Consider the following 72,089-nt stretch of genomic DNA (forward strand, 5'->3'; position numbering starts at 1 on the left):
CCCAGCAGGGCAGGATATCCAGCACCCAGGCCAGCTGACTGTGAAGCTCTGCCCTAGCCAATGTACATGGCACTCTGTGCCAGTGCTGATCACAGAGAGTGGAACTCGTCTCATCTGGGCCAGGGGTGAGAAATTTTTCCTTAGGATAACACTCTAGCAAGGGTTGTTAGGTCATTGAACCAATGCTTTCTGCAGCTGGCTACTGGATGTGCCAGCCTGGGCTTCCTTGGCAGGAACCCAGCACAGACCAGTGGGAGACACTGCCCATGACTGGTCCTCAAGAACCTTCTTGGAGTTACAAGCAATCAAGAGTTTGTGGCTGCCTCTGCTGGGCCCAGGTGTACATGGAAATACCAAGCTGCACACCTAGACTGGCTTTTACTCACACTGGGCCTGGGGGGAGTTCTGCTTAAAAGGCCAAGATTCCCTGAGTCCTGTTTCCTACAGTCTCTGTCTGCTGGCTGCTTGTTGGGCTCAGCTGCTAAAAAACTTCTGCTACAGTCTAGCTAGTGCCTGCAGTAATTCAGGGATTAGGAATGGTGGTGAGTGTGGCTCCACCCCTTGGCCCCAGGTGTCAGTCTGTCCAGACCTTTTTCACAGACCTCAGTAGGGTGTCACACAGGAGTCCAGTGGTTGTGGCCTCTGAGACCCAGAGGTGTCTGCCTGCTCTCCAGATAGTTTTCACTGAGTCTCCCTGAGAATCATCAGTCATAGACTTGGAGAGTGTGGGGTGGAGCTCTGGTCTCAACACAAGAAAACTGAGCCACTGACATGCTCCCTGCTTCCTGGCCTCTCAGAACAACCTGCCGCCATGACTAGGGTAGGAGAGACTCCCGAGGGCAGGGCCATTGCTTTTCCCAGGCTGATGCAGCATAGAGGGGATGCTCCACCTAAGAAAGATGGCGACTGCAGTAATGGAGAATGACTCAGCACAGGGGTTCCAGTGGCCATCTCCCACAGTGTGTCTTCCTGAGCCTCTGACTTTATATTCTCCTCATGGACCTACAGTCCTCTCAGCTCTCCTTCCACTTACCCAGGTAAGTGTTTGTGAATGAGATTTTCTGCATAGGCTCTTTAAGACAGAGCAGGTGTCTCTGAGAGCTCTGTCTCTTTCTTTCAAACAGAAATCCAGCTCTTTTCACTGCTGAATGCTGTCTAGGCACCTCTTTTAGGCTCTGAGGCTTTAGGCTGGGACTCTGGGCTTGGGACTGTGGACTCACACCTCTCAGAGCAAACCCCTCCCCGTAGTGAGTCCATCTAGACCCTCAGTCACTACTCACTCCTGGGAATTGGGCATCCCTTTCCACGTCTCCACTCTTCCTACCAGTCTCAGTGTGGCTTCTTCAGTGATCCTTGGTTATAGACTCCTCTTTGTTTATTCCAAAGTTGGTTTTTCAAGATGACTCTTAAATTAAGTTGTAATCCAATTTGGCCCTGAAAGGTAGCAGTTGGGATATCTAAATACTCCACTGCCATTTTGGAATCTCCACTAATTTCTATGAACAGAAGAATCCACAGAGGACAAATGGATAGTGTGATGGTCTTCTTGATGTGTTCATCTGACTAAGCTGCCTTGCCCAGTTATTCAATCGAATGCTAATCTATGTATCTCTGTGAAGGTATTTTATAGATGTGATTTTAAGTCCATAAACTGTTGACTAAGCATCTTTGATAATCTGGGTGGTAGGCCTGATTGAATCAGTTGAAAGCCCTTAAAAGTAGAGCTGAGGCTTCCCTGAAGGATACAACCCACTTGTAAACAGCAGTTTCAGGCCCTGCCCTTCTTGATAGCCTGCCATATAAATTTCAGACTTAGATAGACCACCTCACACATTGAATAAGTCAATTCCTTGTGATAAATCTCTTTAATATATATTTCCTACTTGTCTGCTGCTCTGATATAGATTGATTTAAGATGCATTATCTTGGGCTTCCATCCTGAGTCGTAACACATTTTGGCTTGTATATCTCCTCAATAAATGAAAAGTAATTTGGGGTAGGAGATTAGGAGGTGAGTTACATTCACTGAGGTCACCTCAGGAACTAGTACTGTTCCACATGCATCACCTCTACTCATCTTACCTAAACATATTCAGGTCATCTTAGTATCATCTTAGTATCCCCACTGTACTTACAAAGAGACTGAAACTCCACAGAAATTATGTAACTTGCATAAGGTCACCCAATAGCCAACCAAAGCAAGATTGGACTATGGATCCATATAAGCCCAAAGGCAAAGCTTACCATGCTGCTTCCCTAGGAAGATAAACATTTTATAATCTTGTCAGCTTGTACTATAAAGTTCAAAACTGGAACACTTCTATAGCACTGAAAATAAAGGGTAAATTAGCAAATAATCCTATTTAGTTAAAGGATCAAGAAAATCTAAAGCAGTGCTTTTCAACCGCTACTATAATCATTGGGTCTATAATCTTCATATAACATCAGGGTGGTTAACTCTTTCTTGGACTGGCACCAGTCCACAGACCAGCAGCTGAAAAACACTGATCTAGAGGGTCGTCAAACTTTTTATAAAAACCGCCCACTTTTGCAGTGCTGGTCAACCTGGTCCCTACCGTGCAACCCAACAGCGCCGCGATTGGCCCATCATGAAAGCAGGAACGCCCACTAGTGGGCGTTAGGGACCCCATCGACCAGCACTGCGAAAGTGGGCAGTTTTTATAAAAAGTTTGACGACCCCAGTATGGCACCTGAAATGTAGCCGTATGCCAATCTGCCACTTGATGGCTTCTCCAGAAATGTTTCACAATTACTCTTCTATCTTCAATCTATTCCTTTAAGAAATTCACCCTGATTATTCTGTGTCTTTAAAGTGCTGAAATTGGACAGTCAAAAACCTCAGTTCTACTTAAGCTTGCTTACCATGAAGCCCAGGGCAATCTGTTACTTAAATATAATGGATGAATTTCACTGTATTTCAATGATTTGAGTGACATTTCCTTGACATTCACAACATGTCTATAAATTAGAAGTGCTATAGTTTTTACACAAAATGAATAAAATCATCAAAAGAATCCTCCAGTTACTACTTACACCCAGAGGAGGGAAAATCAATCTGATTATTATTCTCTGCATAGATCAAGCTATACACTGAAGCCTGGAGAATGGGCCTCTTCTCATTATATGTTCATTTACTTTTATGTTTTGTAACTCATGCAATTACTAATTGTCTTCTATCATAGTATATTATAGTAAACCTTAATTAATCCACTGAAACCTTTGATTTACCATAATTTAGTAACCAGAAATAGTTTTTTAAACGTTACAGCTATAGAGAGGCAAAAGACAACCTATATCAGAGTTCTTTTGTGCTTCTTTTTTTTTCTTTGTTTACTTGTTTTTATTAAGCACACCATCTCTTATGATAGAACATATAAATCTAGTCTAAGAATATTCATACATAAAAGTCCACACAGCACCAAATACAGGAGATGGCTCTTTCTAAACTCTGTGGATCAAGGATTATGATCTCCAAGGGAAATCTCCATCTTCTCCTGCTATGAACCCAAAATTTATGTGCTGGAACCCCAACCCTCAATGTGATAGTATCAGAAGGTGAAGCCTTTGGAAAGTAATAAGGTTTAAATGAGGTAATGGGGGTAGATATCTCATTGACAATATTAGTGTCCTTATAGGAAAAGGAAGAGCCTAGAGCCCTCTCTCCATGTTAAGTGAGGACACATCAAGAAGGCAGAAACTAGGAAGAGAAACTCTACTTAACCCCAGCCACATGGCATCCTGATCTTAGACTGTGAAAGTAAATTTCCATTGTTGAAGCTACCTGGTCTATGGGATTCTGTCATAGCAGCTTGAACTAATACATCTCCCATGCCACAGAATTTGAAGATATACTCTGCACTCTAACCATGAGTAAGAATACACAGCGATAATGATCATCAGCTAACACATGTGTACAGTATACTTTGTACTAGGCCCTGATCTAAACACTTAAGCAATACCAAGAACAATCCTATGAGGTAAGTATTAATGTTATCTTTGTATCACAAGAGAAGAACTTGAGATACTTTAGTTCTTACTTAAGGTAATACAGCTAGCCTGTAGCAGAGCTAGGTTTCAATCTCAGGCAGTTTAACTTTTCAGTAGTACATGTCTCTTTTCACTTATTAAATTATAAGCAACTTACAAATTTTTTATTATTTTACCAGGTTCAGTACCCATCCCACACCAAATACTTGAGAAGTAAAAAACTGAGAACAAAAAATATTATCTATACTTAATGGGGTCATAGACACTGAATGCCTGAGAACATATTAAACAGACTAATCACAATATCTAGAACTGGAAAAATTCAGCAATCACAAGCTACATTCTCTCTCCTCTGCATAGACCCCCAAGGAAAATATCAAGAAGAAAACCACTGCCTTCCCACCTTCAACAGACATAGAATCCACAATCATACTTAGTTTATTTTTCCCCTGAAGAGAGAAGCAGGGAGGCAGAGAGACAGACTCCCGCATGCACCCAACCGGGATCTCCCCCCCCCCCAGAAAGCCCACCAGGGGGCGATACTCTGCCCATCCCAGGCATTGCTCCATTGCAACCAGAGCCATTCTAGTGCTGAAACAGAGGCCATGGAGCCATCCTCAGCGCCCAAGTCAACTTTGCTCCAATGGAGATTTGGCTGCGGGAGGGGAAGAGAGAGACAGAGAGGAAGGAGATGGGTAAGAGTGGAGAAGAAGATGGGTGCTTCTCCTGTGTTCCCTGGCTGGGAATTGAACCTGGGACTTCCACACACTGGGCCAATGCTCTACCACTAAGCCAGCCGGCCAGGGCTCATACTCAACTTTAATGCCAGTGGAAAAACCACTAAATTAATAAAATGTGGGCACACATTTCTAAAACTGTGGCAAGAAAAATTCAAATAACTAGGGTATTTTATTTAGCCAACTAATAACTAAAAAATTTAGTTACTCAGAACACACGATTCCAAAAACACTACAGTGAATCAAGATTTTGACTGAATCTATTTAGTACTTGGACATTGGATATGACAGTTGCAGTGTTTGACTTGGAAGCTGACATATAGGAACATCTATAGATTCCTCATGCTTTTGTGAGGCAATGTCACAATGTTATCATCTCATTTTCACTTTGGGATTTTTATCTACTACTTCAAGTTAAAGAGGAAATGTGTGTTTTAAAAATGCATGCAGAACAACACTTCTATTTTGGAACTCTTTACTGGTTAAATAAAAAACTCTCCAACAGCTGTGAGATAGAAGAATACCAATCATTTTGGAAGCTGAAAAATATCTGATGAGCTACTACTCCAGATCCTGTAAAGCCCATTCAAAGCTAGCTGGGACTGTGATATTCCAAATGAAATGTTAAATCTATACTGCATTTCTTTGATTTTTTTTTTTAAGTTTTATTTTTTATTTATTTATTTTTAAGATTTTTATTTATTCATTATAGAGAGGGGAGAGAGAGAGAGAGAGAAGGGGGAGGAGCAGAAAGCATCAACTCCCATATGTGCCTTGACCAGGCAAGCCCAGGGTTTTGAACCGGCAACCTCAGCGTTTCCAGGTTGACACTTTATCCACTGCACCACCACAGGTCAGGCTATACTGCATTTCTTGTCATTGGTAAGAATGAATGTATAGAGTGACTGAAAGAAGGCAATTTTCCTTGAATGTTATAATGGAGTATCTTCAATTTTGAAGAAAAGATCTCTTCTTGCTATAAAGTACTATAAAGTATCTATAGTATCATTTTGGTGCAATGCCTTCTCAAGTTCCCTGGAATGATTATAAAGTTGTAAATCTATAAGCTCTTTCATACAATGTATGTGTCAGAGAAATCAAATATAGTGTCAAAATTCATCATGTGCAATCTATAAAATAGGGGCTGTGCAACCACATCCGCACATGTTACAAGAGGTATTTCTATTTCTTTTTTCATGTCTCTCTGAATTTATTTGACAGAATTTCAGAAGGGAATATGTGTCTGCCAGAGGGCAGATTGTTTTTGCTTCTCAGAGTCAGCAAAGATGCTGAAAGCTTTCAACTTTCTTTGCCATTATTTAAACCTCATCATTCCAGACATCTAGCCACATTCGGCATGCAGCAGCAGTGGGGATTCTTTCCTAAAATGTCCTTTGTCTCAAATGTTTCTTAAGGTACTTCTAGGCAGGTTTAGACATTTCAAGTTCACAGCTAGTTTTAAAATACCCTCAACCAACACCCCAAAAAAAAAGCAAAAATGATTTTTTTAACCTAGCTCAATAGCCACTAGACCAGCTTTTTGAACTCCTAAATATCAACTTTCTCCTATTTTTAAAAATATAATTCTGAAACTTTTAAGTACCCTCAAGATATAAATCTTTTATCTTCCCTTCAAGGGAAGATTAAAATAATAATGAGAATTTAATAACTTTCTTCCTCACTTCCCCTTCAGTTCTCAACCCAAGGCTATCGTAGATATACACTATGCTTTTATAATTCCAATAAAAATGTTTTTTCTTCTTTTAACCTGTTTTTCCCTAATTCAATGTCATTTCAAACTTGATCAACAACATTATTTGATACTGTTAATGAGTACCTTCTCTTGGAACTATCCACTTCTTCCTCCACAACTGCACTACTCCCCCCCTCTACGCCCTGCACTATATTTCCTCTTGGTTTTTCATCTACTTCTCTAATAAGTCTTTTCAGTTCTGTCTACTGACTCCTCTTCTAAACACCTTAATTGTTAGGATTCCCTGGGTTGGCCTTAGTTCTTCTTCTCTGATTTAACACACTCTTCCTGAACAATAGTATTCACATTCATGGCTCCAAAAACTTCTATACATAGATGACTCTAAAATCTATTATCTCCAAACTGGATTTCTCTCTTGAACTTCAAGCTTAATTTACCAACTGCTTCATGGCCATCTCTACCAAGATATTCCACATAATCTCAAAGTCAAAATGTCTAAAACCAAATCCATCTTTTCATTTCTAAAATCTGGCTCTTCTCTTTTGATTAGTGAAACAATAAACCATAAAATCAGCTTTCACAGTAACTACCACCTAACCATGCACACTTTCATATGCTTAGGTTGCTTGTTGTTAGAGGGTTTAACTACCTATCAGGAATAATAAAGAGGGAATATTAAGCTATTTGTTATACCAGAAAACAAGTCCAAACCATGTGGTTCAGTCTGGGTTAAAATCTGGAGGTGACTCTGACACCTATTAGTAATCTTTTTTTACTGTCAAATACTGTGACATTTAAGTGAGTTAAGTTTGAGATGTCTTCAAAACATAAGAAATTTAGTAATTTTATTGATGTCTTAAATTTCTGAGTTCTGAGAATGCTCATTAACAAAATATATTTGTCAATAAGTATAAATATACTTTAGGTATCACTTTTATATAAATGTTTTATAATTGGAATGTCTTTGCTTGATCTCTATGTATATGCTATATTCTCTGAGAACTTGTCACACATTTAGAGAATATCACTTAGAAAATAATTTACACTCTGACTTGAGGTTACACCAATTCAGTGATAATTCAAAAAGGAAAAAAAAAAGACCAAAGGCCAGAATATTAAAAATCCAAGAGAGGATCTGTAGTGCAAAAGCCAGAATTCATTCTAATTGAACAGGGAGAAACTTAATGCCCATTACAAACAGAAAGCAGGGAACCAGCTAATGAATGTGGCTGTGCTTACAACAGACTTCACATCCTCTAATGAACAATTACCTCTGATAGCTTGTGCTAGACAAGAGCTCCCTTTGCCTTCCAATTTCACTCCTCCACAGAAAAGTACATTTGTTATTTTTGCCCTTACCCTTTTAAGCCAAATGGATATTAAAACACTTTAATGCTTGCTCTGAAATTAGGCACATTAATGTTGCAACAAAACATCTGGGCATTAGTCATTTTTCTCAAAGATTGTTCCAATACTTTTCTCCTTTTTTTATATCTATTACTTGTTAATGAGGGTGTTAAAGAATTCCTTTCTTTAAAATGACATTGTAAGAATAAACATACTGACCCAGTTAAACAGATGTGATAATAACTGCAAATCTCAATCTTTATTAAGGGAGAAAAAAAGGGATAGAATCTGTTTAAAAAACAATATTCAGGCCCTGGCCTGTTAGCTCAGTGGATAGAGCATAGGCCTAGCATATGGACATTCTGGGCTCAATTCCTGGTCAGGACACACAAGAGAAGCACACATCTGATTCTCTCCCCCTTCCTGTTCCCCTTTCTCTGCCTATTCTCCTCCTACAGCCAGTGGTTCAATTGGTTTGAGCATCAGCCCAGGTGCTGAGAATAGCTCAGTTGGCCCCAGCAGCAGCCTCAGGCACTAAAAATAGCTCAGTTGATTAGAGCATCAGCCCTGAACAGGGGTTGCCAGGTGGATCCTGGGCACATGTGGGAATCTGTCTCACTATCTGCCTTCATCTCACTTAAATATATATATATATATATATATATATATATATATATATATACACACACACACACACACACACACACACATTCAAAAGAAATGTGTAAAATTTTAACATCTATTAGGTAAGTTTGGGAATAGGTGTTTGCCTATTACACTATGTTTTCTTTTCTGTATGTTTAAAATAGCTCATTATTTAAGACTGAAAAAGAATTATGTCTTCAACTAGACAGGCCAAATTGCAATAGTAATGAGTTAGAATTTCCCACCTCTAAAAGTCCACTGTTCTTGCTTTGCCAATCCAATCTCTGATTAAACTTTTTTTTTTCTCATCCTGCTTCTAAACTGCCTAGTATTGCTTCACAACACCATGAAACTGTTAGTTGGTTTTATTACAAATTCACTCCAAGCGATCTAAGATTGAACCCACTGTTACTTAGCAATTTATCTCTCCAGTTTAATCAACTATCACCATAATGTCCATTGGACTATCTCAAACCCTTTCTACTTTGCTCAGACCTCAACACTTGCCTCATTTTCTGAAGCATCTTTGTAAAATGTATTGACCTTTCTTAAGCTTCTTACCTTCAAGGGGATTTTCAACATAAGTACTTTCAGTTCACACTTTCTACTATAGTCAGTTTTCCAAGGATTCCAAATGTAGTACCACATTCTGATATCTTGTTCATAGAATTAACAAAATTAGGATTATATGTGCCCTATGACATTACAATTTCTTAAGAGTCTAAGCAGAGCACACAGGCTCTAAGGTGATTCCCTTCACCCAAAGATTGCCTATTTCCTCATGTTTGTGCCTTTGTGCGATCCCTTCCTTGGCAGTACAGTAAAGACCTGTGGCTCGCTTCTAATAAACAGAATGTGGCAAAAGTGATGAGATGTCATTCCCATGTTTACATTATATTACATAAAACTCCATCATAACAGACTTGAGTGAGAGACTGTCCTTTGTTTTCCTGATAAAGCAAGCAGCTATGTTGAGGAACCCATGTGGCAAGGAACTCGGGAGGCATCCAGCCAACAGTAAGAAGCCCAGGCCCCCAGCAGTACATCCTCAAAGAAATAAATCCTGCCAACTTGAATGAGCTTGGAAGCAAATTCTTCCCTATTTGAGTCTCTAGAAGAGAACGCAGCCCTGCCAAAACCTTGGCTGCAGCCTTGTGAAACCCTGAGCAGAAGGCTCTGCTAAGCCATGCTCAAACTTCTGACACATTGAAACTATAAGATAAAAATGTATATTGTTTTCATCTGAGTTTGTATAATTCACTATGCAACAATAAAAAACTAAGACACTGGGTTAAAAGAGGGGGAGAAGGAAACAAAAGGGAAGGATTAAAGATATAAAACTGTATCTTACTGGAGAAACAAAAACAGGAGAAATACGGGATCCTCCACAAGAGAATCAATAACTGGCACAAATATAGAACATGAATAGGGGAAGAGGGATTTCCTTTGAGATGCTGCTGCTGAAAATTGGTAGTTTAATGGTCTAAACAGGAAATATCATAGAAGTCTGTTTCTACTTAATACTGAAAAATAAATACATATTCAGTTTAGGACTCAACCAGTAAATATCAATAAAGATGAAACCTTTACCATGTGCCAGTGCTGTGCTAGTAAATAGTCAGCATTTAACGTCTCATTTAATCCCAATAACAATTTATGAGGTATCACCATTATGACTCTATTTCAGAAGTAAGAAAATTAAAACAAATGATTTGTCCAAGACCACACAGCAAGTAATAGATGGTGCTAAAATTAAACTCCAACCTGACCAGGCAGTGGCGCAGTGAATAGAGTGTCGGACTGGGATGTGGAGGACCCAGATTCAAAACCCCAGGGTCACTGGCTTGATCGTGGGCTCATTTGATTTGAGCACAGCTCACCAGCTTGGACCCAAGGTCGCTGGCTTGAACAAAGGGTCACTCAGTTTGCTATAGCCCCTGGTCAAGGCACATATGAGAAAGCAATCAATGAACAACTAAGGAGCCACAATGAAGAATTGATACTTCTCATCTCTCTTCCTTCCTGTCTGTCTGTCCCTACCTGTCCCTCTCTCTATCTGTCACTGTCTCAGTCTCTGTCACACACAAAAAAAACTTAAACTCCAGCCTGTATCATTGCAAACTCTTTAGCTATTAACCATCACCACAGTAAGGACAATGCAGTTCAGAGAGTGCTACATGAGAAAGGTGAGCAAGAACCCCAAGGACGGAAAGAAAGGGGATAATGCAGAGGCAGACACAGGGCAACAACAATCAGTCATTTCAAGGGTAAGAAGAAAGCATGTACCAACATTTTGCAGAACAAAATGAATTAAACATTTGCCACAGCATCACTGGTGGGAAAATAGCACTGTAAAACTGATATTTAATCAAATAAGTTATATCTCTGGATAGAATACGGTGGGCATAAATAGCATGTAACATAGAAGAGGAGGGTCAGCTAAGCTTGGCCATCACAAGAAAATTCAAACCAGATTAGAACAAAAACTATTTCTCTGAATAAGAATTTTTCACCAAGAAAATAAATTTATATCAAAAGCCACTGTCCAGTTTTATACTTCATGGTATTGAACTGTATGAACTAAAGTAGTTCCTTCCAAACTGGGGAATCAGACACTGTCCATATATTCTTTTGCAGCTTAATAAAGTTCTGAATTAAAAAGTGTCTCATATTGTTATAGACAACTAGATTGATAGAGCCTCATTATTCTTATAATCAACATGTTGGTGATCAGAGTGGACAGAATCATTTACTCAGGTCTGTTTTAACATGGTATATTCCTCCCCAAAGACATGATAGGATCTAAGAAGATGAGCCAAAATCAGCTATCACTAATTCACAGAGAACACAGTAAGCCTGGGTGACAGAGGATCCAGGGATGTGGCTTTAACAAAGCTAAAGAGAACCAGTAATCAGAGACAGATCACTAAGGGGAGCAAGTAGGTGGAAAGCTGACTCAAGAATGAACCAAGAATGGAGTCACCCTGCTTGCCTTTGTTCCAGAGCTACTTTCCCAGGTTAAGCAAGTCCTTGATCAGATAAAAGCGTGCCCAGCAAGACAACCACACATAGCAGCTTTGGCTCCAGTTTTCTCAACAAATTAGAATTTCTAGGAGTACCTTCCTTAGCTACCTCACCTATACTGATGAATTCACATCCTTCAAGAGCTTCAAGCCTTAGTTTTTTTTGTGTGTGTGTTTTTCACAAAAAGACAAACATTGCTGAGACATTTAAGTATTTTCAGTGGCATTGGATCCATCATCAAAAGGATGCTCTCCAGAGTGTCAAGCACTTATTGATTTCTGGGTCTGTGTAGTGTATGATAAAGGACTGTTCTACCAGTAGACAGTTTGTGCTATTGTGCTGGAACATGTCTTGGCTGTGTAATGCCAGCTGAGCAGTTGCATGTAACTGGACAGGATTTCTGATATGCCTCCTGGATGTGAAATGGTTGGCCAGTAGAAAACATGTCTCATAAATGTAGTTTCAGGCCCTAGCCATTTGGCTCAGTGTTGGAGTGACAGCCCAGTGTGTGGATATCCCAGGTTCAATTCCCAGTCAGGGCACACAGGAGAAGTAACAATGTGCTTCTCCATCCCTCCCACTCCTCTTCTCCCTTCTCTCTCTCTCTCTTTCTCTCTCTCTCTCTCCCCCCTCCTCCTGCAGTCATGGTTTGACTGGAACAAGTTGGCCCTGGGTGCTGAAGATGGCTCCGTGGCCTCTGCCTCAGGTGCTAAGAAGAGAGTTAGTCTGTCAGTGCCTCCCCTCCTCTCACTGAATAAAAAAGAAAAGAAAAAGGAAATGTGGTGCCAGAAGTTGAACAATGCCCTCATGGTATCCTGGTTAGAGCTATGACAGCCAAAACCATATCATATTCCAATAGAATCTTTATGAGCTCCATTATCGTTCTCTCCCTGCTCCCGTATGGGATCATTTGCTGCTCATTTTGGCCCCCAACACAGTTTTGCCCCCAATCAGAACTTCTGATCTGTTCTGACCTATTCTATTTTGCACTCCTAACTCATCTGTTCTTTTTATAACTAGACACAATTCTGTCTCAAACTCCACTCTCCTGAAACTCTTCTAGTCAAAGGTCATTGATTATATCCTTATGCCGAATACAATAAAAAATTTCCTGCAGTTCTTAGTATACCTGTTTGCAGGTTTGACACTAATGACATTTCCTTCTTGAAATTCATTCTCTGTTTCCCTTACATTGCTCCTGTGGTTTTTCTTCCACCCCTTACTTCTCCTGCTTATCTCTCTCCTCTGCATATTCCGTTGATTATCAAAAGCTCTCACCTCAGTTCTCACTCCATCACCCTTGGTTTTTAGCATCCATGCTTATGACATCAGTTTCCAGGTCTATCTCTCTTGCTCAAAACATTTGGCTGACTTGCCCAATGGACATTTCTTCTTATATAACCAATGAGAAATTCAACTTCCATGTAGCAAAATCTGAAATCTTTCCTTCCCAAAATCAGATCTCACTTCTGTATCCTCAGTGAATAATCCTATTAAGATTCAAATATTCAAACCTCATATTTGAGAGTTTATCGCTGTCAACATTCCATCAAATTAGGCTCCAAACCCCAAATTATCTAAAGTAGTGCTTTAATGATTTTTAATCTTTCCCTTCCTCTTATTTTTTCAGTTATCTTAGATTAGCCTCTCATCCATTTCTTCCCCAGATTTCAACAATAACTTCTAACAGATTTCCCTGCCTCCAATCTTTCCTTCCTCAAACCCATTTTCCATTCCTGTACCAGAATAATATTCCTAAAATACATATTTACCAACTTAATCCCTTGAATAAAATCCTATAATGGCTCTCTATAGCTTAAAGGAAGTGGTTGAAAGTTCTTATTTAAACTTAAGACTCATAATTTTCTATGTACTGCCTACTTCTCTGACTCTATCTTCTAGAAGTCCTTAAATAGGCCCCTCTTTTCAACTAGACAAACTACTTCTAAATCTTTAAATATAGCTATAAGCCTCTGACTAGAATAAACATCCTCATCGTAAAATTCCTTTTTTTCTAGGTACTTCTTACTTATATTTAAAATTCTACTAAGATGTTACCACTTCAAGGAAACTATTTCTAATGTACCCCCTCCATCTTGAGGTCTGACTTGGTTCCCTTTCATGTGCTCCTCTCAGAGCATTTATGATTCCACCCCATGAGACTATGAGAGCCCTACAAATAGAAACTTATTCATCAATCCATTCCTGACACTAAACATAATGGCTGACATAGAACAGGAATTTAATAAATATATTTTTAAAAACAAAGGGAAAGAGGAGAGAAAAGCAGGATCAGATGTGTCTGAAAAACCTATATTAGGGGGATTCCAAGATGGTGAAGGAGTAGGCAGACATTCCAACTGCCACATCTCAGGACCACATTGGATTACAATTGGTAATTTAAAAATAATCATCTTGAAAAACCAACTTTGGACTAAACGAAGAGACGTCTATAACCAAAGATTACAGAAAAAGCCACACCAAGGCTGGTAGGAAGGGTAGAGATGCAGAAAGGGCAGCCCTGTTCCCAGGATCGATCAGGGCAGATTCCAGAGGGACTCTCACAGCGGGGAGGTCTGCCCTGAGAGGGGAGGTTACTCAGCCCCAGGCCGGGTGCCCCAGCCTAGAGTCCCAGAACCTAGAAGAGGCAACCATACAGCATTTGGCAGTGAAAAGAACCAAGGTTTCTGTCTGCGAGAACAGATGAGAGCTCTCAGAGATGCAGTCTCCATCTTAAAGGGCCAGAGCAGAAAATATGGTTCACAACCACTTACCAGGGCAACCATGGAGGGAGAGCTGAGAGGACTAAAGTTGTGTGAGGAGAGTATGAAGTTGGTGGCTCAGGGAGAGACACCATGGGGGACAGCCACAGGAACCCCTGCATTGCATTCTCCAATACCAGCAGTCACCATCTTTCTTGTGTAGAGCAGTCCCCTCTGAGCAGCAACAGCTTGGGAAAAAGCAACTCCTCCACCCTTGGAAATCTCTCCTGCCCCAATCATGGAGACTGGGTCGTGCCAAGAAGCCAGGAAGCAGAGGGGTGCATCAGTGACTCAGTTTTCTGGAGATGAGGCTGGAGCTTTTCCCCACACACTGCCAAGTCTATCACTGGTGCTTCTGCCTCACGGGACACTAAGTAGAAACTGTCTGGACTGTGGGCAATCCACACTTCTGAGTCACAGAGGCCACACCCACCAAGCTCCTGGGGCCACATCCTACTCAAATCTGTGAAAAAAGTTTGGACAGACTGACACCTGTGGCCAAGCCACACCCACAACCCTTCCCATTCCCTGAATTGCTGCAGGCTCTAGACTTTACTAGAGGTTTTTTTCAGTGGCCAAGCCCAACAAGTAGCCAGCACAGAGAGGATGCAGGAGGTGGAACTCAGAGAACCTTGGCCTTTTTAATAGATCTTCCCCCAGGCCAAGTGTGAGTAAAACCCAATTAAGTGAGTGGTTTGGTATTTCCATGTGCAACTGGGCCAAGAAGAGGAAGCACAAACTCTAGATTGCTTCTAGCTCTAATAAGGTTGCTGAAGGCAAGTCACAAGCAGTTTCTCCCACTGGTCTGCTCTGGTTTCCTGCCAAGGAGGCCCAGAGCTAGCACATCCAGTGGCCAGCTGCAGAAAGCATTGGTTCAGTACCTAACAACCCTTGCTGATGGGGTATGCTAGGGAAAGATTCCTCACACCTGGCCCAGCTAAGGCGAATTCCACTTTCTGTGATCAGCATCAGCCCAACAGCTCATGAGCACTGGATATAGTGGAACTTTACAACCATCTGACCTTAGTGCTGGATATCCTGCCCCACTGGGCTAGATTCCATAGGCGAGAGGAAGAAAGGCTTGGAGCATGGACATTTAAAGTGTGGGTTCCTGCGAGCCTATTGATGGGTTGAGGGGATTAGCCACATTTTGCAGGAACACAGTAAGCCCCAGAAGAGGACTCTTTCAGTCTTCCTTCCTGTAAAGCCAGAAGCCACGGCCAGGGCCACTATCACAGCCGCCTGGCCCATGCAGGTTCGCATTGGATTCGGACAGTCGGTAAAGAAACAGCGGAGCCAAAAACTGATGGGCCATAGTCTTTAATTCTAGCTTGCACCCAGCGGGCAAGTAAATATATACACTGGGCTCCAAAACCCAGTCACATTCAGTGCTCACAAAGCTACTGACTTATCCAAGTTTCCTAGAATCAAAGGTTTCTAGCTCACCAGACTTATTCACCTCTGTTCCCCATCTCCTTCCTTATCCCAAATACAAACTCTACACAAACTGGCATCTCACTCAGCACTCCACCATCTTGGCTGCTTCTCCTGGCCTCTTCCACGTGGCCTTTCTCCACTCTCCTCTCTGCTCTCTCCTTTAATGATAATCTCAGGAACCGAGAGCCTAAGCTCTCGTTCTACCCTCATTTTATAGTGTAGCTTCACAACCTCTAATCCAATATATAAAATAGGGAAATCTCTAATACAAAGTTACTTCTCTGAGGCATGATTGGATTATACCACCCCACATCAAAAAGGGTGGGAAAGGCTTAATCCCAAAACCAAGCCCCAGGCTACAGGGATTCTCAACACACATTAATATCATCTGGGCGACGGCCTCCATCTTTAACAAAGTGAGCATAATACATTTTATCTGCCCAACACTTCCTGAAACCAAGATCTCACCAGCTGAAAGAATTTCTGCAGAGGGGAATGTTGGGCCTGCTCAATCTGAACCTGCTGCTAAACTTGTTGGGGTGAAATAAAATTTGAGTATCCAGCAGTGGCTAAGGGATTATTAGGCTCTGGAGTAGGGGTTAATTTCCCCATACTGAGCTCCTATCCAAAAGACCCCTGACTGATTAGTGGTCCAAAAGACAACTAATATTGTATTCCCAAACTCAGCTGTCCTAACCCACCTAGCAGACAACCTGTAGAGGGGTGTGTTGGGTGAGGCCAGTTTGAACCCACACTACAGTCTTTCTACAGAAGACTTTGTCAGAAGACCAGGCAGTTGCAAGAGGAGAGGGAGCAGCTGAAAAATGGAGGCAAATCTTACAGAGTTTGGGGCTTTTAAAGAGCTGCTGTCATCTCTAAGCAGGAGGAAACTAATTCTTATACACAGGTTGGCCCCTCCCACACTACCCAGGTACAAGAAAAACAGGAATAAACAGCAAACAGAGAAGTAGCTCTAGACAGATAGTGCACAGAAAGTTATAAACAATGGCTGATGTCAACCCATGAGGACCTAGAACCAACACAACCAGTAGTGGATGCAGACAGCTCCAACCCTAGACTCAGGTAACTACACAAGCAGCATGCACAAAGGAGGAGTCCAGGAGGCACCAGACACTGCAGAGAATAAGTACACCCAACAGGACAGAAACAGTACAGTGTCTAAGACATATGCAAGGTTGACCCTCAGAGACAGTCAACCTGAAGGGATAAAAGCACAAACAAAGGGACCAACTGCATTCAATACTAACATAAAACAGGAGGGAAGATACAAATCTCAAGAAACATTCCTAGAGCAAGGAAAACAGGTGGCCTGGAGGTCATTACCACCAAGCCCATCTTCCTCATAAAAACACCACAACAAACTGCAAAGTCAAGTAGCACTCCCTAATACAAGACAAAATGGGCAGACCAGGAAATATTACCCAAATGAATCAACAAGAGAAATCTCTAGAAAAAGAACTAAATGAAATGGAAGTAACCAAACTACCAGATGCAAAGTTTAAAATAATAATTTCTAAAATGCTCAAGGATCTTAGACCAACAATGGACAGTAGTAATGAGGATCTAAATAAAATGACAGCAAGCATCAAAAAGAACATTGAAATCATAAAAAAAAAACAAATATAAATGATAAATACAATATCAGAAATGAAGACTGCACTAGAAGGAATCAACAGCAGGCTGGATGAAGCAGAGAATTAAATCAGTGCTTTAGAAGAAAAGATAAACATAAGAACAGAAGCAGAGCAGAAAAATGAAAAGAGACAGAAAAAAAAAGACTGAGGAAACTCTAAAATACCTTTGAAACAACATAAAGATAAACAACATTCACATCATAGGGGTTCCTAAAGAAAAACAGAACAAACAAGGGATAGAAAACCTTTTGAAGAAATCATAGGTGGCCTGACCAAGCGGTGGTACAGTGGATAGATTGTCGAACTGGGATGCAGAAGAACCCAGGTTCAAGACCCTGAGGTTGCCAGCTTGAGTGCGGGCTCATCTGGTTTGAGCAAGGCTCACCAGCTTGAGCCCAAGGTCGCTGGCTCAAGCAAGGAGTCACACAGTCTGCTGTAGCCCTGGTAGTCAAGGCACATATGAGAAATCAATCAATGAACAACTAAGGAACCGCAATGAAGAATTGATGTTTCTCATCTCTCTCCCTTCCTGTCTGTCTGTCCCTATCTGTCCCTCTCTCTGTCTCTGCCAAAAAAAAAAAAGAAAAAGAAATCATAGGTGAATATTTTGCTAAATGGATGAAGGAAAAAGTCACACAAGTTCAAGAAGCACAGAGAGTCCCATCAAAGAGAAACCCAAGGAGGCCTACACCAAGACACATCATAATTAAAATGCCAAAGTTAAGAGACAAAAAAAAAGAAAATACTAAAAGCTGCAAGAAAAAGCAGTTTTACCTACAGAGGAACCCCCATAAGGATGACATCTGACTTCTCAACAGAAATACTTGAGGCCAGAAAGGACTGGCAAGAAACAGTCAAAATGATATAAAACAAAAACCTACAACCAAGACTACTTTATCCAGCAAGGCTATCATTTAAAATTGAAGGAGAAATAAAAAAGCTTCCCAGACAAAAAAAGACTCAAGGAATTCATTACAACCAAACCAGTACTACAAGAAATATTAAGGGGCCTGCTGTAAAAAGAGAAAAGGAAAAAAATTTAGAAGAAAAGGATAATAGATTTAAAGAATAAAATGGCTATAAATAAAGATATGTCAATAATGTTAAATGTAAATGGATTAAATGCTCCAGTCAAAAGATATAGGGTAGCTTTGTGGATAAAAATACAAGATCCATACATGTGCTGTTTACAAGAGACATACCTCAGAACAAAAGATACATATACACTGAAAGCAAAGGGATGGAGAAAAAGTACTGTATTTTTCACTCCATAAGACATACCTTTTTTTCTCCAAAAGTGGAGGAAAAAAGTACCCGTGTGTCTTATGGAGCAAATGGTTTTTTTTGTTTTGGTTTTTTTTTTTTTTTTTTTTTTTGAGCTACTGTGGATTCCTGAAAAAATAGAAGAGTACTGGAATATTAAATTCTCTTCTCATTTGTTAATAACAGTGCTAATTGTTGTTAATACTGTTGTTGAGTTTACATTGTTGAACTATTGTTGTGGTATATTTTATTAAATATTTTAACACACCACTTGGTTCAGAATATTTTTTCTTTTTATTTTCCTCCTTAAAACCCTAGATGCATCTGATGGTCAGGTGTGTCTTACAGTCAAGTGCGTCTTATGGAGTGAAAAATATGATATTTCATGCTAATAGAAATTTTAAAAAAAGGTGGAAGTAGCACTATTTATGTCTGACAAAATAGCCTTTAAAACAAAGGCTATAGTAAGAAATAAAGAAGGTCATTACATAATGATAAAGGAAGCAATCCGACAGGAGGATATAACCATTATAAATATGTATGCACCTAATACAGGAGCATCAAAATATATAAAGCAGATTTTAATAAACAAAAAAGGCAAGATAAACAGCAGCACTATACTTGTAAGGGATTTTAATACCCTACTAACATCAATGGATAGATCCTCCAGACAGAAAATCAACAAAATAACAGCAGCCTTAACTGACACACTACATCAACTGGATTTAATTGATATCTTCAGAACCTTTCACCCAAAGCAACAGAGTACACATTCTTTCCAAGTGCTTATGGTACATTCTCTAGGATAAACCACATGTTAGGACACAAAACAAGTCTCAATAAATTTAAGAAGATTGAAATCATATCAGGCATCTTCTGTAATCATGATGACATGAAGCTAGAAATCGACTACAATAGAAAACTTTAAAAATATTCAAACACTTGGAGGCTAAATAGCATGTTATTAAATAACAAATGTGTCAACAATGCTATCAAGGAAGAAATCAAAAATCTCCTTGAAACAAATAAAAATGAACATAAAGTAACTAAAAATCTATGGGACTCAGCAAAAGCAGTACTGAGAGGGACGTTCACAACATTCATTAAGGCATCCCTTAAGAAGGAAGAAAAAGCTCAAATAAACAACTTAACCCTGCATCTAAAAAAACTAGAGAAAGAACAACAAATAAAGCCCCAAGGAAATAGAAGGAAAGAAATAATAAAGATCTAAGCAGAAATAAGTGGCTAAAAAACAATACACAAGAGCTGGTTTTTTGAAAAGGTAAACAAGATTGATGAACCTTTAAGCAAACTCATCAAGAAAAAAAGAGAGAGGACTCAAATATATAAAATTAGAAATGAGAGTGGAGAAGTAACAACTGACACCACAGAAATGAAAATAATTATAAGAAAATATTATAAAGAGCCCTGGCCGGTTGGCTCAGTGGTGGAGCCTCGGCCTGGCGTGCGGGGAACCCAGGTTCGATTCCCGGCCGGGGCACATAGGAGGGGCGCCCATTTGCTTCTCCATCCCCCCCTCCTTCCTCTCTGTCTCTCTCTTCCCCTCCTGCAGCCGGGGCTCCATTGGAGCGGGGATGGCCCGGGCCCTGGGGATGGCTCCTTGGCCTCTGCCCCAGGTGCTGGAGTGGCTCTGGTCACAGCAGAGCGACACCCGGAGGGGCAGAGCATCGCCCCCTGGTGGGCAGAGCGTCGCCCCTGGTGGGCGTGCTGGGTGGATCCCAGTCGGGCGCATGCGGGACTCTGTCTGACTGTCTCTCCTCGTTTCCAGCTTCGGGGGAATGCAAAAAAAAAAAAATATTATAAAGATCTATATGCCAAAAAATTGAATGGATAAATTCCTGTAAACATATAATCTTCCCAAACTCAACCTGGAAGAATCAGAAAACCTAAACAGGCCAATTACAACAAATGAAATTGAAACAGTTATCAAAAAAAATCCCAGAAAACGAAAGTCCTGGACCAGATGGCTTCACAGGCGAATTTTACCAAATAGTCAAAGAAGAATTAACACCTATCCTTCTCAAGCTCTTTCAAAAAATTAAAGAGCAGGGAAGACTTCCAAGCTCCTTTTATAATGCAAGCATAATCCTCATTCCAAAACCAGGTAAAGACACTAGAAAGAAGGAAAAGTATAGGCCAATATCTCTGATAAACTTAGATCAAAAAAATATTAGCAAACCAGATCCAGCAATACGTGAAAAAAATCATATATCATGATCAAGGGGGATTTATTCTGGGGAGGCAAGGATAGTACAGTACAATATTCTCAAATCAATAATTGTCACTCATCACATAAACAAAAGGAAGGATAAAAATCACATGATAATATCAATAGATGCAGAAAAGGCATTTCATAAAATCCAGCACCCATTTATTATCAAAATTCTCAGCAAAGTGAGAATACAAGGAACATACCTCAACATGATAAAGGCCATCTAAGACAAACCCACTGCCAACATCATACTCAATGGGCAAAATTGAAAAGCAATCCCTTTAAGATCAAGAACAAAAGGCAAGGGTGCCCCCTTTCACCACTCTTATTCAACATAGTTCTGGAAGTCCTAGCCACAGCAATCAGACAAGAAGAACAGATAAAAGGCATCCAAACTGGAAAAGAAGAAGTAAAACTATCATTATTTGCTGATGATATGATACTGTACATAAAAAACCCTAAAGTCTCAGTCAAAAAACTACTAGACCATGGCCCTGGCCGGTTGGCTCAGCGGTAGAGCGTCGGCCTGGCATGCGGGGGACCTGGGTTCGATTCCCGGCCAGGGCACATAGGAGAAGCGCCCATTTGCTTCTCCACCCCCTCCCCTCCTTCCTCTCTGTCTCTCTCTTCCCCTCCCGCAGCCAAGGCTCCATTGGAGCAAAGGATGGCCCGGGCACTGGGGATGGCTCCTCGGCCTCTGCCCCAGGCGCTAGAGTGGCTCTGGTCGCAGCAGAGCGACGCCCCGGAGGGGCAGAGCATTGCCCCCTGGTGGGCAGAGCGTCGCCCCTGGTGGGCGTGCCGGGTGGATCCCGGTCGGGCGCATGCTGGAGTCTGTCTGACTGTCTCTCCCCGTTTCCAGCTTCAGAATAGGAAATTAAAAAAAAAAAAAAAAACTACTAGACCTGATAAATGAATTCATCAAGGTGCCAGCCAGGATATAAAATTAATATTATAAAATGAGTGGTATTTTTATACACCAACAATAAACTGTCCTAAAGAGAAATTAAGGAAACAATCCCCTTCACTATTGCAAAAAAAATAAAATACCAAGGGATAATTTAACCAAGGAGGTAATGGACTTGTACTCGGGAAATTATAAAAAATATATAAAAAGAAATCAAGAAAGATACAAACAAGTGGAAGTATATACCATGTACATAGATAGAAAAAATAAACATCATTAAAATGTCTATATTACCCAAAGCGATCTATAAATTCAATGCAATTCTTATTAAAATGCCAATGGCATACTTCAAAGATATAGAACAAATATTCCAGAAATTTATATGAAACCAAAAAAGCACACGAATAGCCTCAGCAATCTTGAAAATGAAAAATAAATACAGAGGTATCACACTTCCTGATATCAAGTTATACTAGAACAAAGGCTTTGTACAGAACCACTGTACTCAAAACAGCTTGATACTGGCATAAGAACAGGCATAGAGATCAATGGAACAGAACAGAGAAACCAGAATAAACCCACACCTTTATGGTCAACTGATATTTGACAAAAAAAATGAGAGCACATAGTGGAGTAAAGACAGTATCTTTAATAAATGGTGTTGAGAAAATTAGACAGCTATCTGCAAAAAAATGAAACTAGACCACCATTCACAAAAATAAACTCAAAATGGATAAAAGACTTAAATGTAAGTCTTGAAACCATAAACATCTTGGAAAAAACATAGGCAGTAAACTCTCCGATATCTCTCATAGCAATAATTTTGTTGGTAGATCTCCATGGGCAAGTAAAATAAAGGACAAAATAAATAAATGGGACTATATCAAACTAAAAAGCTTTTGCACAGCAAAAGACACCATGAACAAAATAAAAAGACAACCCACATAATGGGAGAACATATTCACCAATACATCTGGTAAGGGGTTAATAACCAAAATTTATAAAAAATAAATAAAAATTAAAAAAACTTTTAAAACAACACCAGGAAGGTAAACAAACTAATTTAAAAATGGTCAAAGGAACTGAATAAACACTTCTCCAAAGAGAACATATAGATGGCCAGTAGGCATATGAAAAAATGGTTCAGTACCATTAAACATCAGAGAAATGCAAATTAAAACCACAATGAGATACCACCTCACACCTGTCAGAATGGTACTCATCAACAAAACAACACAGAATAAATGCTGGTGAGGGTGTGCAGAAAAGGAAACCCTTCTGCACTGCTGGTGGGAATGTAGATTTATGCAGCCATGGTGGAAAACAGTTTGGCATTTCATCAAATATTTAGAAAAAAAACTGCCTTTTCACCTCGCTATCCCACTTTTAGGAATATATCCTAAAAACACCAAAACACTGATTCAAAAGAAGAAATGCACCCCCCATGTTAATTGCAGCATTGTTTATAATACCCGAGGTCTAGAAACAGCCCCTGTGTCCATCAGTGGACCAGTAGATTAAAAAGCAGTGGTACATATACACAATGGATTAATTTGCAGCCATGAAAAAGAATGAAATCTTACCTTTTGTGATGGAATGGATGGACCTGGAGATTATTATGCTAAGTGAAATAAGCCAGACAGAGAAAAACAAATATGATATGATCTCACTTATATGTGGAATCTAATGAACAAAGTAAACTGAGGAACAGAATAGAGGCAGAAGTAAGGTCACAGGGAGCAGAGGGACAGCAGTCAGAGGGAAGGGGGAGGGGTTGGATGAAAGAAGGTGAAGGGATTAGTCAAATGATATATACATAACACCTAGACACAGATAACAGGACAGCAAATCCCAGAGGGAAAGGTCAGAGGGAGTTGCGAGGAGGAGGGGAAATACATAGGTATAATGGGGGTCACATGGTTCAGGATTAAGGGTGTTATATTGAGTGGGACACTTGAATTCATGTTTTAACACAAAAAATTAATATTAATTTTGAAAAGAAAAACCTATCTCAGAAAATATTGTAAATTTCAGTGTTATTAATGGAAGATAAATGTAGCTGAACAGTTAATGAACTAAAAACTGTGTCCCACCTAAATTAAGCAAATTCTAGAGCTGCTAGACATCAATTAATACAATGGAATGTAACCTGTAGAAGACCAATCTGCCTCCTTCATGCAGCAATCAATAAAAATGGCCCCAAGACAGCACATATTGTTTTGTTGCCACATCTTCTTATGGAATGATAATCAATTTCTTCTTATCTTAATAATAAAATTAAACAATTAAAGAGGCCTGAGGAAGCATCTTGGAGTTTAAACAAAAGAGGCACTAAACTGGGACCTCCTTGGGTCAGTTCATCCAAATCAATTCTGAAATTAAAGCTGTCTCATTCTTCACTAAGAGCAGAAATGGCTCCTCAAAATTTATTGGCGCAATCATTATGAGTTACCTGTGCAGGAATATTTATACAGGTGTAAATGTTTCTGTGTCTGTGTGTCTGATTATTATTAGAGTGTGTCTATTTATTAATTATAGAGTCATTCAGGACCTATGATTAATAGACATGTTGAAAGTTAAATCATGTTCCTTTTGTACTTTGCCGTAACCCTTCCTCACCAAGACTCTGCACATACAGAAATAATATCAACATTTTCATTTCATTACCAATTTCCAACCCAACAGATAGCCTGGAATTGCTTAACATTAGCTGAACACAACCAAAAACAAACTCATTTTCCCTCTCTTCTTTAAACAGCCTTCACCAACTGATTCTTCTAGATCTATTATGTTAACCTTAAATACCCCAGCCTTCAAACTCTTAAATTATCTTTAAGCTTTCCTTCTACAAAACTAGTAATATATATAAACAAATTCAATCATTGCTCGGCCCTATCAAATATAATTCTAAAATTCATCTGTAAAGCCAGGAGGCATGGCCAGGGCCACCATCACAGCCGCCCGGCCCATGCAGGTTCGCATTGGATTCGGACAGTCGGTAAAGAAACAACAGAGCCACAAACTGGTGGGCCATAGTCTTTAATCCTAGCTTGCACCCAGCAGGCAAGTAAAAACACACACTGGGTTCCAAAACCCAATCACATTCAGTGCTCACAAAGACACTGACTTATCCGAGTTTCCTAGAATCAAAGGTTTCTAGCTCACCAGCCTTATTCTCCTCAGTTCCCCATCTCCTTCCTTATCCCAGATACAAACTCTACACAAACTGGCATCTCACTCAGCACTCCGCCATCTTGGCTGCTTTTCCTGGCCTCCTCCATGTGGCCTCCTCCCGCTGCTGGCTCTACTCTCTCTGCTCTCTCATGCTAACCTCAGGAACCAAGAGTCCAAACTCTGTTCTGCCCCCATTTTATATTGTAGCTTCACAACCTCTAATCCAATATACAAAATAGGGAAGTCTCCAATTACAGTCACTTCTGTGAGGCCTGATTGGATTGTACCACCCCACAGCAAAAAGGGTGGAAAGGCTTAATCCCAAAACCAAGCCCCAGGCTACAAGGATTCTGCCTGCCTTTAGCCCACCCCAACACACATTAATATCACCTGGGCGATGGCCTCCTCGTGTTATCTTTAACAAAGTGAGCATAATACATTTTATCTGCCCAACATCATCTTTTGGGGGGGGGGGTTTGTTTTTTTTGTTTTGTTTTGTTTTGTTTCTTTTTCTTTCTGAAGCTGGAAACGGGGAGAGACAGTCAGACAGACTCCCGCATGCGCCCGACCGGGATCCACCCGGCACACCCACCAGGGGGCGACACTCTGCCCACCAGGGGGCGATGCTCTGCCCCTCCGGGGCGTCACTCTGCCGCGACCAGAGCCACTCTAGCGCCTGGGGCAGAGGCCAAGGAGCCATCCCCAGCGCCCGGGCCATCTTTGCTCAAATGGAGCCTTGGCTGCGGGAGGGGAAGAGAGAGACAGAGAGGAAGGAGGGGGGTGGGGGTGGAGAAGCAAATGGGTGCTTCTCCTATGTGCCCTGGCTGGGAATCGAACCCAGGTCCCCCACACGCCAGGCCGACGCTCTACTGCTGAGCCAACCGGCCAAGGCCTGGGGTTTTTTTTACAGAGACAGAGAGAGGGATAGATAGGGACAGACAGACAAGAACAAAGAGAGATGAGAAACATCAATCATCAGTGTTTCGTTGTGACACCTTAGTTGTTCATTGATTGCTTTCTCATATGTGCTTTGACTGTGGGCCTTCAGCAGACAGAGTAATCCCTTGCTCAAGCCAGCAACCTCAAGCTAGTGAGCTTTGCTCAAATCAGATGAGCCCAGAGTCAAGCTAGCAAGCTCGGGGTTTTGAACCTGGGTCCTCTGCATCCCAGTCCAATGCTCTATCCACTGAGCCACCACCTGGTCTCTAAAATTCATCTTAAAGTTGTCTCTAATTCTTTATTCCCATTGATATCACCATAGTTCAGGTCCTTGTCTCTAACCTACAGAATTTCTCTAATCTACACTATACTTTATACTAGTCTATACTATTGCCTACTAGTATGATTATACTATTGCAACAGTTTTCAGTCCATTTCCACTTTATTCAATACTACATTGCTGCCAAAATAATCTTCCTAAATCTGTGCCTACACGGCACACTTCTGATTGTGTCTCTCCATTGCCAGGTTCTGAGTGAGAATGGTGCAGAATTAAGAAAATAGGCTTAAAGAAATAAAGGATGGGGTTGGGAGGGTTCTTCAACTGCTGATGGCAAGAACAGAGTGTGTTCCATACCTGCTTCTTGCTTTATGTATAGAAAATGTGTGCCATTAGCAAATCAATATCTCTGATCATATTTTCAAGAGAATCCAAAAATTTTACTAAGTGCAGAAAACCCCCACCATACATAACATCTTAACTTTACACAAAACAAAGGATAGAAGAAACTTACCTTCAAGCTTTCTGAGGGACCTGAGGGGTAGAATGAGTATAAACAATCCAGCACCAGAGCTTAACAGCCTTTAGCAACTTCACAGAACAAGTGAGGTGGGAGGTTGGGCAGACTGTCAGCTTACTGCCAGATCCCCATACCTCTGTCCCCCAAAAATCTAAACTGCAAAAAACCCTGTTGACTTTTCAGTCCTCAACATATCCCCCTTTTCTATATTTTAACTTCAATTAGTGTATTGTGATTCATACTCATCTGATTTCCCATGTTCTGAATTGGATGCAGACTGGAAAAATATAAATAAACATAAAATTAAAATAGCCAGTACTAACAGATACCAAAACAAGTGTCTTAATACAATGAAGGAATTAAAGCCTTTTAGATTATCAAGTAAATTCTTAGCTAATACAGCATGATCTAAAATAAAATCTTTGCAGTTTTGAATGTCCTTAACATGTTAATGTAATTTCATCAAGTCCATGTTGACACCATCACCACTCCATATTATTTGTAAATGCAACCCAACCCCACTTCAGTCAGAGAATTGTCCCAAAAAGCAGGGATCACACATATTCAGGAAAAGTTCGCATGGCACTGGAAATATTGTCACATTTCCACATTCTGCAGCTAGCATCCAAGTCCCAATGACCACTGCTTCTGGCACATTAAGCTTTTGTCTCACATTTAATGTCAATACTGGATTTCTGGCAATGATTCAGGTAGACAGGAAGGGCCATCTACAGCATGCATAAAGATGGAGCTTCTGTTCTCTTTTACCTGAGGAGATGAAACCAGGGGGCCTTTCCCTGGAGCTTTGCAGCCATTGAGTGGTGAGGAGAACTTTTGAATACACTATGCTGGGTGGTAGTGGTAAATTCGTAGAGAGAGAGAGGCTCTGAATTTGGAGAGTAAGTCCCAGCCTAAAATAGGCATGGGGTATTGAGGCAGAAGGATAAAAGAGTGTATAAAGGTGACACTATGTATTAAACAAGGCAGTGGATCCATGGCAAGTGGGGAGGAAAATAAGACCATCAACACTCACAACAGAGATCTTCGAGAAATGAGCAGAATCCAAACATTCAGGCAAGGCAGAGTAAATGGCCTTGATGTCTATACGAAATGAGATCAGCTTACCTGCTACTTGGATGGTTAACCTAGGCTCATCCATGATGACGTGAGATGGGGCTGATAGCCCTGGGAACATTCAGTCTTCAGTGGCAAGTCCCAGCAGGCTGGGCAAGGTTAGGTCACAGGTGGTTAGGGTAGGACTGGAAGAGACTGAACCGTCCCTTGGAGGAGCAAGGAGGAAACCTACCTTCCTGTGTCCCTTTTTACCACAGCAAGGGCATGGCCCTGGCAAAGGCCAAGAAGCCAGGCAGGCTTTAGCCCAATGATCTTCCCTTCCACTCTTGAAGCAGGGCTCTGATAGAGTCTTATGAGGCCCCTTAGGAGCACTGGAACCTTTTAGGGCATGTGCCAAGGGCTGGTATTTCACCTGATTTCTTTGGGCTCTGTCTGTCTTTTCCTTTTCTTCTCAGTCATTATAGACCTTAAAAGCCATGCTCAGGAAATTTTGCTGAGGGGTTTGAGGGCCCTCCTCTGCCTGTATAAACTTTTCCCATATATCTGGAGCTTATTGGGAAAAGGACAGCATTATCAGCTGGAACAAATGAAGGAGTGTGGGAATTTACAGGAGAAAGAGGTTTGGAGTGTAGTAAGAGTTTGATAGATAGAACAGGTTTGACAAAGAAAGGGATGAGAGCATAATAAAATAAGCCTTATATAATTGCTCTTGTGAAGTGAGTCTCTCATCTTGATACATAGTGTCTTACCAAACATTCAGGAACACACTGAGAAGCCTCGGCAGACCTAGGAAAAACACACACATATCCTCAGCCCCATAGGAGAACAGGATCTGGCCCTTGCCAGATTCCTGTGAGTGGGTCCCTCCATTGCACTTCAGGGAAGGCTTTCCTTGTACGATTCCAGAGTCTCTTGGCTGCTGAATGGCCCTGTATGTCAGCATTCAAAAAATTTTTAAGTAAAAAGTGTGATAAAGAAGGTTTGCAGGAGTTCCAGGATATAACTCCCCCTTTTTTATTTTTTATAATTGACCTTTAAGCATTTGCTGGGCACACTTTATAATGCTTTGACTGTGAGGATTGTAAGGAAATATCTGTCTTCAGGTTAATTCTAAAAGTCTGACAAAATATAGTAAATATTTTTCCAAGTAACACTCCAATATTTTTCAAAACATATCTACCCCATTAATTAACAGGCAATTTAAAGAGCACATAAGCTGAAAAAATCTAGTATGACTTTCATTATCTTCCCATTGTAAGAAAAAACAAAAAAACAAAAAAAAATACCTTCATTAGGCAAATCCACCCTGCCCAAGCCTTTCAGCTTGCAGCTTAGCAACTGCTTTTTGAGTGAATCAAGAGAGAAAAATAAAAAGTTCCTTAGCAATAACAGATGCATCAGCTCAACCAAATTAGCAAGTCTTTAGGATTCACATTCCATTCTATTTCAATTTAAATGAGCTTGCCTTACAACTTCCAATTTAAAAAAAAAAGTAGGGATGAAACCATTTTATTTTTTCAATATTAGAGCCAGTATTTCAAATTTTTGCATGCAAGAACTTAATTCAGGCCTTAAAAACCGCCATATTTCAGAAAACATTAAACAAAGACTAAACGCAAACAAGAATCAGACGAACCAGACAAACCAGAGAGAAACCCACGATTTCAGAGCACAACTAGATTAGAAAGATACCTGCCTGATCAGGGCACGTTTTGAGAGGGACAAGAGATGGATGAGACTAATCAAAACTGATAGATATATGAATTTACCAGAAATTCCAACTGCCCTTTGGTTGTTCCACCTGACTGCCTGACCCCACCCTTACTTACTAGATAATCACCCCTGAGGCAGAAGAGTTCCAAGAAGCTGGTCAACTAAGAAGGAGCATTCCAGAAAGCCGAAACCATAAATCCGCAGGAGAGGACATACCAGAACTTCTGACTCAGTACCTCCTCAGGCTCTCCCAAACCCTACAATTCACCCCCTAGTCTGTACCGGTGCCCTTCTCCTGGAGAAGTGTTCTGGCAGGTCTTTCTCCTCTAATAAAGCCTGCACATCTGGTGTTCGAGTGCTGTCTCATTCTTATAAAAACTTTCTCAAGAAAAATCTCAGGCGGCCACATGAAATTTTTGTATAGTTAGATCCAACAGGCATCCCCTGCCTTAATTTCCAGACAAAAAAAATAAAATAAAATGATAGTTCAGAGGATTGTAGCTAAAACATTAAAGAAAATTAGACAATAACAAGAAAAACTGTAACTTTCCTAAAACCTGGGTCTCCTATCCATTCTCAAATTCCAATAGCTGCTGCAATTGGCAGTTCAGGTTGATTATGCTGAGATATATCTCTACCTCAATTTTAGCTGAATGGCAAACTTAGTTGACGGGGGAGGGAAGACATACTTGTCCATTTTGCTTAATTACCTGCCCTTCGCCAGTATACTAAGACATTCATTTGCACAATGTTCCCCTTTTCTATAGTGTGGACAGAGGTCTGGAGCTTTAGTAACTGGCTACTCTTGAACGAGAGGCCGAGACTAATATCCAGGTAGATATCAGCAAGATGTCCCAAACACCCACATTGGAAACAAGATCCACGGGCAGAAGTACTTCCCTGACCTTCCTTCTTTCATTTGTTCTGTCTTTTATCAAAGTATTGTCCTGGAGGCCTCCCCTGAAACACTGAGGCAATAGACAGACCTTGCATATATGAAGGCCCAATGTCAGCACATATTCTGCTGTAATCCCCTATATCTCGAGCCTGATCTAAAGTTTGTTGGAGTGGGAATCTCCAAAAGACTCAGACAAAGACCCTGGGAGCAACCTGATAAGCATAAGAAAGAGCAGAGGGCGCCAGATGCGCAAAGGTTAAAACAGCCATAGCCACGATGTCCTTATTATCTCCTGAATCATCATCAAACTGCAAGGTCTTCTCATATCTATATCCCTGTTTCTAGCTCACTCTGATTAAACAACAGCTTCTCCTCAAATAAAAACATCTGTACAAAAACAAAAAGGTCAGGCCCTGGCTGGTTGGCTCAGTGGTAGAGCGTCGGCCAGGTGTGCAGGAGTCCCGGGTTCGATTCCCAGCCAGGGCACACAGGAGAAACGCCCATCTGCTTCTCCACCCCTCCCCCTCTCCTTCCTCTTTGTCTCTCTCTTCCCCTCAAACAAGGCTCCATTAGAGCAAAGTTGGTCCGAGTGCTGAGGATGGCTCTGTGGCCTCTGCCTCAGGCACTAGAATGGCTCTGGTTGCAACAGAGTGACACCCCAGATGGGCAGAGCATCACTCCCTGGTGGGCATGCCGGGTGGATCCCGGTCGGGCACATGCGGGAGTCTGTCTGACTGCCTCCCCGTTTCCAACTTCAGAAAAATACAAAAAGAAAAAATAAAATAAAATAAAATAAAATAAAGAAGAGAAGAAAAAAAAAAAGAAAAAGGTGCCTTACTTTTGACCTTGACTGTCTGTTGGTCAAATAAGTTTTTAAATATTTATATAATATACATGTTTGCTTGCTTATAGTTTGTATTGGGTGTGGGGGACAGACTGTAAGCAGGCAGAATCCTTATAGCCTAAGGCTTAGTTTTAGGACTAAGCCTTTCCCACCCTTTTTGATGTAGGGTGGTGTACTCTCATGAGGAATCCCATTATGCCTCAGATAAATGACTTTGTATCAGAGACTTCCTTATTTGTATATTGGATTAAAGGTTTTGATTTCTACACTATAAAGTGAAGCAGACTGGGAGCTTGCTCTCTCTGTTCTTGAGATTAGTATTAGAGGAGAGAGCAGAGAAAGGCCACGTGGAGGAGAGGAGAGAAGAGAAGGCCATGTGGAGGAAGCCAGGAGAAGCAGCCAAGATGGTGGAGTGCTGAGTGAGAAGCCAGTTTGTACAGAGTTTGTGCAGGGAGAAGGAACAGAGGTGGGGAACAGAGGTGAATAAGTCTGGTGAGCTAGAAACCTTTGATTCCAGGAAACTTGGATAAGTCAGTGGCTTTGTGAGTGGGTTTTGGAGCCCAGTGTGTGTTTTTACTTGCCCGCTGGGTGCAAGCTAGGATTAAAGCTAATGACCCACCAATTCTTGGCTCCATTGTTTCATTACCATCTGTCCGAATCCAATGCAAACCTGCATGAGCCAGGTGGCTGTGATGGTGGCCGCGCAACTGGCTTTACACTGTCCCATAATTTATTACTCACGATTATACTCTCCCCCAAAACTCTACTAAAAAATTTTACTTATTGCTTGCACCTGAGGAGTTTAGTCACCTGCCTTTAGTTTAGTTTTCCCTTTCTCAGTCTCTGTTAGGGTACCACTTTCTGTGAAACAATGTAGCTAGTAATTCCAGGTCCTGAGTGGGAACGGCATGGAATTAAGAAAATAAGTTTAAAGAAATAAAGGATGGGTTTGGGAAGGCTCTGCAATTGCTGATGGCAAGAACAGAGTGCTCTCCACACCTGCTTCTTGCTTTATTTATAGGGAAAAGTGAGCCATTAGCAAATCAAAGAGATCTCTGATCATATTTCCAAGGCAATCCAAAAATTTTACCAAGTGCAGAAAACCCCCACCATACATAACATCTTAACTTTACACAAAACAAAGGATAGAAGAAACTTGCTTCCAGTCTTCCCGAGGGACATGGAGGGTAGGATGAGTATAAACAATCCAGCACCAGAGCTTAACAGCCTTTAGCAACTTCACAGAACAAGTGAGGTGGGGGGTTGGGAAGACTGTAAGCTTACTGCCAGTTCCCTACACTTCTGTCCCCCAAAAACCTTAAACTGCAAAAACCCTGTTGACTTTTAGGTCCCAACACTCCATGACACTTGTAAGAATAACAAATCAAGATTAGATGTTACATTTCAAAATACTTTTGAAACTCACAATTGCTTACTTAATAAAATCCAAGTGCACTGTCATGGCATTGAGAGAACTTGGGACCATAAAACTGTTAAAAAGGGACTTAAATAATATTTTATACAAGGCCTTCCAAGCTTTATACTGTAAAGTCAGTAGGCACCACCACCATCACAGCCGCCTGGCCCATGTAGGTTCGCATTAGATTCAAACAGACGGTAACAAAACAACGGAGCCAAGAACTGGTGGTCTAGTATCTTTTTTTTTTTTTTTTTTTTTTTTTTTTTTTTTTTACAGAGGCAGAGATAGACAGGGACAGACAGACAGGAACGGAGAGAGATGAGAAGCATCAATCATCAGTTTCTCGTTGCGCATTGCGACTTCTTAGTTGTTCATTGATTGCTTTCTCACATGTGCCTTGACCACGGGCCTTCAGCAGACCGAGTAACCCCCTGCTGGAGCCAGCGACCTTGGGTCTAAGCTGGTGAGCTCTTTGCTCAAGCCAGATGAGCCCGCGCTCAAGCTGGCGACCTCGGGGTCTCGAACCTGGGTCCTTCCACATCCCAGTCCAACGCTCTATCCACTGCACCACCACCTGGTCAGGCTGGTGGTCTACTATCTTTAACCCTATCATGCACCCGGTGGGCAAGAAATACACACAATGAGAAAACACTCCTTTTCCATTCAGGACTCCCAAAGCCACTGAGTTATCCAAGTTTCCTAGAATCAAAGGTTTTTACCTCACCAGCCTTATTCACCTCTGTTCCCCATCTCCTTCTCTCTGCACAAACTCTGTACGAACTGGCTTCTCCTTCAGCACTCTGCCTTCTTGGATGCTTCTCCTCCCCTCCACATGGCTTTTCTCTGCTCTCCTCAAGCATAGGCTCCTCTGATCCATTTTATAGTGTTGAAATCAAAACCTTTAATCCAATATACAAACAGGGAAGTCTCTGATACAAAGTCACTTATCTGAGGCATAATGGGACTCCTCATGAGAGTGCACCACCCCACATCATGCAACAACAATCAAGGGTGGGAAAGGCTTAGTATTAAAACTAAGCCTTAGGCTATAATGATCCTGCCTGTTTACAGCCTTTCCCCCACACCCAATGCAAACTATAAGCGAGCAAACATATATATCATATTTACAAACTTATTTGACCAACATATCCCAGTGTCCTTTCCTATCTTATCTTTTTCTCTCCCTTTAATATGTCCTATACTCCAGTCAGATTAAACTGATTATCATTGACATTTATGCATCTGTGACTATTCTCAAACTTTTTCTTCTGCCTGGAATCCTTTCCCCTGAAATCTGTCAAAATGAACTCATCTTTCTAGCTCCAGATCAAATGTGCCCTCTTTCATCAACACATTCCTGATCCTTCCAAATTAAAAACATTAATTAACTTTTCTCTAAACCTTTACAACTCTGCTTGAATATTTTCTTAAGGCCTTAGAACATTCTACCCTATATTATAAACACCAAGACTATTTCCCATTGCTGTCACGTGTCTATAAACTTCTAAAAGATAAGGACATCAGCTTATTTATATATATCCCCTCTGAATATTTTCTCCTACCCTTTAGGAAAAAGAAACTACTATTTGTAAGTTGTTATTTTCTTTGTTCCCCCCCAAATAAAGCATTTATAAAAGTAAAAATTAGAATATTTTGTTAAGCCAGTATCCGCCATTGTGGCAATTCACACACAGGTTCACATTGGATTCGGACATATGGTAATGAAACAATAGAGCCAAAACTTGATGGGCCATCATCTTTGATCCTATCTTACACCCAGTGGGCAAGCAAAAATACACACTGGGCTCCAAAACCCACTCATTGCCTGACCAAGTGGTGGTGCAGTGGATAGAGTGTCAGACTGGGATGAGGAGGATCCAGGTTCGAGACCCTGAGGTCGCCAGCTTGAGCGTGGGCTCATCTGGTTTGAGTGAAGCTCACTAGCTTGGACCCAAGGTCGCTGGCTCAAGCAAGGGGATACTCGGTCTGCTGTAGCCTCATGGTCAAGGCACATATGAGAACTCAATCAATGAACAACTAAGGTGTTGCAATGAAAAACTGATGATTGATGATTCTCATCTCTCTCCATTCCCGTCTGTCTGTCCCTATCTATCCCTCTCTCTCTGTCTCTGTAAAAAAAAAAAAAAAAAAAAATTAAAATTAAAAAAAAAACCACTCATTCAGTGCTCACAAAGCTACTGACTTATCCGAGTTTCCTAGAATCAAAGGTGTCTGTCTACCTCACCAGCCTGATTATCTTTTGTTCCCCATCTCCTTCTCTCTACACAAACTCTGCACTAACTGGCTTCTCTTTCAGCACTCTGCCATCTTGGCTGCCTCTCCTCACCTCCTCCACGTGGCCTTTCTCTGCTTTTCCCTCTAATGCTAATCTCAGGAACCGAGAGAGCAAGCTCCCAGTCTTCCCCACTTTATAGTGTAGAAATCAAAACCTTTAATCCAATATACAAAATAGGGAAGTCTCTAATACAAAGTCACTTATCTGAGGCATGATGGGATTGCACTACCCCACATCAAAAAGGGTGGGAAAGGCTTAGTCCTAAAACCATGCCCCAGGCTACAAGGATCCTGTCTGCCAACAGACCTGCCCCCAAAACACATTAATACAATCACGCCCATCCCAAGCAATCACCTGGGCAACGGGGTGATTCCCGTTCCATGTGGGCAGCGCCATCTTTAACAAAGTGATCACAATATATTTTATCTGCCCACATACTTCAAGTTGGTTTTTACATTTTAATTTACCAACTACTAGCACTTTGGGGAGAAAAAATGAACCCTAGATTTATATCAAGTAATAAAAACATTATATTATTAAACAATTTTATTTGATAAATATTTATAAAGCCAGAAACACTATGCCAGATGCTTAGATAATGAAAATATAAATCTTATTTTTTAAGTAGAACATAGACTGTAGGAAGTCACCCACTTAACCTTGAACCCTCTATGATTTGGATTGAGAAACTTTAGTTAAAAGCCCTGAGTGAATGTCTCTTGGATGCAAACACCAAGAAAGTGTGAGTGGGTGACCTTTGTGCAGACACAAAGGAATGCATGTGAACGGGCTTTAGAAAATTAGCCTAGACATTCTGGATTGCCCCTTCCTTTGTGCTTGTTATATAGCAAAAGAAAAGAATGTTCTGATCAATTTAGCCCTTTCTTCATGTCGGCAAAATGGCCATTAAGCATTCTTCCTCTTTCACCTGATCTCCCTCCCTTGTATCCTGTTACCTCTGTTCTGCTTCTGATAATAAAAGCTAAGAGAGAAGGAGATTCAGGATGCATCTCTGCCTCCCTTGGCAGACCTCCCTCTCTCTTCCTCTTAACATAAGTTTGAGGAGCCACTGAGCCATTTCACCCGCAGGTGTTGTAAAGTACCAAAGGCTACAGAATTAATATTAATATTTTAGGAGGCTTGGAGAACATTTTATTAATTTGGATTAAGGTGTGCAGAGAAATTGTGAGAATAGTCTCTGTACTGTGTGATTGGCATAACTAGGATGGCCCTTGGCATTGTATTGTAAATGCAAGGGGAGGAAAACATGGATTCCCAGACATTCCACCACACCTGTGGGGAAAGGGGTGAATGGCTAGCCAGGTGCAGGAAGAGAAAAGCCAAAATAAACCTTTTCTTATATCAATGAGCCATTTGCGGGCATTTGTCCCCACCGAAACTACCTCTCCTATGTAAATGTGTGTGTGACTCTGGACAGAGAGATAGCAGATAAACGCTAGATAATATAGGAATGCCTTTAATATGTAAAGAGACATCTTTCTACCATTGTGTTGGCTTGTAAATTTTGTTTTCTCCAAAATGATGTATGGTTTGCAAATTGAATGTGGTCCTATCATGTTAAAGGACATATGACTATAACCAATAGCGGTACGGGGCTCCTAATTGCAATTTTTGCTTCTGTACTTCCCACTTACAAAACTATAAAAACTAAGTAGAACAAAGGGCTGGCGCGCTCTCTGTCAGATTTCTGTTGGAGTTCCCGCTGCTTGGCCAAGCTAGACAATAAAGCTTTGATGTGTAAACGACGGACCTTGCTCCTGTCTTCCATATTTCGGGTCCCTCTGAATTTGGATTAACAAGTTTGTGTCTTGAGTAGGTTTTATCCGCACAACACTGGTAGTTCCCAGCGGGCTGGAGTACTACAATAAACTAATGAGATAAAACAAAATTTGACATTACTGTAATACCCCTGTAAGTGCCATAAGAAGAAAAAACTGCTGTGGAGATTTTTTTTTTTAATTAAGTGAGATGAGGGGAGGCAGAGACAGATTCCCACATGTACCATGACTAGGATCCACCCAGCAAGCCTCCTACAAGGTGATGCTCTGCCCATCTGGGGCTGCTGCTCAGTTGCTTGGCAACCAAGCTATTTCAGTGCCTGAAGCAAAGCCACGTAAGCCATCCTCAGTGCCCAGGGTCAAACTGCTTGAACCATTCAAGCCATGGCTTCGGGAGCAGAGGAGAGAGAGATAGAAGAGGGTGTAGGTGGAGAGAAGCAGATGGTCACCTCTCCTGTGTGCCCTGACCAGGAATGAAACCCTAGATACCTTTGATTCTAGGAAACTCGAATAAGTCAGTGGCTTTGGGAGCCCTGAATGGAAAGGGAAGTGTTTTCTCATTGTGTGTTTTTCTTGCCTGCTGGGTGCAAGCTAGGATTAAAGGTGATGGTCTACCAGTTTTTGGTTCCATTGTTTCATTACCATCTGTCCGAATCTAATGTGAACCTGCATGGGCCAGGCGGCTGTGATGGTGGCCGTGGCTGTTGGCTTTACAGGTTAACATTCCTAAGACACACAAATTGCTGGTTGGGCAAATAAGTTTGTAAAACCTGTATTTTCTGGTTTTGCTCACATTTATCGTTAAAAATGGTGCTGTCCACATGAGTGGCCATCATCTACATGATACGGTTAATTACCTTCATGCTTGGGAAGGGGCTTGGTTATGCTAATGTGTGCCAGAGGAGGGGTTTTCACTCCGAAAAGTTTTAAAAGGAGGAACTAGGTGACCATTTTGTAGGAAACCATGTTGTTGCAGGGCAGAGAGGCCACATGGTTGCAGAGAGAGCAAGCAGCCAAGATGGAGGCATGCAGAAGAGGAACAGAGGTGAGGGGCTTTATAAGCTCCACTGAACTGGTGAGGGCTTTTGATTCTATGAAAACTCAATTTGCCAGTAGCTTTGTGAGCGCTGAATGAGTGGGTTTTGGTGCCCGTGTGTTTGTTTGTACTCTTGGCTGAGTGCGAGGCTAGAAATAAAGAAAATGGCCCACTAGTTCTTGGCTCTATTGTTTCTCTATGATCTATCCAAATTCAATGGGAACCTGCATGTGAATGGCCATGGTTGTGGTGGCAGCAGCCCTTGGCCTTACAGTGCTCAAAAAATAACACCATCCCTCATTTCGTACTGGTCTAGGAAGAGACAAAAGATATCAATCACAGCTCTGGGTTAACTTTAGTTCAAAGTGTCAAATTAGTAGTGATTTGAACCCTCTCACCACACTTCAAAATGACATCCCTAGGGGAAGGTAAAATTAAATCTGCAGTAATTAAAAGCCACAGTTCTGAAGCTACAATACATCCAGGGCTTAACCACTGAAAAGATTTCAAATTTCTTTGTGGATGATGATTTCAGTTTGGGGTAGTAAAACCAAGTGCCAGTAATCTAGTATATAAGATTCAGTTCCATTTGGCTCCTCTTGATTAATAAGTAAGGCCATATCTCACAATTACAAATAAGTTTCAGCCTTGAGATGCTCCCCATAAATTTTCAAATGTTTTACTGATAGAACATAGTTCCTTATTTTATGTTGGCAATAAGCAATATAGATTTTAAAAGTCCAGTAAAAACACCAACATGGATGTTTTCTAAAACTTCAACATATCATTAGTTCAACAAAGTCCATTTTTAATAAGTATGAGTCTTCCTGCTCATAGCTTCCCAGCTCCTCTGAACCACTTTAAGCAGCACAGACTTTTTTAAGTGGAGGAAAACTAGGCATTCTTCAGACTGCTAGCATTACAAAGCCAAGGTGACATCAAACTCAGTTACAAACTTAACTAACTTTTCCAAGTCTGTTGTTTCTATCAATCCCGTGGCCATAAGATTTATAGCAACACTAAACCAGGCTTGATTCTTTGTGAGGGCCAAAGAGCTTTCAAAATGCACTGTTCCTTTGAAAGGAAATAAGAAGTCTAGATTCTAGGTTTTAATCTTCTCTCAACTGCCGGATTACTCATCATCAAAGGTACAAACTCACATTGATGCAACACCAAATTTATCAAACTCCTATATATCTCAGAAACTCTGCTGAGTATTAAGCATAAAAACACAAATAATGCAAGGTATGCTTTTAAGTGCTAATAAAACTGGAATGCTTGCAAAATGGAAGTGAGCTACTTTTGTTACAAGCATATATATATTTTTTAAGTAAAATAAAATACGACTTCATACCAAGGTGAAGAGTAACTTCAGTGGAGTTGTCAAGGAAAAAAAAACTCTGAGAAAAATGGCATGTGCTCTCCAGCCCATGGTGTCCAGACTGAAAAGCCAGGTCACCCACTTGAGCTCATCATCAGCCTTTATTATCTGGGCATCTCTCTTTTGTGTCCTATTCTGAACATAATCTAACAATGTGGTCCCTGCCCTCAAGGCTAACAATCAGGCTGGAAAGACAGCTTGTTCTGACACACTCCTAAACAAGATTTGGATGTACAAGAAAGATGCCAGATCAAATCTAAGGAAAGAGCATCAGAAGCACAAAAAATCTATGAGGACTAACTGACCTAACTTATGACATATAAAATCATTTTTCTTTCAAAAACAACTAATGCACTCATAATCGCCACTATGCCAAAACAAGCGACTTGAAAAATCAATTTATCCCAAACTGATATATGATCCAAACATAATGTGGTTTTAGATAACTGAAAATATTTCTCATGTGAAAGAATTTGCATATTTTAGATAAGACTTGCACAGCATCTTAAAAATAGTTCACTAATTCAACAATAACTATTGAATTCCTGGTACAACACTGTGCAAGGTATTAGTAAGCACAAATAAGAAAGCTCTGCCCTTTAGGCATTTTTGACCAAAAATAAATACACAATTAGAACCTGATATTTATTACTTGCTTCTGACTGCATATATTTATCCTAATTATATAATTAGATGCAATCATCTTTAAAACAATAGGGAGACTGAATTTCTTTTCCAGGAAGCTCTCATAGCACAAAATGAAAAGAAAAAATTATTATGTGAGCCAAATGACAGAAGCCAAAAATTCACAGTAAACTATCAATATCGAAAATCACTACAAAGGCCACCATAAAAGCTTATGTCTAAAAGTAAAAAGAAGTGGTCATTATACACTATATAGAAAAAGTCTTAGTGTGTGAAGTATTCTGAAACTTAAGGTGTGGAAGAAACCTAAAAGATTACCTAATGCAATTCCATGATTTTATGGATTTAAATAATAATTTTCAAAACCACCAGATACCTTACTAGTGTCAAAAGAGACTTTCGTCCTTTGTCATGTACCTAAATATTTGCTTTCTCCACCATATATGCCAAAAATACTCACTTCTTTTTTAAAGTTTGAAAGCATTATATCTTCTCCTTATGCCGTTTGAACCCCCTGAACTCTTAAGTAGAGAGAACACATAAGAAGAAAAAGATACTTTGATTGTGCTGACTGACTCTCAAGTTGCCATTGCCATAGGGTAACAGTTAATTCTCTAAACTGTATCAACAAGAATGGGGGATGGGAAAAGTGGTCATGGTGCAAAGCCTAGTCCCCTGATTCAGTAAAACACACACCCACCATCAAATTCCCATTGCCCTAAGAGGTAGAAATGGCGTGATTTTTAGTTTAATGTTTCCTTGGATTAAAGCACTAATCCAAGGGTCTCACAAACTGTGGTCATTTTCTCATGCACTGGAACTGAGCTTTATGCCAATGCCAACCAGTTACAATAAATGTAGGAGGCCAGTGTGGATGTTGCAGCTCACAGTTGTTTCCATGCCATTTCCAAAGCCCTTCAGCCCTGCACCTGTGTGGCTGTCTCTGTTCAACAATCTCTTTTACAAGGCAGATGTCTATTCCAGCTCTTTTATCCAAATAGCAAAAGTCCTCTGATTATCCTGAGTTGCTAGAATAGAAGGCATTGTGCTGTTGCCTTCAGACATTGAGATGGTTCTTTTATTGCAGACAACACTGACTCTAAAGAGAAAGATTTCTGTCTTCCTTTGACTCTCCTCTTGTTTCAGCCTCTTCTTCCTCCTCCATGCCCAGCAACACATTTCATCAGCCCAGATCATTGTTCTTGAAAATAATAAGCCTTCCCTCTTCATTGTTTCCATTCTCCTCACCCAGCTTATTTAACTTCAGTCTTGTGCTTATCTTCAATTTTAATCAAATATTTATTCACATTTGGCATTATATAAGACAGGTACATAGCTAAATAAATATGAACTTAGTCATTAACACTCTTTGTGGATTTGTAGTACAAAAATAACCTTATTTCCACCCACCAAAAAGTACCATCATATCATAGGTATTTTAAATAATAGTGAGTAAGCACATTTTAATTTCCAAATTTCATGACACTCAATAAGGTGGTCAGAATCACCACAAAGTGCTATAGAAAAACAAAAAGAATCACTGATTGAGCACTTTGGGTAAAGACAGATAATGGTATGGATTACTCCTGATGTTTACTACTTACATAAACTAAATTATATGCATAAGAAATTTAAACCAGAGACAAAAGTCTAGAACTGACTTATAGTTTGCTAGTTTTCAATGTAGAGCTTAAAATGTTGATAGTGTCAATTTATTTTACAACATAAGGTTAGATTACTAAGATTATGTATCATAATTACAACTTGCTCAAAGGTGCTTCCTGATCTGCAAGCCCCATTCACAACTTCTCAGGCTCTGAAAGCCTGGCATGACCTCCATGGAGGTCTTCTCTATCCCACTCTTTTTTAGCAATTCCGAATACAAAGTCAAACATTCCCAGAGACTACAACATAAGTGCCAAGAATGTGGACTCTGTGCCCAGGAGACTTGAGTTGTAGCCCCAACTCTGCTACTTCCTAGTTTTGAGACCATAGGCCACAGGTGGAACTAACATTAGGACTCTCTGTGCCTAACTTTTCTCATCTCCCAAATAGGGATAATAATAATACCCATGTAGATTCTCATTTAAACAAAAAATACACATTGTCATATGTAATTCACTTAAATCGATATTTAGCACATTGTAAATGCTCAATAAACTTGTTGGAATGATGAATATTGTAGTTAGGAGTGTTTTGGAAGAATATTTTCATATGTCAGCAGTTACCCATCTAACAAACACATGATACTTGATAATGACTACACCACCAGTTCTAAATTGTTACAAAAATGTTAATAGTATGAATTATCATTCAGAAAGTTATTTGTACTAGAGAGAATAAATTATAGATAAAAACATACATATATATGTACATACATGATAATTTCTTGCCTACCTTTTGTCTATGATGATAGTAGAAAGCAAATTAGTTAAAACTATGAAGGAATTGGAAGGCAGACATAGTAGCCAAAGCTAAATCATCAGTAGTTCTTTGAAGCCTTAGAGACCCAGAGAGAGGGGAAGAATAATTCCACAAGACCTGTGAAGAGGCTAACCACCCTCGCTAGAGGGTCTGACAGCTGAGATCCATAATCTAGAGTTATGACTATGTCATGAATCTACCTTTTACATGAATAAAAGCTGTAAGCCAGCCATGCCAAGATGCACCAAGTATACAGTCCACTTTCTACCTTCATGTTTCATGAGAAACACCTCCTTTCTCCACTCACCCAAGCTGCTTCACACCCAAACCAGAATATCAGTGGAGAACAGGTTAACTCTGAAGTCCTATTATATCCTTTATCATTTGAGAGTTTAGGTCTAAAGATGAAGAGTGAGTGTAAAAGTAAAACTGGTGAATTTATTAGCCTTGTTGTTAAAGGAGAGGGACACTCAGGGAGTTACAATTAAAAGGAGAAGCCTTTGAAATTCAAATCTAACACAAATTTTACAACAATTTTTAAAATGTCAGGTAAAGAAGTGCTTTACCAATTCATAAGAACATTACTCTAGCATTGCTTCTGAGCATGAAGACCACAAGTCCTACACTTTTATATTCCCAAAACCAACAGAAAACTTCATACTGAAAAGGTCATTGAAAACATTTGCTATTAGTGATTATGATGGTATATTTGTATGAATAATTTATAGTACACCTTACACATATATTAGTGTTGAGTGCCATAAATGCATCAACTCTAATCTTCATAATAACTCTGAAAAATGTATCTTGAGAGGCTAAAATTTTTTATCAATGTTATACAGATTAAAAGTGGCAAGGCCAAGTTCCAAAACAAGGTCTTTATTAAAGATGCAATGTATTTAAAATGTAATATCCTGTGATAGGTCACAGAAATAAAGTGTCTAAGCACTTAAGTCCCTACCAGTGTCTGAGTTCTAAATTCCTCTTCAGAACACTTGCTGAATTAAATTATACATGAATCACACACAGAGAACCATATTCCAATTCATTGGTAATGAAGATTATTTATTCCAGCAATTCTGAATATAATTCTTATAATTAATTTGAACATGGTACCTGTTTGCAGTGCTGACTCATCAGAATTCAGAACAGAGGTTCTAATGGCCTATATCCTTCCTCCATCAACCCATATCAATATTACCATTAATCATATTTTCAATAAAGAATCTAGATAAGTGAAATCTAAAATTAAACTTTCTATCATTTATTCTAGTGGCCCCATTAAATACACATTTGTAGTCTTATCCTCAAATTTGTAGATCAATGTCATTAAATTCCTTGAATTGTTAATCAGTTGTAGCAGATTCTCAGTAAAGGGTGAACCACACATTTTCATTATTGTCCTATGATAATAAAAATCTTAATTTCCCAACACATGCTCCCATATACTTTTATTTTAGTTGTAGACAATAGAAATCTTTTAATAAAAGCATGGAACATATATACAAACCATAAACCAAAATTACTCACTATTAAAATTTTTCCAAGAAAAATAAAAAGCAGTGCTCTCTAAGTATTTTTTACCATGTTTCCTATTAAATTGTAGAATTTTATCAATGGAAAGCACCTTAGGAATATTTTACCCAAGTTCTTTGTTTTACAGATATTTTTTAAATCAATAGGCTCTACATGTCTGAGAATATAATGGTAAAGCTTCTACTTTTTGTATAAAAGGTGATAATAAGATTAGATTCTACAAAAAAAATGGTACAATCAAAACTTATGGTGGGTGGTAGTGAAGCAACCAAACAGCACTGCGATTGGCCACCATGAAAGCTGAAATGCCCACTAGTGGGCAGGAGGAACCAGGTTGACCAGCACTGCAAAAGTGGGAGGTTTTTATAAAAAGGTTCGCCATCACAGATATAAAATGTAGTATTTTCTTTATAAATTATATTTTTTAAAAAGAACACACACTTTATTATTATATTTATAATAAACTCTAGAAATTACAAATTTAATATATAATGGGAGAATGAAGATCAGCTATTGCCTGGGCTGGGGGGTCAGAGATAAAAGTTGAGAGGGAAGAGGCACAAAAAAAGTTTGGGAGCGACGGAAATAATGGTGGTTCCATGGCTGTGTACTTTTGTCAATATTAATGATCTGCACCCAGTAAAATTCATTGATATTGCTGTTTCCTGTATACTTCTTCAATTTTTGGCCACTTCATGTATTCTTGAGAAAACTATGGGCTCATCTCAGGGAATTTCTTTACATTGTCCACTGTCAAGGGGAGATTGTCCTCTAGCAACAGTGAGCACTTCTCTCAAAGCCCAGAGATATTAGAAAACTGCGAGGGTGCAACATTCTCAGGTCAGTTTTTCCAGCAATCTAACAAGTTCTTGGGTCCTACTTATCCACCACCAAGTCATGATGTCAGGAAATCCACAGAAACTGAATATTTCATATATTTTGCATTTGTTCAATGCTAATGATTAAATCCTAGACCTGTGTGCATGTGTGTGTGTGTGTGTGTGTGTGTGTGTATGTATGTATGTGTGTGTTGTTTCAGTGCAATCTGTCCTCCAGTTGCAGGTAATAAACACTCAAGATGACCTTCTTGATTTTCTGGCATGCTCTAAAGTTGATAATTGGCCAAACTGAGCCTGCAAGATTTACAGTCATGACTCTAATAAGTATAAAATTTTAAACAGAAGTTTAACATATGTGAACTTGTTTAAACTATTAAGAGTTCTTAGAAAAAATCTCCCAAAATGAGGCTAAGTTTAATGGAAGAGAAACAGTGACATCTGCTGTCAATTTTTATAGTTTTCTTAAATTATCCTTAACATTTCAAATCTTTTCCTCCAATTTTCTTCTATATTCATTATTGTCACCTCTATAATATAAGAAGTACTTTGATGGCAAGGCATATTCTATATATTGCATTAATTTGTTCCCAGATAATAATCTAAAACAAGCTACATTTGAATATATGTTCTGGGTCACAGATCTTTAAATATACATTTCAAAACTCTGATCAGAGTTTCAGAAAAATACAGAAAATAAAATAAAAAAATTTTAAAAAAAGGACCAAAGAGAGTGGTGTCCCAGAAGTCAGAAGAAGGAAATGTTTCCAAAGTAGGGGGTCAAATATAGATAACTGGTTGATTAAGGGAATTAAAAGTTGTCTATTGGATTGATTTGGTCGTGTAGACATCATTGAATGTATCATAATGGTACCTATGAATTATTGAGATTTAATAGTCTTAATTGTTGCTCATCTTTAAGTTCCACTAGAAATGTTTCTCTAAAAAGGAAATAAAGTGACTTTACCTTTAACTTCTATGATATTATGTGAAGCACAGTGCAGCTACCATGAAATAAGAGCATTTGGATTCTTCCATGGGAGAACAGAACCTGGAAGTCCTTAGATTGCTTTCATCATAATCTGCACCAAATTTACAAACAGAAGAGGCAAGCAGCAGCCCACACACCCCACCTAGATATGCAACATTCCAGAACCTTATCTCATACTGCCTGAAATACTACAATTATAAAATAATTTTCTTGGTTAATGAATTTGTCATGAAGTTCTTACCTGTTCCAAAACATTTATTTCATCCTAGAAAAATAAGACATTAAGCCAATAATGATCCCTATCTCCCTAAAGGGAAGGACTTAGATTGATTTTCTTACAGCCACCAGTTGAGCATTTTAGTTAAAGGAGAAAAGGGAATAATTTTGTTGTTGGGGCACTGGCTGAAGAGGGAAACCTGGGTTTGGGGAGAACTAAGTAATCAAGGTGTGAGGACACTACTTGATCAAGGGTCAGAGGAAAGAAAAACACAGAAATTTCAAGATGGCGACAGAATAGGCTGTCACCTCCAAATTGGATTACAACTTAATTTAAGAACAATCATCTTGAAAAACCAACTTTGGAATAAAGAAAGAGGAGTCTATAACCAAAGATCACAGAAGAAGCCATAACAAGACTAGTAGGAAGGGTAGAGATGCAGAAAGGGCTGCCCTGCTCCCAGGAGTGAGTGATGGTGGAGGGTCTAGAGGGACTCTCACTGCAAGGAGGGTCACCTGAGAGGTGTTGGTCCTCAGCCCCAGAGCCCTAGCCTACAGCCCAGAGTCTAAAAGAGGCACCCAGACAGAATTTGGAGGTGAAAACAGCTGAGTTTCAATCTGCAAGAAAAAGATGGAGCTCTTGAAGACACAGGCTCTATCTTAAAGGGCCCAACCAGAAAATCTCATTCATAGCCACTTACCTGGGGCTCTGGTAGAGGGAGAGCTGAGAGGACTAGAGATGCATGAGGAGAGTGTAAAGTTGGAGGCCCAGGGAGAGACACTGTGGGACACAGCCACAAGAACCCCTGTGCTGAGACATTCTCCAATACTGCAGTTGCCATCTTTCTTAGGTGGAGCAGTCCCCTCTGATCAGCATCAGCCTGGAGAAAAGCAAATGCTCCGCCCTTGGGAGTCTCTTCTGCCCACCCTATGGAGACTGGGCCATTCTGAGAAGTCAGCCAGGAAGCACGGTTTACATCAGTGACTCTGTTTTCTGTCATTGAGGTCAGAGCTTTTCCCCACATGCTCCTGAAACTAAGATTGGTGATCCTACCCCACAGGAAACTCAGTAGAAACTGTCCGGGCTGCGGGGAGACAATATCTCTGGGTCACAGAGGCCAAACCCACTGGGTTCCTGGGGGCCACATCCTACTGAGGTCTGTGAAAAAAGTCTGGACAAACTAACACCGGTGCCAAAGAGTGGGGTCTCGCTCACCACCCTTCCTAATTCCTGAATTGCTACAGGTCTAAACTGTAGCAGAAGTTTTTTCAGTGGCCAGGCCCAACAATCAGCCAGCAGACAGAGGCTGCAAGAGGCAGGATTCAGGGAACCTTGGCCTTTTAAGAGAACCTTCTGCCAAGCCCAGTGTGATTAAATGCCAGGCTAGGTGTGCAGCTTGGTATTTCCATGTGCACCTGGGCAAAGCAGAGGCAGCCACAAACTCTAAATTGCTTCTAGCTCCAAGAAGGTTGCTGAGGGACACTCATGGGCATTATCTCTCACTGGTCTGTGCTGGGTTCCCTCCAGGGAGGCCCAGGGATGGCACATTCAGTAACCACCTTCGGAGAGCATCCATTCAGAACCTAACAACACTTGCTAAGTGGTATCCTAAGGAGGGCTCCTCACACATGGCCCAGCTAAGGTAAGTTCTGCTCTCTGTGATCAGCACCAGCACAGCAGCTCAAGGTGGAGCTTCACAGTCAGCCAGCCTGGGCACTGAATATCCTGCACTGCTAGGCTACATACCACAGGGGAAAGAGAGAGAGGCATGGAGCATGGACATTTAACATGTGTGTCTCTGTGAACCTAATGTTGGATCTGGTTGAGAGGCTTAGCCACTTTCTTGGGAGACACAGTCAACCACAGGAGAGGACTCTCAGTCTTCTTCCCTGAGACCAGGGTCTCACCAGCTGAAAGAACTTCTGCAGAAGGGACTGTCGGCCACACTTCAATCTGAACCTGCTGCTCACCTTACTGGGGAAACATAAAATTTGAGTATCCAGTAGTGGCTGTGGGATTAGGATCTAGAGTAGGGGCCACATTCCCTGTACTGAGCTCCTGACCAAAAGACCCCCTGAAGTAGGCAGTCCCACTAACGTATTCCCAACTTCAGCTGCCCTAACCCACCAAGTGTGCAATCTATACAGGGATTGGTTGGGTGAGACCAATCTGAGCCCACACTACAGTATTTCTACAGAAGACTCTGTGGGAATACCAAGCAGCTGCAAAAGGAAGAGGAGCAGCTGAAATGTTGAGACAAATCCTACAAAGCTTGGGGCTTTTACAGAGCTGCTGTCATCTGTAAGTAGGAGGAAGCTGATCTTATACAGAGGTTGTCCCCTCCAACACTATGCAGGCACAGAAAATGCAAACACAAACAGTGAAAAGAGCAGTAGCTGCCAACAAGTAGCTCACAGCAGGTTACAAACAGCTGATGCCAACCTAAAAAGATCTAGAACCAACACAACTGATAGTAGGTGGCAGGCAGCACCAACCCTAGACTTGGCTAGCTACACAAGCAACATGCTGAAAGGAGGAGTCTAGCAGCCACAAGACACTGAAGAGAATAAATACGCCCAAAAGGACAGACATTGCACAGTGTGTAACACACATGATTAAGGTTGACCCTTAAAGCCTGCCAGCCTGAAGAGATAACAGTACTCATGTAAGAACCAACTGTTTTCAATACTCACATACAACAGGAGCAAAAATAGCACCCTCAGGCTTTCCTAAAAAAAGGAAAACAGGTGGCCTGGAGGTCAGTACCACCAAGCCCATCTTCCTCATAAAGACACAACAAAAATTTCAAAGTCAGACAGCACTACCTAATACATAGACAAAATAGGCATTAAAAAATGCAATCCAAATGAATCAAAAAGAGAAATCCCCATAAAAATAACTAAATGAAATGGAAGTAACCAAACTACCAGATGCAGAATTTAAAACAATGAGTTTTAGGATGCTCAAGGATCTTAGAGCAACAATGGAGGACATAATGAGCACGTAAATAAAGAGATAACAAACATCAAAAAGAACATTGAAATCATAAAAAAGTAAGTCAGAAATGACAAATGCAATATTAGAAATGAAGACTGCACCAGAAGGAATCAACAGCAGGCTGGGTAAAGCAGAAGATTGAATCAGGGATTTAGAAGACAAGAAAAACATAAGCACAGAAGTAGAACAACAAAACAAAAAGAGGTACACTAAGGAAACTCTAAGATACCTCTATGACATGAAGAGAAACAATATCTGCATCATAGGGGTTCTTGAAGGAGAAAAGAACAAACAAGAGAGAGAAAACCTGCTTGAAGAAATTATAGCTGAAAATTTCCCTAAATTGATAAAGGATAAAGTCACACAAGTTCAAGAAGCACAGAGAGTTCCATGAAAGAGGAACTCAAAGAGGCCTACACCAAGACACATCATAATTAAAATGCCAAAGTTAAGAGACAAAGAAAGAATACTAAAAGCTGCAAGAGAAAAGCAGTTAATAACCTACAGAGGAGCCCCCATAAGGATGACATCCAGCTTCTCAACAGAAACACTTGAGGCCAGAAGGGATTGGCAAGAAATATTCAAAATGATGCAAAACAAGCACCTACAACCAAGACTACTTGATCCTGCAAGGCTATCATTTAAAATTAAAAGAGAAATAAAAAGCTTACCAGACATACACACACACAAAAAAAAAAAAAACCCTCAAGAAATTCATTACAACCAAACCAGTACTGCAAGAAATGTTAAGGAGCCTGCTATAAAAAGAGCAAAGGAAAAAAGAAATAGAAAGAGGATTTTAGGTTTAAAGAACAAAATGGGAATAAATAAGTACTTATCAATAATAACCTTAAGTGTAAATGGATTAAATGCTCCAGTTAAAAGACACAGGGTAGTTGCATGAATAAAAAACAGGACCCATACATATGTTGTCTACAAGAAACCCACCTCAGAACAAAAGATACACATAGACTGAAACTGAAGGGATGGAAAACAGTATTTCATGCAAATGGAAATTTTAAAAAATCTGGGGTAGCATACTTATATCTAACAAAATAACCTTTAAAACAAAGGCTATAGTAAGGGATTGCTGCGGACCAGCAAGGCTAGTAATTCCAGGTCCTGAGTGAGAATGGCATGGAATTAAGAAAAAAGGCTTAAAGAGAGGAAAGGATGGGCTCGGGTGGACTCTTTGCAATGCAAAAGATAGTTTGCAAAAAGCCAAGAGCCCCCAGCCTGCTTTATTATATAGCCATATGCAAATAAGGAAGTCTCTGATATAATAAAGTCACTCATCTCCAAGGCAACCCAAGAATTCTCCCAAGTGCAGAAACCCTCCACCCTGCGTAACTAAAATCAACATCAGAACAAAGGGTGAGGGGAAAGGACAGTAACTTGCTTCTAGCAACTTAAGCAAGCAAGTGAAGTGGGGGGATGGGATGAGTGCAAATACTCAGCATCATAGCCAATATGGAGGTGTGGGGGGGTGAATCTAGTCTTTGGTAACTTAACCAAGCAAGGGAGTTGGGGGTTGGGCAGACTGTCAGCTTACTGCCAGTCCCCCACACCAGTCCCCCAAAAATCTAAACCACAGGGACCCTATTGGCTTGTGGTTCCAAACAAGGAATAAAGACAGTCACTACATAATGATAAAGGGAGCAATGCATCAGGAGGATATAACCACTGTGAATATTATGCACCTAATATAGGAGCACCTAACTATATAAGGCAGATTTTGATGGACAAAAAGGGCAAGATCAACAGCAATACTATAATAGTAGGGAATTTTAATACCCACTAACATCAATGGATAGATCCTCCAAACAGAAAATTAACAAAGAAACAGTGGCCTTAAATGACACTAGGTCAACTGGATTTAATTGATATCTTCAGAATCTTTATCCCCAAAGCAGCAGAATATACATTCTTTTCAAGTGCTCATGGTACATTCTCTAGGAAAGACCACATGTTAGGACATAAAATAAGTCTCAATAAATTTAAGAAGATTGAAATCATATCAAGTATCTTCTCTGATCACAACAGCATGAAACTGGAAATCAAATATAATAGAAAATTTAAAAATATTCAAACACTTGGAGGCTAAATAGCATGTTATTAAATAACAAATGAGTTAACAATGAGATCAAGGAAGAAATTTAAAATTTCCTGGAAACAAATGAAAATGAACATACAACAATTCAAAATTTATGGGACACAGCAGAAGCAGTCCTGAAAGAGAAGTTCATAGCATTACTTACAGGCACACCTTAAGAAGCAAGAAAAAGCTTAAATAAACAACTTAACCCTGCTTCTAAAAGAACTAGAAAATAAAAGAAATAAAACCCAGAGGAAGTAGAAGGAAGAAAATAATAAAAATCAGAGCAGAAATAAATGACATAGAGACAAAAAAAAAATACAAAAGATCAATGAAACCAAGAACTGGTTATTTGAAAAGGCAAACAAGATTGACCAACCTTTAATCAGACTTATCAAGAAAAAGAGAGAGGTCTCAAATAAATAAAATTAGAAATGAAAGTGGGGAAGTAACAAATGACACCACAGAAATACAAACTATTGTAAGAAAATACTGTGAAGATCTATATGCCAAAAAAATTGGACAACCTAGGTGAAATGAATTAATTCCTAGAAACATACAATCTTACAAAGGTCAATTGAGAAGAATCAGAAAATCTAAACAGACTGATTACAGTGGTACCTTTGACATACAATTTTAATTCGTTTCATGGCCAAGCTCGTGACACAATTTTGCTCGTGTGTCAAATTGAATTTCCCCATTTAAATTAATGGGAAAGCAATTAATCCATTCCAGCCCCCAAAAACCACACAATGTTTTTGTTTTATATGCTTTTAAATAGGAAAATGTACTTTATAAATACAAATACATACATACACACACACACACACACACATATAATAAGAGAGAATGTAAAAAAATAAACTGGTTTATGAAGTATATTTACCTTCAAGGTCAGGCTGGTGGAGGGAGAGGAACATTAGCATAACAATGGCCCTGCCCAAGCAGGCAGGTAATTAGCAATTTTACAGACAGCTGTCCAGCACCATTTTTAACAATAAAAGTGAGCAAACTCAAAAAACACAAATTTTACAAACTCATTTGCCTAACATTCCACCCCTTTTGCTCACTTTGCAATTCACACCACAGGCATTCCTGTGCAAGAAATTAGGCACATCACACAAACAAATTACAGCAACAGCATAAGTCATACAATTTCAACCAGAACTTCTCCCCCATCCATTAGGGGCTCTCATATTGTCCAAAAGCTACATGTCCATCCAACAACAGAGCTGGTGCCGCTCTGGTCACAGTCCAAGAGTCAGTTCACACACATGGGGCCTCAGGCCTCCCCCCTCATCCTTGCCATCCTGGCAGCTCTTAAGATGCTGCCCCGAAGGGGGGAATGTGGCACTGGCAGTCAACATTTCCACCCCTGCTTCAGAGAGCGTGCTGCCATTCACCCCTATGTCCCATAATTGTAGCATACCTACTTAGGGTCTTAGTAGGTACTTTTTGCTGCTGGACTTTTACCTTCTGGAGTCTTTGGATGGCAACTTCAGCCCCAGTCTCCTCATCCTCAGAAGAGGAGCTGGAAACGCCTGCTCTCCCCAACTCAGAGCCACTCCGCCAGCACAGCTCCATCTTAGGCTCCTGCGGCTGCCAGCTCTCCACTACTTCTAGGGCAAACTGCAACTCACGAACCTGTAATTCCTTCCCCAGAGACTGCTCCATTTCTAGGTTCCGCTCGCAAACCCAGTCAGCCTCCTTCTCCAGCACTTGCTGCAGTTCCAGGATCTGCATCTTTCTCCCATGGCCATTTCAATTTCTTCCACTCCTCAGTTTGCAGGCCTCAGGCAGCCTCTTGCACAGAGCTCTTGGTTTCCTTTTGCAGGGCTGTAAAAATCAGCCAGCCTACAGTTCCCAAAGGGACAGCCATAGGGAACCATAACAACAACCAGTCCTCTACCCTAGCCTTAAAGGGTGGTGGCGGCTACATACCTACCTGAACCAAATCCTGTCACAAACTACAAAAATGTATGGCCAGTAATCGAGGTCATTGTGGCCATTCACATGCAGGTTCCCATTAGGTTTGGGCAGATGGTAAAGAAACAGTAGAACCAAAGAATGGTGGGCCATTCCTTTATTCAAGACTCATACTGACCAACAAGCCAATACACACAGGGCTTCCAAAGCCACTTACACATTGTCCAGTTCCACAACCAGGAGAATCTTCTCCAGTTTTTCCTAGAATCAAAGGCCCCCACCAGTCTCAGTCATCTCTGGTTCTCCATCTGCACACCTTTTCCCTTTTCCTCTCTGCACAAACTGGCTTCTCCTTCAGCACCCTGCCATCTTGGCTTCTCTCTCCCTAGCATCTTGGCTCCTCCTTCAGCACTCTGCATCCTCACTGCTCTTACTCTGCCATCATGGCTTCCTCTCTTTCTCCTTCTTCTCTCCTTTTTAAAACTTTTCTGGCACCAAAACCTCTCCTCCAGCCAACACTAGCATAACAATGGCCCTTCCCAAGCAGGAAGTAACCCAAAATTTGCAATCAACTGCCCTACTCTGAGGGCAAGCACACACGTGGCTGCCCAGCACCATTTTTAACAATAAAAAGTAAGCAAACTAAAAAAACACAAATTTTACAAACTCTTTTGCCCAACACTTGTGATTCAAATATCAGCTCATGACTTAAAGCAAAAAATCCCACTCGTGACTGCTCATCTCTCAAATTGCTCATGATTTAAAGTGCTCCTATGTCAAGGTACCACAGTACAACAAATGACATAGAAACAGTTATCAAAAAACTCCCAACAAACAAAATTCCTGGAATGGGTGGCTTCACCGGTGAATTTTACCAAACAGTCAAAAAAGAATTCATGCCTCTCTTTCTCAAGCTATTTCAAATAATTCAAGAGGAGGGAAGACTTCCAAGCTCCTTTTATGAGGCAAGCATTATCCTCATTCCAAAACCAGGTAAAGATACTACAAAGAAAGAAAACTATAGGCCAATATCCCTGATGAACATAGATGCTAAAATTATCAACAAAATATTAGCAAACCAGATTCAGCAATACATTAAAAAAGTCATGCATCATGATCAAGTGGGATTTATTCTAAGGAGGCAAGGCTGGTACAATATTTGCAAATCAACAAATATGACTCATCACATAAACAAAAGGAAGAATAAAAATCACACGATTATATCAATAGATGCAGAAAAAGAAATTGATAAAATCCAACACCCATTTCTTATCAAAACTCTTAGCAAAGTGGGAATACAAGGAACATACCTCAACATAATAAAAGCCATTTATGACAAACCGACATCCAACATCATACTCAATGGGCAAAAATTAAAAGCAATCTCCTTAAGATCAGAAACAAGGAGGGGTGCCCCCCTTTCACCACTCTTATTCAACATAGTCCTGGAAGTCCTAATCATAGCAATCAGACAAAAAGAAGAAATAAGAGGCATCCAAGTTGGAAAAAAAGTAAAACTATCATTATTTGCTGATGACATAATACTGTACATAGAAAACCCTACAATCTCAGTCAAAAAACTACTAGACTTGATAAATGAATTTGGCAAGGTGGCAGGATATAAAATTTAATATTCAGAAATCATTGGCATTTTTATACACCAACAATGAATGAACTGTCTGAAAGAGAAATTAAGAAAACAATCCCTTTCACTTTTGCAATAACAACAACAAAATTAAGTACCTAGTAGTAAAGCTAACCAAGGAAGTAAAAGACTTGTACTCAGAAAATTATAAGACACTGAAAAAAGAAGTCAAAATAGATACAAACAAATGGAAACATATACTGTGTTCACGGATAGGAAAAATAAACATCATTGAAATGCCTATACTTCCCAAATCAATTTATAAATTCAATGCAATTTCTATTAAAATACCAATAACATACTTCAAAGATATAGAACAAATATTCCAAAAATTTATATGCAACCAGAAAAGAACACACGAATAGCCTCAGCAATCTTGAAAATGAAGAATAAAGTGGGGGGTATCACACTTCCTGATATCAAGTTATACTACAAGGCCATTGTATTCAAAACAGCTTGGTACTGGCATAAGAACAGGCATACAGATCAATGGAACAGAAAAAAGAGAACACAGAAATAAACCCATGCCTTTATGGTCAATTGATATTTGACAAAGAAGATAAGAGCATACAATGGAGACAGTCTCTTTAATAAATGGTATTGGTAAAATTGGACAGGTACTTGCAAAAAAATGAAACTAGACCACCAGCTTACACCAGTCACAAAAAAATGAACTCAAAATGAATAAGAGACTAAAATGGATAAAAGAATTAAATGTAAATTATGAAACCATAAACATCTTAGAAGAAAATATAGGTAGTAAACTCTCTGATATCTCCCGTAGCAATATTTTTACTGATAGATCTCCACAGGCAAGTAAAATAAAGGAAAAAATAAACAAATGGGACTATATCAAACTGAAAGCTTTTGCACAGCAAAAGACACCATGAACAAAATAAGAAGACAACCCACACAATGAGAGAACATATTCACCAATATGTCTGATAAGGGCTTAATAACAAAAATTTGAAAGAAATTCTAAAACTCAACACCAGGAAGGTAAACAATCCAATTAAAAATGGGCAAAGGAACTGAATAGACACTTCTCCAAAGGGGACATACAGATGGCCAATAGGCATATTTAAAAATGCTCAGTGCTACTAATCATCAGTGAAATGAAAATTAAAACCACAATGAGATACCACCTCACACCTGTCAGAATGGCCCTCATTAACAAATCAACACACAATAAACGCTGGAAAGGGTGTGCAGAAAAGGGAACCCTCCTGCACTGTTGGTGGGAATGCACACTTGGGCAGACACTGTGGAAAACAGTATTAGTTTTCTCAAAAAATTAAAAGTGGGACTGCCTTTTGACCCAGCTATCTCACTTTTAGGAATATATCCTAAGAATACTAAATCACTATTTCATTTTTTTTTTTACAGAGACAGAGAGAGAGTCAGAGAGAGTGATAGATAGACAGACAGACAAGAATGGAGAGAGATGAGAAGCATCAATCATCAGTATTTTATTGCAACACCTTAGTTGTTCATTGATTGCTTTGCAGACCGAGTAACCCTTGCTCAAGTTAGCAACCTTGGGTCCAATCTGGTGAGCTTTTGCTCAAACCAGATGAGCTCAGGCTCAAGCTGACAACCTCCAGGTCTCAAACCTGGGTCCTCCGCATCTCAGTCCAACGCTCTGTGCACTGCACCACCATCTGGTCAGGCCTAAATCACTACTTCAAAAGAAGGTATGCACCCCATGTTTATTGAAGTATTGTTTACAATAGCCAAGATCTGGAAACAGCCCAAGTGTCAGTCAATAGACAAGTGAATTAAAAAGCTGTGGTACATATACACGGCCTTTAAAAAGAAGGAAATCTTATCTTTTGCAATGTCATCGATGGACCTGGAGAATATTATTTTAAGTGAAATAAGCCAGGCAGAGAGAGACATATACCATATGATCTCATTTGTATGTGGAATCTAATGAACAAAGTGAATTGAGTAATGGAATAGAGGCAGAGGCAGGGTCACAGGGACCAGAGGGACAGCTGTCAGAGGGAAAGGGGATGAAGGGATGGGATCAGAGAAGGTGAAGAGATTAGTGATAATATATATACATAACGCATAGATACAGATAACAGTACAACAAATCCCAGAGGGAAGGGGGAGAGGAGGTTAAGGGGAAGGGGGCAAAAGAGGTGTAATGGGGACATGGGGGTGAGGGGTGAGGGTGTTATATTGAGTGGGACACTTGAATCCATATTAACACAATAAATTAAAATTATTTAAAAACTTTTTTAACAAATCACAGAAAAGCAAAGTAGGATATCACCACAAAGAGACCTGATTGGCTTTGTAATTTTGCTCATAAAACAATCTGAATATTGATATTGTGTGAACAGTGACAAAGAGCTATGTAACAAAGAAAAGTAAAGAATTAATAAGATTCTTTAATTCTTAAACCAGTAGTGCAAGGCCAAAAAATCACAGGAAAGAATAAGTGCCCCAAGTACATTTGTCTTATTTGAGCAGAGAGGAGCTTGTTTTTCTAATCTGGTATAAGAAGGAAAGGGTGTTACTCAGTCTAAGGCATGACTAATGACATCCTTTTACTGACAGCACTCACCACAAAACAACATCTGTAGATGCTGATCTCAAAGCACCATATAAGATAAAACAACATATATATAAAGATCATTGGTTTGATAAAAGAAAAATCCATTTTTTAAATGACAATATTAAAAAATCCTCTATTGTCAAGAAGCTGTTTGTATTCTAGGGAAAAATGAAATTCAAGAGCTCATGTGGGAGAAAGAGATCATTTGCTCTGTTTATTCTTGACTGAACATACACATTCTAAAATCATCAGTGAAGAACAGGATAAACATTCAGAAGCAAATATGCCAATACTCTTAATCCTGACATTTGAAGAAAATTTATAAAGGACATTTATATAAAAAGAAATCATAGTTCAGGAATCAAAGATCATCATGAATGTCTAAAGCCAATAAAATAATATTGTTCAACAAAATCATTATTTTATCATTTAAAAACAGCATCATCACACCTGATCAGGCAGTGGGACAGTGGATAGAGCAGCGGGTTGGGATGTGAAGGACCCAGGTTCAAAACTCTGAGGTAGCCGGCTTGAGCATGGGCTCATCCAGCTTGAGTGCAGGCGGGCACCAGCTTGAGCGTGGGGTCTCTAGCTTGAGCATGGGACCATAGACATGACCCCATGTTCTCTGGCTTGAGCCCAAGGTCACTGGCTTGAACAAGGGGTCACTCATTCTGCTGTAGCCCACCCCCCAACCCCCAGTCAAGGCACATGTAAGAAAGCAATCAACGAACAACTAAGGTGCCACAACAAAGAATTGATGCTTTTCATCTCTCTGCTTCCCATCTCCCTGCCTGTCTGTCTGTCCCTATCTGTCCCTCTCCCTGACTCTCTCTCTGGCTCTGTCAAAAAAAAAAAAATACAGTATCATCAAGCAGATTATCACTGGAGAGGACAGTGCTTATACAAAAATTAATAAGTCATGGACTATGTAAACAGAGTTTTCAATAGATAAGTAGGACATAAACATATGCAAGAAAAAATGTTATTCTTGCCCATGACTTTCTGGTTCTGCATGACTGGTTTAAGAGTTAAGGAATCTCCTTAGTTCTTTGCTTTTTGTTGTTTCATTCTTTGTCCCTATTTATTCAATGTCCATGTAAATACTGTTTTATGGGCATTTTGGGTACAGGGTAGGAACCAAGTCAGCTTTCTACAGGAAAATCAGAAAGGCTTTATTTAGAAAGAACATGGGATTCATCTTTGAAACTGAGAAGGCATTCAAAATGCAGACACAGGGTAAAATGACAAAGAAAAGATGAGGAAGAGCTATAAAATAACATGGCATGTTAAGGAAATCCCATTCAGCATGGCTGAACATAGGATGTGAGGAAGGGAGCAGTGAGAGGTGGGACTATGAGGGAGGGAGGCAGGAGTCAAATGCTGGAAAGGAATTGATATGGTTTAATTAAGTTCAACATCAACTTTATACCTTTTTTATAGTTTTGTTTTATTATAAGTATGAGCCTGGAGAAACCTTCTCAATCACATTTACTCATAAGAGTTGTAGATTTTCCCCCAATGAGTTGGGAAAATGAAATAATAATAGGTAATAAAATTAAATCTTGATAAATCATTCCAAAATACCTAACAGTAAAATAAATAAAAACATGAAAAATAGGATAGTACCCTAATAAATGGTAGAGGTTTTATCATTTTAAATGCCTTCTTTGCATACTTTGTGCCTCAAAAGTGTTTATCAGAATAATTAGGAAAATAAACCATTCAGAGATACCAGTTGTCATCATTAAACATTCCTTCTGGAAACACAGCAAGAAACTTTCCATTCAATCAGCAGGTTTTCATGAATGAGACCATCTTAGTCCTTTCCCAAGAGAATGTGTGCTGAGACTTCATGGGTCTGAACAGACATCTGGTTAAAACTGTGAAAGCCACCTAGACTGTAGAAGGCCTTTTGGTTCCATCAAGAAAACATTATAGGTCCTTGTCTCACAACTGTATCTGTGTCAGCTGGGTACTCCCCAATATGAGAATTTAAGTAATCTTTGCAAGGAAAGCATACACAAGGAGTCATGACAAAGAAGGGCAAAGAAGACAAGATATATATTGGTCCAAATCAGTGATGGTTGTGATTGAATTATCTCTTACGTGCCTTATGTCTTTCGAACTCTATAATACTTCCTGGAATTTAAAAACTTGGAAGAATAAAATAAGAGCACAGTAAATATTAATGATAGCAGTGAGAAAACATGGGCTCTTAGATAGATCCCTTAGTATGTGTTAGCATCTTTCACTTATATAGGTATACATAGATAATTCTTTATAATGTAATTAAAAGGACAGAACAGAAGAACAACAATACATTAGAGAAACCTTAATTGTACATCTAGTCTACCTTACACTCTTGTATAGACATAAAATATTTCCATTAGGCCACAAAGGTCTATCCTATATAAAAATATGAAAACTTCATCCAGAAAGTTTCTCAACTTCCTTCATTTGCTATTCCTATCTCATTCTTTCATAAATGAAGCTATTTCTAACAAGCTCTCAGGTGATGTCAATATTGCTGCTTCATGCTCCATACTTGGAAGTATCAAGCTTTCAAGCATAATGAGCATAACTCACCTGTCTTAGGAAGATTTTCCTAATTCCTATAAAGAAGAAATCTACCCAGGAGAAACATTAGCTTCTAACCTGTGACTCCCCTACGGAGCCCTCATGTTTTTTCTCTGGCTCTCCTTGTTAAATATGCACCCTGCGCCTGACCTGTGGTGGCACAGTGGATAGAGTGTTGACCTGTAATGCTGAGGTCGCCAGTTCAAAACCCCTGGCTTGCCTGGTGGGGGCACATATGGGAATTTATGCTCCCTGTTCCTGCCCCTCCCTTCTCTGTCTCTCTCTTTCTCTCTTTTTCTCTCTCTCTCTCCTCTCCCCTCTAAAATGAATAAATTTAAAAAAATTTTAAATATGCACCCTGCATTTTAACTTCCTCTCCAAATTCTGTGCAATTCTAGGCAGAGCAGTTAAATCTACGTTCAGTGACAAGAGGCAGTGTTACTTCATGGCATAAATAAGGAATCTATAGTAAGACAGCTATAGGTCCAAACTGCACTCCTGCCTATGTAGCTGAGTGACCTTAAGAAAGTATTTTAAGCAGTCTAAACCTCAATTTCATCATCTGTAAAATAGATATTTAAATACAAAATACTTAAAATTAGTTTTAGGATTACATAAAATAATCCATCTAGCATTATCTAGTGAGCATTCAACAAATGCCAGCTATAAATATTGAATATTATCACAACACCACTGCTTCTACAATGCATCTAAAGTGTATTCACATCTTGATGATAGCATTTGACACTTGAAACTCACAAGTGGACTTAGTCTAGTAAATACTTTGCATCCACAACTACCAACTATGATGATCCTCTAAGAATATTAATTTCTTTCTTACAAATACCCAGTAAGACCAGCACCTTCATTCTTTATAGGTATATTTTAGCATAGAAGGTATTTATCATTCTTTTGGGCCACCTACCATTAACTCTTTAATAATCAGGACTTTTACTTGCAAACAATTGAATCAAGCTACTTTTAGCAGAAAGGGATTTATATAAAAGTATGAGCTAGCTCACAGAATCCGTGAGAGGGCCAAAAAACAAGACAGAGGCTCACAGACTCAGCTAGAAGAACAATGCAGTGAGAAAAAAGGCATAGCTACACTGTAGATCTATTCTAAGAAACTCCATTGACAACCTCACTGAAAATACACTTGGTTCTAAATGCCAGCAGTTCCCCATAGCCTGTCTGAATAAATTGCCACCTTTACAACCACGCTTGTAGAAGGTCCAGTCTACCTGAATGCAGTCACCATCTCACATGACTTTGCTTTAGATCCCCATCTTGCACAGGTGCTCAAGAGTGACATTGGAGCCTGAGAATGTAATCTGTCACTCTCCAAAGACTATCTAGAAGAGGGTTGGAATGGGTTGAGTGAGCTAATCCAGTGTTTCTAAACTGCCTATTCATGGACTGGTCACTAGATATTTCATGTTGGTCCATGAAAGAGTTAACCACCCTGATGTTGTATGAAGATTATAGACCCAATGATCTTAGGCAAATTTGCTTTTGCTCAGGTGATGTCTGCCTTAGTGGTCCCTGAAATAATTCTCCTATTTTCACCAATCCTCAAGTGTAAAAAGGTTGAAAACCACTGAGCTAAACTACAGTATTTGCTACAACTCTTCCCTGTATTTTGGGGACCCCCTACTTAATGATTACTGATAGGTGGCAAAAACCTGCTATGGTCTATTGAAAAGAAAATGCCAGATACTCACCTTCCTAATGGCCCTCACAGCTGGAACAGGGGCCCATAATCTAAGTTCCATTAGTCAGATGCACCTACTATAGACTTTAAATTGTAAACTAGTGATGCAAAGTGGAGAATGTGAGTAATTTACTCTGGCAATAACAATATAGGGAACCTGACAATATTCTTCAGGTGGCAAACACAGCAAGACTGGTTGCCCCAATCCAAAGTCCATTCGTGTGTGTGTGTGTGTGTGTGTGTGTGTGTATTTTTCTGAAGTTAGAAGCGAGGAGGCAGTCACACAGACTCCCACATGCACCCAACCAGGATCCACCTGGTATGCCCACCAGGGGGCGATGCTCTGCCCATCTAGGGCGTTGCTCCATTGCAACCGGGGCCATTCTAGCACCTGAGGTGGAGGCTATGGAGCCATCCTCAGTGCCCAGGCCAACTCTGCGCCAAAGGAGCCTTGGCTGCAGGAGAGGAAGAGAGAGATAGAAATAAAGAAGAGGGGGAAGGGTGGAAAAGCAGATGGGCACTTCTCCTGTGTGCCCTGACCGGGAATCATACCCGGGACTTCCACATGCCGGGCTGACACTCTACCACTGAGCCAACTGGCGAGGGCCTCCAAGGTCCATTCTTACTGGTGTCAGTGACACAAAGTACAGCACCCAATCTCAGCAGCGGCAGCAGCAGCAGCAGCAATGTCCTTATACGATATCATTTGGAGTACTAATCCTAGCTCTTGTAGCCAGGGAGATTCTGCACAATTAAATGTCCTATTTACTAATTCATTTCCTGATTACATCATATAGAACCACTTTAACTGAGAACATTAACATATACCAGTTGCAGCTCCAAGTAATGTAAGTGTATATCTTGCTTGGTGAAAACAATGACATGAAAACAATGAAAATCCAATCAGTATTAAGAGATGGGAATCTGGAAGTCTGTGGAACAAATTATCAAACTGTCACCTTACAGAAGTCCTCATTGAAGGCAAGGCTAACAAGGACCACATAACTCACTGCCACAGAAACATACAACAGGAGTGAAGAATTCAAGAACCACAGGACATGAAAGTGCTTCTAACAGTGCTACGCTGCTTCAAGGAAAAGAATCACCAGCTGAAATCACAAATGCTTGGCTAGAGGCATGAAGTAAAATCTCGAGTTTCTTCAACTGCTAAAGTAATCTCATCACTTTTAAATGCAGAACTGAGATAACTGAAAATCAAACTCAATCTTTGATCCTGCAGTTTTCTAAATCATGATGTCCATTGAATTCAAGGCCCACAAGATCACTTATGTAGAAGTAAAACCGTTCATCAGGCAAGAAAACTGAGAAATGAAATGAGAAGAAATGGATAAATCAAGATGTCATAAGTAACCCCAAACTCACCAAATCCCATGACATGCCCTTGCTGGCTGAGGTAGTCTCACTCCTCTTGTTGGCTGAGGCACAGAGGAATAAGTGATGTATGGTAATGGAGGTGGGTATCACAAAAATCAAGTTCTTTAGGTAGCAGGAATAGCAAATCTAACGGCAACTTCTGGATCCCATTGCTAGGGATGTCAATGGTACAAGCTGTAGTTCTTAGCAGCAGTGATAGCAACATCCCTGCTGAGCTAGTTCTACTGCATGATGTGGACTGTTGTTACATCTGCATTGTCCCAAGACTGGTTCTAGAGCCCAATGTCCTTTGAATAAATAACTTTCTTCATGGATAACCCAAGTTGATTTCCACTGCTTACAACTAAGAACTGTTATGCTGAAAATTTTTAATAATTGCTTTTTATTTTACCCTTGACCCTGCTCTCCTCAAAAAAAAATGTGGTCAAGATGTAGAACAATCTCTGTTGGATTGTTTTGGAACATTAAGACCATAACTGGTCTAAATTCTCCTTACAAATAAGAAGTCATGCTTAGAGTGATAGGCTCCCTGCCCGGAAAATTTAATAAAAGATTCATGACTGTTTGCTACTTACAGAGAAAATTTATTCCCTTTCACCTTTATCCATCTTTGTCTCTTTTATATGTGATATTATTATTCACAGTTTTCCAGTGAATTATCCAAAATCAGGCAAACACAAACTGCTCCCTATGTAGCAGCAGTCATCTAATTTATCAAATCATAACAAATTCCAATGTGAGCAACTGCCTGGTCAATCTGACACCATGATAAACTAAATGATTGATAAACAGTGACAATCCATTAGAACATTATGGCAAAGACTTTCGAAACCTCCAGTAAAAGGCATTATTTGTGTGATGGTGAAAGCCATAGATCAAGCACAACCCATACAATGTTGAGAAGACTTTTCAAGTCCTTGAAAATTGGACTATTCATAAATATGTTTGGTTTTGGGGGTTTTCGTTTATTTGTTTGAGCTGTAAAGAAAAAGAAGTTGATTTGCTGCATAAGACCCATTATAGGTCACTATTCTCATGGTTCTCAATTGGGCTGTTGATGTACCTTTCTGGATTTGCTCCACTCTACCATTTCCTGGGACTAGAAGAATCCAGCTGACCCACCAGCCCACTGTCTCATCTCTTAACACCACTACCTATACAACCCAGGGAAGTTTCAGCATGGCCTTTATCAGCTCCTCCCACTACTTCTACATTCAGCTAAATCTAGGCTGGCACTTTCTTGCCATTTAACTTGTCAAATCGTTTATTCTCTCTCTCCCACTCCCTTCTTTATTTTTATCACAACACTTATCACTACTTGATATTCTTGTTCATATGAGCTTCTTGACACCAGAAATTTTATGTCTTGTTCAACAGTGTATCACAGTATCTAGAACTGTACTCAGAACATGACAGGAGTCCCACTAATGTATGGTAGTAAATAAATATTGAAAAATTCCCACCGGTTTAGTGGCAAAGAGATGATGAGTGACCTTAGCAATTTCAATAGAATTCTGATGAAGAAGCCTAATTAGAGAGTTTGGGAACTGAGAAAATGGACACAGAGAGTGTAGTTCTTGAGAGAAGTGTGATTATGGATGGGAAATTGTTGCAAGGATGAGCTAAATATACAGAGGCTCTTTAAAGATGAGCAGATGGGAATATTTGAATCCTGAAGGGAAGGGAAGAACTCAGAATGCAGACACTTTGCCGCTGTTATTCTCACTTCATCTATTGACTGGCTCATTCTCCTGGGTTTAGGAAAGCAACTGAAACTAATAAAATGACTAGCATACACTCTTCAGGAAAAGTGCATTCTGTGGGAAATAGTTTCAATAACTGATGTATTTGTATGACAACATCATTTATGAATGCAGTGAAGTGAATAAACAAGCTGAACTTTCTGTCATTAGACCTCAATAGGATAGTGGTTTTCCAGACAAATTCAATCTTTTCAGGATCTCAAAGAACAGTTTTATGTTGAAAGGCCTCTATGTTCAAGGGAGAGACTTTTTAATATAAAACCTTTAAACTGAGGATACTAACAATGGCCAATATGACAAATAAAAAATAGAAAGAATACTTGTTTCCTCCTGTATAATACCCATTTTAGGTAGCAGGGGTAAAAGCAGCTAATTGTGAAAGCTTTTTAATGTTGATTATTTTCAAATCTTTCATCAACTCCATACATTATGGTACTTTTTAAAGTGGACAATTTTTGTCCTTTTATTCTTCCAAAAGAAGCTGTACTTGGATAAAATTTTTTAATTAAGGTAAAATTTCCATAGTGTAATACAGTCACCTTAGGTGAGCTTTATATGTGGTCATGTTAGAGGAAATAATAGAAATAGGTGATAGAACAGTAAAAGCACTTTAGTTCTCTATTTTAAATGAATGATTCTGTTTGAAAAAGTAATACAAATAAGAAAGCAGATCAAAAATATGCCCCTGATTCCTGTCTGCCTAAAATGCACCTAAAATTCATTTTTTTAGTATTTTATTTTTAAAGAACAAGTACCCTTGGTGTACCATAAATAATAAAGAAACCCTGTAGGATAGGAGGCAGATAGCATTAGAAGTATGAAAAAAGCATGGTCCAACCAGAGAAAAGGCAGAAACTGAAACAAGATGCAGTGTTGCCAGGGATGAATATCCAAAGCATTGGTAGAAAAAACTGGTAGGAGAAGGATGCCAGGAAAACGGTTCAGGTTATTGTAAGGTGAACATTTAGTACAGCCAGTGGGTCAGCACCTCTGGAGCAGAATGTCTTCACACCCTTGCAGTGTGATGTTGCAGCTCCTCCCATCAAGAAATAGAATATATTTCCCTACTCTTTGAACCTGGTTTGGCCATTTGACTTGCTTTGCCCAATAGGACATTAGCAAATATGTCACAAGCAGGGCTCAAAAATCTTTTTCTCTTGTACTTAATACCCTCAGATAACCATGTGAATAAGCCCCAACTGTCCTGGTAAAGGATGAGAGGCCTCATGAAGAGCCAAGATGTTCAACCAACCACAAGACATATGAGTGAAACCATTTGAAGCCAGCTGGCCCCAACTGACAGCAGAACAATAGAACCACAGAACTACTTTCTAGTCCAAAATAAATGAAGAAGATCAGCAGAGAAAAGTAGAGCCAGCCAAGATGAGATAGATAAACCACCCAGCAGACCCACAAAATTAGAGCTAAATAATCATATTATTGCATTAAGCCACCAAATTTTGGGGAGGTTTTTGTTGACATTACAGCCATAGATAACTGATACAACTCCCCTTTTATTACTATTCCCTTCTACTACTGTACCAAGAAATGCACAGCAAAGTCATTTGTCCCTAGGAACAATTGTTAGCATGAATGCATACCTTGCCAAGGAAAGTCAAAATATCTGGTGGCTGGCAACACCTAGGAGCAACAAGAACTATCCACAACCAGAAACTGGCTACTGGCTCAGCCTTCCCCACAATAACTGAAGCAAGTCATGATAAACAGAAACAGCATTCACTCTTTGTCCACAAAGGCTCTAATACAGCGGTTCTCAACCTGTGGGTCGTGACCCCAGTGGGGTTCGAATGACCAAAACACAGGGGTCGCCTAAAGCCATCGAAAAATACATATTTATTATACAATACATTTTTAAATAAAATATGTGTTTCCGATAGCTTTAGGCGACCCCTGTGTTTTGGTCGTTCAACCCCCGCCGGGTCGCAACACACAGGTTGAGAACCGCTGCTCTAATACAAAGATGAACACACAACCAAGAATTACCAAAATATTTAAGGAAAAACAACATAATGAAAGAAAGCACTAAATAACAGTATAAATAAGAACATATGTACTAAGAATATGAAAAGGAACACAAAGTAAATGTAAAAAAAATTTTAATAACTTTAATGAAGTCAGAGAAGACATACTATTCATGAAAAAGATCATGTTATGAAAAAGAACCAGTTACAGACCTTACAAATAAAAATATGATTGCCAAAATGAAAAAATAGATGGGCTGGGGGGGAAAAAAGAATGAACACAGCTAAAAATTAAAAATTTCCTAGTCTGTAACACAAAAGATAAAAAATTATTTAGATACTACTAGCAAATTGATGTTAAATTCTCTCATTTTAATTATAATATGGTTATAAAATAGAATATTCTTGTTCTTAGGAAATAAACACTGAAGTTTTTAGGGGTAATAGGGAACTAACTCTGTGACTTACTCTCAAATAGTTCTGAAAATATTATATACATATAAAGTAAAGGAGAATGATAAAGTGAACATTGGAAAGAGGTTAAGTTTCTAAATCTGGATAGAGACTGTGCAGAAGTTCTTTTTATTATTCCTGCAATTTTCTTGCAAATTTGAAATTATTTCTAAATAAGTGGTATAAAATTGTAAACAACATGGAGGATAAATGCACAAAATCCAGCCTTCATGTATAAAAGTTCCATAAAAAATGACCAGAAAGCATAGAGCAGGTGAAACAATCAAGAAAATAATGGAAGACACACTCCCACAACTGAAGAAAGACTCTGGTCTTAAGGTTGAAAGACTGAGGAGGATGAATAAAAAAGAAGCCCTACTTGGATATAATTTAATATAATTTTAACCCACCAAAGATAAAGTCAAATGGGAAATGCTTTGAGAGGAAAGATGATAGGGTTATCTAATTTTTTTAAAAAATCAGACTGGTATCACATCATATCAATTCTAGATTCAAAAAGACATTGGAGAAATATCTTCTAAGTTCTGAATGAAATTTATTTTGAACTTTCACTTTTTCTATGTTCAGATGAAATATTATTTAAATATGAAGGCAAAGCACATAACTTTTAACATTGTCAAGGATATAGAAATGTTATCTCCTACAGACCCTTTATAAACAAACAATATTTGGTACAGGGTTCCCTCATTGTTTGAAAGTAGAGCATTCCTATGAAAATTTTCATAAGCTAAAATGAGTAAAGCAAAGAAGCAATTTCCTTAGGACACATCTTGCTAACTGATGCACAATATAAATCAAGATAAAGCACAGATGCTCACGGACACAGTTCAAAGTTATAGAAGTTTAATGATGAGATGCTGAGTGTAGTTTCCAGGAAAGGAGCTTGGTATTGCTGACTGCTGGGGTATATGCTGCTTCTATGACAGCTAGCTACAAAACAAATGCTGAACATTATTTTCACTTTCTGGCTTTTTCTGTAAAAGTCAAAATTATCTCCAGATCTTTTTTTCAATTGGCAAAAACAGGTACTACATCTTTTGTAAAAGCAAAGTGGTATTTTCACTCAGCCCCCCCAACACACCTGTATCTATGAGTCTGTTTCTAATCTGTTTATTAGCTTATTTTGTTCATTGGATTCCACAGATAAGTAAAATCATATAGTACATGTCTTTCACTGACTGGCTTATTTCACTGAGAATAATACTATCTAGGTCCATCCATGCTGTCTCAAAAGGTAAGATTTTCTTCTTTTTTACAACCAAGTAGTATTCCACTGTGTAAATGTACTATGGCTTTTTTGTCGACTCATACATCTACTGATGGGTATTTCAGCTGCTTCCAAATCTTGGCTATTATAAATAAAGCTGCAATGAACATAGGGGTATTTATAGTCTTTAGAATTAATGTTTTGGGTTTCTTGAGATAAATTCCAAGAAATGGTATGGCTAGGTCATAAGGCAGTTCTATTTTTAATTTTTAGAGGAAACACCATAATTTTTTTTCAACAATGGCTGCATCAGTTTGCATTCCCACCACCAGTGCAAAAGAGTACTCTTTACTCCGCATACTTGCCAACACTTGTTTGTTTTTTTGTTTTTTTGGTGGGCCATCATTTTTAATCCTAGCTTGCACCCAGCGGGCAAGTAACAACACACACTGGGCTCCAAAACCCACTTATTCAGTGCTCACAAAGCTACTGAATTATCCGAGTTTCCTAGAATCAAAGGTTTCTAGGTCACCAGACTTATTCACCTCTGCTCTTGTAAAGCCAGTAGGCATGGCCACCATCACAGCTGCCTGGCCCATGCAGGTTTGCATTGGATTTGGACAGTCGGTAAAGAAACAATGGAGCCAAGAACTGATGGGCCATCATCTTTAATCCTAGCTTGCACCCGGCAGGCAAGTAAAAACACACACTGGGCTCCAAAACCCACTTACATTCAGTGCTCATAAAGTTACTGACATATCCGAGTTTCCTAGAATGAAAAGTTTCTAGCTCACCAGACTTATTCAACTCTGTTCCCCATCTCCTTCCTTCTCCCTACACAAACTCTGCACAAACTGGCTTCTCACTCAACACTCCGCCATCTTGGCTTCTTCTCCTGGCCTCCTCCACTTGGCCTTTCTCTGCTCTGCTCTGCTCTCTAATGCTAATTTCAGGAACTGAGAGTGTTTGTTGATTTATTGATGACAGTCATCCTGACAGGTGTGATATAATAGCCCACTGTAGTTTTAATTTGCATGTCTCTGATAATATTGATATTAAGTATCTTTTCATATGTCTATTGGTCATTTGAGTGTCCTCTTTCGAGGTGTCTATTCAGGTCCTCTGCTTATTTTTAATTGGATTGTTAGTTCTTTGGTTTGGAATTCTGTAGGTTTTTTTTATAAATTTTTGCTATTAACCCCTTATCAGATGTATCATTGGCCAATATGTTCTCTCATTTAGTGGCTTGTCTTTTCATTTTGTTGATGGTTTCTTTTGCTGTTACTCTAGTGGACACATGCTTCTTATACACAGACAAAATGAGAAGGCAGAGAAATGTAACCCAAATGAATCACCAAGAGAAATCCCCAGAAAAAGATCTGAATGAGATGGAATAACCAAATTACCAAATGCAGAGTTTAAAATAATAATTGTCAGGATGCTCAAAGATCTTAGAGCAACAATGGGTGGACATAATGAGCACCTAAATAAAGAGATAGCAAGTATCAAAAAGGACATTGAAATAATAAAAAAGAACAAGTCAGAAATGAAGACCACACTAGAAGAAATTAACAGCAGGATGGATAAAGCTGAGGATCAAATCAATGATTTAGAGGACAAAATAAACAAAAGCACAGAAGAAAAGCAGCAAAGAGAAAAGAGGCTCAAAAAGTCTGAGGACACTCTAAAAGAGCTTGTGACAACATGAAGAGAAACAACATCCGAATCATAGAAGTTCCTAAAGGAGAAGAGAAAGATCAAGGGATAGAGAATCTCATTGAAGAAATCATAGCAGAAAACTTCCCTAAATTGATGAAGGAAAAGTCACACAAGTTCAAGAAGCACAGAATCCCATTAAGAATGAACACAAAGACATAGCATAGTTAAAATACATAAATTAAGAGATAAAGGAAACTGGACTGTGACGTCACAGAAATGGCGCCGTGAGAAGCGCGTCCGACAGATCTCCCCAAAATCTCAATAAATTTATCAACTAGAAACAAAAAAATTTATCCTCGGAGCATTCCGGAGTTCTACATACACTGAAAGCGAAAGGACTGTTATCACTTGAATCTGAGAGACAGGTCAGATCTGAGGGTGTGGAAGAAGCTAACTACCGCATGGACGTTCATTCAAGCCAAGGAGGGAGTACGTCTGTGGTGAGTCAACCCACGCGTGCAATTGCCCACCCACACTCTGCGAGCAGCCGCCAGCGAGCCTTGAGAAACCGCGTGTGCCCCGTGCCGCGGTCCGGTCGCAGAGCGAGCTCCCTTGCACCGCAAGCATCCCCAGCAGCCCACGCACTGCGAGTGAGAGTCCCCAGGCACCGGCGTGCGTAGAGCACCCCATTCGCTCCATGTGCCCTAAACGTCCCACTCGCCCACACGCCCAGAGCACCCCACTCACCCACACACCCACAGTGCCCCATTCTCCAGCACGCCCAGTGCACCCCAGCCGCCAGCTGCTAGGCAAGCAGGAAGGGCACCAAAGCTATCTTCCCTATGGGGCATCTCACCCAACCATTCAAGCTATCAAGTGTTGGGGGAGGGGCGCGCGGGCAGCTTGAAATACTTTCTGGAGCACAGCTGCAGATCCAATCACTGAAATTAGCTTAACCCATGAAATCTGTGCACCCATGGGGCTCTAATTAATAAGATCTCTCTCAGTTCAGGGATCCAAGACAAGAGGCGAGAAATAGTTTAGTGCCTCTCGCTAAAGGGGCGGGGGCAACTTCTGATTAACAGAGCCTTCATATTCAGGGATATACGCTAACAAGAGGGACTTGGCAGATGTTGAGATCTATACAGCAAGCAGCGACTAGTGCCTCTTCTTCCCAGCCAAAACAGGCTACAAAGTGTGGAAAGCCTGGGTTGAGTGGTCCAACTGAATGCTAAGCGCTGAATAGTCACCTTGACAACAATTGGCTCCCAGCCCCGCCTGATTACGCTGGAGGCTCTGACTGCCAGAGCCTTACCCAGAGCCTTGCGTTGAGTGGGGATAGAGTGGGGATTTCCCAGCTCTTTGAGCCTCTTACTCCCCAGGCAGAAGCAGTGGCAGCCTCATAGCTGGATCACCAGACTGCTAATTCAGGAAGGGGAGACTAGGAGAGAGACTCCGGGAAAGCAAATTCCCTCATTGTTGGACTCTGCAAACGCCAATAAGCCTTGACTACCAACGAGACTAAAGCCAATTATATGACATTGCCATAGAATCCCATCAACTGCAAATCCCTACCTAAGCATGACACAAGGGCACAGAGCCTGGGGTACAGAGTCACCGACCAGGAACAGGGAGAAAAAAGAAAAAGGAAGAAGTTAACCTCTCAAAATCAAGAAAAATCCACAGATTTTATAACTTGTTCCATTATTTTGTTGTTGTTTGTTTCTTCTATCTTATTGCCTTTATTATTATTACTTCTATTTCCTCCACCTCGGTCCTTTTATTCTCTGCCCATCTTATGCTTCCCTTTTCTTGAACTACGCTACCCATGAGTGTTACATTTTATTTCTTTTCTTCATCCTTACTCTCCTTTAGGGTTACACTCCAAAACCCTTAACTCTCACTCTCTCCCCTTTTGTTTTTTTTTCCTTTCCTTTTTTTCTTCCTTCATTTTTCTCTTTTTCTTATTTTTTCCTTTCTATTTGTTTCTTCTTTCTCCTTTTACTTTTCCTCCCATTCAATCCTTAATCACGAACAAATTATTTAATTTGGGACTCAAGTTTTTTTTGGTTTTTTTTTTTTTTGCATTTGTTTTTGGTTTTCTTTTGTTTCTATGTTTTTGTGGCATTTTGGGTACTTTTTACTTTGCTTTTTAACTCATTAGCATTCCTCCCAACCCAAGGTCTCCATTGTATTTAGTCTTTGCTCCACTTAATACAACAGATTTTTACTTATTATTTTTAATTTTTTCTTCTTTATTTTTTTTTGCTCCTTTTTTCTGTTTCCCTCTTATCCCTCTTATTATATCTCTTAGTCGACCATCACTTACAAGCA

This window comes from Saccopteryx bilineata, chromosome 4, assembly GCF_036850765.1.
Source record: "Saccopteryx bilineata isolate mSacBil1 chromosome 4, mSacBil1_pri_phased_curated, whole genome shotgun sequence".
Taxonomy (NCBI): domain Eukaryota; kingdom Metazoa; phylum Chordata; class Mammalia; order Chiroptera; family Emballonuridae; genus Saccopteryx; species Saccopteryx bilineata.